Source organism: Pinus tabuliformis, chromosome 3_2, assembly GCF_031772625.1.
Source record: "Pinus tabuliformis cultivar Carrire ecotype Pingquan chromosome 3_2, CPIR1, whole genome shotgun sequence".
Taxonomy (NCBI): Eukaryota; Viridiplantae; Streptophyta; class Pinopsida; order Pinales; family Pinaceae; genus Pinus; species Pinus tabuliformis.
Genome location: NC_142302.1, coordinates 683,818,410 through 683,890,498, shown reverse-complemented (window position 1 = coordinate 683,890,498; position 72,089 = coordinate 683,818,410). Strand labels below are relative to the sequence as shown.

Below are 72,089 nucleotides of genomic sequence, written 5' to 3'. Positions count from 1 at the left end.
CCATGAGAAGAATTTGAACACCTTCGCCAAAATATGGGGGTCATTTCTCTTGCATCACATTAAAGAAATCAAGAAAAGAGGCAGTATGACAAGGGGAGCAACATGATAGAGGAAGAAACATGACAGGGGGAGTCTATCGACACCCCATTTTCCATTTATGTCAAAGGGGGAGGAAAATTTTGAATATTTTGATCAATGACAAAGGGGGAGATTGTTAATCTAGGTTGTCATCGATGTCTTTATGGCAGTGGCCAGAATGGGAAATTCTCTAGGGTGCTAGATGACATCTCTTACCTCGAGTGATCTTAATGGATGATGAAGAAGACCACTCTTGGGGAAGGACCAGTCACATTAAAAATATTCTCTCACCTCCTTAAAGGTTGCATCTCACCAAGAGGACTACACCATTCTTTAGAGGATAAATCTTTTCTAATGAGCTATTATTTAGCCCGAAACTCCAAGTAACCTAAGGGATATGAATTTTCTAAGAAAAGAATGTTATTCTCGATAGTAAGCCAACCTATAATTTGTCTCTCATGTCGGCCTGCCTATAGGAGACATGTCTTTTCGCATTGGCACCAAAAACACTATATATATGGGTGCTTGGACATCGCTTTAATTATGAAGTCTTCAGTGACAAATATAGAGGAAGATAACTGCAGTTCACAACTCATGAATTTGAAGGAAGAAGGTGTATAAATGAAGAAGAAAAGACCACGAATATATATAATATTATTATATTGATATTATATATATGAATTTATTTGTTAAAAAACATTAGCACAATTATATAATTTTAATAGATGGTAAATTAGCATAAAAAACGCTTACATTAGGATACATTATATATTGAAATTAAATTAAATTATAATTATATTATTATTATAATTATAATTATAACATGAGTGAAACATATATCCATAGTTTAATGATGCCTGATTTTTACTCAGAAAACAATGGAAATTCTAACACAATTTTGATAAAATTAGGTGTTTTTTTTTTTTGCAAATCCAAGATACAAGAGTCAAACTTCAATATTTTGGGTTCCTAGGGGTTTAGATGGCGTTGAATCCATTTCCACTCTCAAAAACATGATTCAAGCAGTCCTATCACGTTTTTTGAAAAAAAAGGTTGGATTTTAGTGTGATATTCACACCTAGATAAACAACTCCAAACATATATACATTTGGAAAAAGAATGTAACTAGATTCTTAACCATTGAGCTTCACCCACTTTTACCATAAATATTCTCAATTTCTAGGTAGGCTTGGTTATGATACCATTGGCTAATACCACTTCCTACTAATACAATATGTCAAGAAATGAAAAACTTGTGTTCATATAACACATGTGCATATGGAAAATTTTTAATTAATTAATTTAATTAGAATGCTTATTAAATTTGAGATAAATATCGACTTTTTATATTGTAGAGTTGAGGCTTCTATGATCCATATCAGTATTAAGAAGAAATTTTCGGTGAACATCACATCATAATTCATTTGACGACACGTTTCGAACCAAATTCATCGTCCGGACAAGTTGAAGAACTAGACCATGGAAGTAGTTTAAACAGAGAGAGAAGATCACCCAACGATTATATTTGACCAGGAAATGACTATATTTGACGAGGAAACTGAAGTGGACCGTGGGACAGGGATAGGAAGATTTAATTATTAAATTTGATTAATTTAACTGTTTATATTTAATGAGAATAAACTAATAATGGATATATTATTAAAGCTATATATAAGAATACAAACTAATATTTATTAAATAAATAAAATTGCTAATTAAAGGCTCACCTACTTAGTTAGAGTAAAATTATTCTAAAGTTATTAGTTCTTATTCATTCTTATTAAAGTTATAAAGGAAACATCATTCTTTGAATTCTTCTTCATTGAGGTGAGACTTATTATACTAACTATTACATTATATTAATAACTCACTAGGTCTTAATCTTTATATAATCAATGAGTGTAATAGATTTATTATTAATGCTAAATCCTTATAAATAAAAATTAGTATTAAACTTTTCTTCATTCTTTAAATTTTTCTTTACATTAGTTATTACATTATACCAAAAATTAACTAAGTCTTAATTTAACTTTATATAATTAATGAGTATAAATTAATAGAATTACTATTAATGCTAAAGCCATATAAATTAATATTAAATTTTTCTTCATTCTTTAATTTTTCTTCAATAAGGAAAACTTATTATATTAACTATTACACTGTACCAATAATTAACCAAGTCATAAATTAACTTTATATAATTAATGAGAATAAAATAATAGATTTACTAAAAAAAAAAAAATGAAAATTGAAGGGTCTAACAAAATCGAAAAGGGGCAATTTCTTAATTAAAAATACTGAGAAAGAAGATGGCAGTTTCTAATTAGATAAATCCACCAATGAATATACATTAATTTAAATTAAAGTAAAAATGGATAATTGGTATCATTCTTTAAAATTCCTTTATTACGGTAAAAATGTTACGTTAACAATGCTAATTACCAAGGCTAAAAGGATTCTTACTACCTCTATAAATGGATATCTTATTACAAGAAATGTTAAAAGGTTAAATAATTATTAGAAGCAAAGAGCAAAGAATGGATAAAGGATAAAACAAGGACAAAAGACAAGAGAAGATCATAATAAAGGAACAACACAAGGGGTGGGGGCAGGGGCGGAGTGGGGGCAGGGTGGGGATCCAACATCTCCTAATCTTCCAGCCATCATCCCTGTTGAGATTGCTTGGCTTTTTTTCAATTTCTATGGCCCCCCTCAACTTCCAATGATGAAAAGGGGCAATCTTGGCAATAACATGGGCCTCCTCAATGCATACGTGACGCTTAGTTTTTTCGGTGTGTTCTTCTAGGGTGGAAGACTTGGTCCTCCCATGTTTTATGTCAGTTGAGTGTTCATGAATACTTTGATTAATAGAGCGCCCAGTCTCACCATCATAGGGAGTCCCACAGGAACAAGGAATTACATAGACACATGTCATGTCCATGGGGTCGATGGGGTCTTTAACAGATCTAAGAGAGCCATAGATGGTGTTAAGGGGTCTAAACGAAGAGGGCACATTATGCCTCCTAAGGATTCTCGCAATTTTATCAATGGTCCCCTGGATGAACGAGAGATGAACCCCTGAGACCCTATCCTTAGGGTCTTTCTTAACTTTGGGACCTTGGCTGGCTTTAAGGAAAGCTTCCAGACCTTGGTGCCTACTGTAACCATTATTAACAAAAACATTAAGGAGATGGGCTTTCTCCTTCTCAAGGTTCTTCTCATCAGAGATTCTCAACGCACGAGTCGCTAGCGTGTTGAGAACACCCAACTTTTGAGCAGGGAAATGATGAGAGTTGGCATGAAGATATTGTTCAGTATGAGTTTTCTTCCTAAATACTTGGTGGGAGAAAGAACTGTCAACATTTCTTAAAATGAGAACATCCAGGAAAGGAAAACAAACATAAACTTCTTGCTCCATGGTGAACTTAATAGAGGGGGATTGATTGTTGAGATGCTGGAAAAAGAGATTTAACTCCACCTGGCCATGAGACCAGATGACACCAGTGTCGTCAATAAATCTTTTCCAAAGCCTGGGCAAGAGCTGCGCAGAGGCCAAAGCCTTGGATTCAAAGTCTTCTATAAAAATATTAGCAACCACCGGGGACAGGGGTGAGCCCATGGCAACCCTGCATGTCTGTTCATAGAATTCACCTTCGAAGTTGAAGAAAGTAGAGGTGAGACAGATTTCGACTAAATGAGCGGTATTGGGATTGGTGAGGCGGTAGATGGCTTAAATGGCCTCCTTTATAGGAGTGCATGTGTAAAGGGAGACCACATTGAAACTCACAAGAATGTCATCAAGGTCGAACTTTATGCCCTTAAGCTCATTGACAAAAGACGAAGAGTCTTTAACGAATGACTCTGTGAGGCCCACAAGGGGTCTAAGCCTCGAGGCTAGGAATTATCTTACTATTGCTAGAATATTTTGTGGAGTTAAATCCCTGCCATCCTAATAATTATTGATGATTAAATAAGAAATTTGAAAGAACTATTTCAAAATAAACGCACCTATCAGTATAATTAGGATTTTCAAGTAAAAAAAATAATTGAAACAACTTTTAGCATATTTCATTTGTCATAAGTTTTTCCTTGCTTTTTCTATTGCAATTTATTGTTTATTAAATTTTTATTTTTAGAAAAAAAAAATCTTTACATTTTTTTAATTCTTTATATTAATATATATATAGTTAATAAACGAAAAAAAGTTTATAATCAATACATAAAATAATACAAAACAATGAATCATTCATAGAGTGCTTGCTTTCATTGAAAATTAATAAAATTAAAGCTATCTAGCTCATTCTATTCTAAAAATTTGAAAAACTGAAGGTACAACATTATGTAATTACATTATTAAAAGTTATTTAATTAACCTAGGCTCACATTATTTTTGGTATTGAAATTTAATTAAGTATAATAATTTTTTGTTGAGGATATTAGATTATGATGGTTTGAAACTGCTACTTGGGTTAATAATGAATCCCCGCAGTAAAATTGAAACATTGATAATATAGTGTCTTGTGGTTCATCATAATTATGAATGGTAAGTTTGAAACATTGATAAACAAATTCTCAATAAAATTCTGATACGAAAAGTATGACTAAATATAATAGAATGAATATATAAAATAAAAATAAAAATAGATTATATTTAAATTGGATTTATGTCGATTGAGTTTTTTTTCTTAAATACTTATTTGTTTTATAGATATATAATTATTTAATTTTTATGTTTATGGAATGAAAGTATGAGAAATGGAAGTACTTCCTTACATATTGTGGACAGTAAATGGGATAAACTATTGACATTGATTACAACTAATAACAATAGAGACTCAAATAACTAATAACAATATTAAAGAATTTCACATTTAACTTGATTATTTAAATTAACTCTTAAAACTATATGTTTTTTAATTATTATAATATTTTATTAATTTTACTATAATATTTAATATTTTTAAATAATTGAGAAATAACTATTTTAATAAATTAAATTAAAATTTAAGAAATTTTTAAGTTCAACTAAATTATATTTATTACATGTCAATGAAATTCCAACATTAAATTATCATTCATATATATATATATGAAATTCGACCCTTTAAAATTCATGGTATTTATGATATAAAAATTTAAATGATAATTTTAAAAATTTTATTTTTTTATTTAAAGCTAAATTTAAAAAGAAATTACTGTTTAGTTTTGATAATTAAATTGTATATATTATAAATATTTAGTATTTTCTGTGGACATTTCATCTATTATTAATATTAAATTTAACGTGTAAAAATTTAAAAATTGTGTGTTCGATGATAAATAAAATATTTACTCCAGCATTTTAACTTTTCATAATCTAATTCATAATTTGTATTGGAATAAACCCAACATCTAATTATGCACAAACATGTATTCAATAAATAAATTTGATCGGATTAAAAACATTTTTTAATATATTTTTAATATATTATTTTAATTAATATTAAAAATAATTAATTAATTTTTAAAAATAAAATAAAATAAATTTTATTTGAAAATTATTAATTAACTTTCATTATTTAATAAAAAAACCTAATATGTAAAATTCAGCAATCATAGTTATTTTTGGTTGCTAAAAAACGAAATAGTAAGATAATTTATTTTTTTATAAAATTTTCAATTTAATAAAAATAATAATATGATGATGTTGATGGTTAATGTCCACGGAGACCAAACTTTGGTTATTGGACCTAAAGAAACAAATTATTTAGTTTGATTTAAGATTTTATTCCTATGCTCAAAAAGCTTGGAGAGAAGTCTTCCGAGCTCACTATAATTTTGACATCTTAAAAGGCAACTTTGGTCTAACGAATTATTTAGTTTGATTTAAGATTTTATTCCTATGCTCAAAAAGCTTGGAGAGAAGTCTTCCGAGCTCACTATATTTTGACATCGTAAAAGGAAACTTTGGCCTATCGAACCTAAAGAAACGAATTATTTAGTTTGATTTAAGATTTTATTCCTATGCTCAAAAAGCTTGGAGAGAAGTCTTCTGAGCTCACTATAAATATTACATCATAAAAGGCTAGGAAGGTCAGTATTGCAACAGAGAATTTGAAACTAAGATCTAATGTGGTTGTACACGGGGCACTCTAAGAGGAAGTGATTTTCATCCTCGATGTTCGTATTCTCACAGAGATGGCAGAACCTTTCCATCCATGGTGTTTTAGGAACTGCCCAACGACTCGTTTCACTATGGAGCTCATGAGAGTTCGTTCTAATCTTGGCTATATTAATTTCCTCTTTGAGCTAGTTAAAACAAAGAGATACTTTTGATCTTCTAGGGTGGGGTTGATGACCTCCTTATAATATCTTAATTTTCTTTTAGCTTCTAAATCTTTCTCACACCACATTTTTTCTTTGAACTTAGAAGTAACAATATTTTTAATGTTATTAATGTTTTGCAATGCAACATTCTCGTCCATCTCCCAATTGTTTAACTAGACCCTAGTGTCTTTATACCATTTTTTACTACAACTATATAAATTAATATTTCATATAAAAATTTGTATTTATTATTAATATTAATAAATATGTTAGAAAAGTAAGACTTAGACTAGTAACATGCTATTCATCAATGTTAATTAAATAAAAGTTTTAAAATGAACAAATTTGATAATTAATATAATATTGAAATTCCATCCTTTCCATGTTATAGTACCTTCTTTTTATGTAAACATAAAACATTTCAATTTTCTTCTTTTATAAATAATTTATTTTTAATTTTTTTTTTTTAATCAAATAAAAATTATATAATCATATATCAATTATATAAAATGGTATATATATATTTTTTTAAATCTTAGTTTACTTTATTTTTATAATAAAATATATATTTAATATATAATATTAAGTGTCTAAATCGGATTATGGTCAAATATCTCTAGTTTGGTTTAACTAATAATAACAAACTCTACCTTGTCAAGTTGGACCATATCTCCCTTCCTAAACGACTGGGTGGCTGGCGGATATTGAATCTGAGGAGATTTGGTTCGGCTTTACTGCAGAAGTCACTATGGAGGGGTTTATTTGGGAATGGCATATGGGGTATGATCTTAAGACATAAGTATCTAAAGGACCCTGAGTTTCCTGTCTGGATGTATTGGGATCGCATCAGGCTCGGCCATTTGCCTGAGTTTCATAAAAATCAGTAAATGTTTTTTGCAGAATCTCGCTTGGAAAATGGGTTCTGGACATCAGACTATTATTGGAATGGACAACGTACTGGGCACAGAATGTGACAGTCATATATCAGATGGCTTTATACATTGTATCAATAGTCGTGGGATATTCTTTTGGAACTAGGTCATTTCTAAATGGCAGGGTCAATGTCCAATATGGAAACGAGCGTGGGAACTGGGCTTGGATAGGCAGATGGCGTGAGAGTGGAAGTAGATTAGTACTGGCATGAAGGTTTTAGGAGTATGTTGTGAGGCAGATGGGAACAAGATTGCATGGATAGGCAAGATGAAGGAAGGTGGCATTATGGTCGTTGATGTATATAACACTCTCTATCACCAGGTGTTATAGACATATTTGGGCACTGCAACCCCAATCACATATGTCCATAAACCAAGGGCTTCTAAACCCCTAAAAGTGTTGTTTCATACCCTAAAGGAACAAGGTCAGCTGATTACATCATTTCCTAGAAGTTCTCCCTAAAAAAATGCTCAGAACTGGTCAAAACTGGACCATACAGACTGCTCCATGTTGAGGGTGCGATGCATCTCACCTGTTACACACGGGGGGTGCGATGCATACTAAAAAGCCCTTTTGTATGTTGTGATGATGAGAGCAGACAAATGGCAGAAGCAGTTTGCTAGGTGGAAACTCAAAGAATCTTCTAGAAACTGCTCATATGACACTTGCCTCTCTGAATTCGCCCAGGGATGAGTAAGAGATCATAAAATCTCCAAGTGGAACCAAGAACTATTAGTGAAATGACACTAATCAAAATCCCAGAAGCTGACTCACTCTCCTGCAAACATCTATATATGGATCCCTCATCCTAAAGATCCAGAGGCTGGAATTTTGTAATTTGTAAGGAAGTGTTGTTGGTTTCTCTTTGAAGACATTGTATTGTTGGTTGATCTTGCTTTGTATCAGGTGAAGAGGGCTTTCATGCTGGTAGGATGATGCTGGATCAGACAGCTTGGTTGTAATCCTCTCTTCTACTACTTCTATCAATAAAGCTATTTGAGTTTTCCTCCATATGCTTGTATATCTCTGAATCTTGTATTTGTATATGCATTTATATGGTTAATGTACATTTAATCCTACATTGTTTATGGTTATAGATTTGTATGCTTTGATGGTATTTTGTTGCTTTGACTCTACAGGTGTTCTTTGAAGCGGGACAAGTGAGAAAGGACTGGCGAAAGCTCTATCAAAGGAGAGAGGAAACAAGCAAGGAGACTAGCGAAAGACTGAGGTTGGTACTCTCTGATTCTCTCTCATTTATCTCTCATAAAGGAAAACACAAGTAACTTTAGTTTGTTTGTTTCTAAGATAGCTACCCATCTTAGTGGGACTAGCAGCTCTGAATGAACACTAGTTTTCCCGATAATAAAATGGCGACTTCACTAGGGAGCGAATAGTTTGTTTGTTTTGTTACTGTTGTTTGCTTTATAAACCACAAAGAGAGCCTGAAGTTAAGCTAGTTAGCCTTCGAACTGCTTTTGCTATGCAACTACAAAGTAGATCAACGCTGCTTCAGTTAATTTCCGGGTTGGTTTTTGAACTGAACATCTAACTTGCAAACATCCTAAGTGCCCTCATGGTAGCTCAAATAAACTCATTATATCAGCCCCTATACTTTGTGTTTAGTTCAATCATTAGCTCAACATAAATCCCTGAACTTAGCTGCAAACTGTGATTGAAAACCAAGCTGAGTCTCTTCCCTAAACCATCGCACTGTCTCTCATTGGCAATATGGATGCATCGCACCTCCTATGTGTTGTAGGTGAGATGCATCCCTATTTCCCTTTGTTACAAGTGCGATGATTGACTAAGACTGTTTCTGCCTCCAGATTTTGGTTTTTCTTCATTGTCTTCAGCTTTATTCAGTAGTTTTGCTGTCTATGATCAGTACATCACTGTTGAAACCTTCTTCCTTTACATTATCAAGCCTCCATTGATAAGGAATTGTGAATGTTTTTTTAATGTATTTTTCATCATTTATAGTCCTCCTTTGCAAACAGTAGCTTAATCAAACTGTCGTATTTTGATTTGAAAGTGGACTCGCAAGTTTTGTTTTCAATCAAGAAAAAGAGTGTTGTAAAGTCTTCCTCTTTTAGATAGTTGATTACACTTTTTCCATTTCATTTGATTTGAATTAATAGTATTTCAAGTGTCGAAAGCAATTTTAAATTCAAAATTGCAAAGTGTTGTCTTAGTCTTCCTTTTGTTTTTTGAATTCGAAATCGCAAAGTGTCATCTTAGTCTTCCTTTCGTTTTTTGAATTCGAAATCGCAAAGTGTCGTCTTAGCCTTCCTTTCGTTTTTTGAAGAGAAAATTGTTAGTATTGTCACTTTGAAAGAAGATAGTTCAGATCTGTACTTAGTTTTCTTTTGTCATTCTCACATTAAGGAAATTGAAAAACAATACATGCATGTGCATTTGCATTTAGACTGCATGCTGAAATTGATTTAGGAAAAGTGCATCTAGTGTGTGCTCTCTTCTCTATGTTGAAAGAATTTCATTTCTCTTTCCTTAGTAGCTAGAATTTTCATTGCAAAAAGAAAGTAAATGACTGTTTATCATCTTAGATTGCATATTTAGGAATTTTATATCTACATCACGCGATGAACCTTAAAGGCAAACTTCTTAAGAAAGATCAACTGTAAAATAAACCTCAATGAACATAAAAATGCTTTGGAACCTAATGCACAACATTTAGAAGTCTAGGCTAGAGACGTATTTCGGCATCGCAAAGCCTGGTAACTATCGCTTTCATCGTAGGTTGGGTGATTCCTCCTCTTTGAGACGACAAGTGCCAGTACGAACTTGTGCTCCCACCTACCGTTGAGTATATATTGGGAGACCACAATAGGCTACATACTTTATCCTTAGGAAGCTGCATCTGGTGCCCTATCGATCACAATGCACTGAACACAACATTCGGGAAGATTGACTGCCGTACCGTAAAAAGTATTCTGCAGTTTTGCGATTGGTTTGGTAATCCCTCTGTCTAGATTTCCAGAGAAGTCACTTTCGTTCCTTTTTAGACTCCTTAAAAGAAAAGGTCCATCTGAGCACTTGTCACTTTAGGCTCATTAAAAAGTGAAGGCGACTAGAGTCATCTTTAGCTTTTTCTTGGCTCTTAAAAATTGAAAAAGCAAGTTGTGTCAAAGCATCATAAAATTTATTTTAATCGGAATAACGCCACTGTTCCCTTGTTGGTCTTAGGTTGAGAAAATGGAGTCTACCAATCAAGGATTTCCCCTCGGGGGAAATCCTAGTCCTTTCTCCTCTTGGGGAGATTTTGGTGCTCCACACATGGCTACATTGTCCCTTCTAGGACTCACAATTGGCCTACCAGTATGGATTTTCTCGACCTCTGTCATTCAAAACACCGCAATTCCTTAGCAATCAAATCAGCAACCAGATGATCCTGAAGTCACTCCCCCACCTTCTACTTTGTTTGTTTCTCCCTCTCCTTCTTCCTCTTCGCTTGGTGAAGCTAGTAACACTAAAAACCAAGTAACTGAGAAGAAAAAGAAAGAGAAGGAGAAGAAGAAGAAGAAGCCAACAACGAAATGGGGCAACCATGCATCGTCTGGCGAAAATCCACAAACTGCACCATCCAAACTTAAATCTTCATGTGTCATTTGCAAGGGGGACCACTATCATCGAGATTGTCCCTGCATCCCAGGGACTGCTCTCCCCACTTGCACAATCCGGTGTCTTCAACCTCTGACGATCATGTTGAGAGCACACCATCAACTAGTGAAAACGAAGTCAATGGAAAGAAAGGAAGATCTAAATTTCCTTGTAGACTGTGTGAAGGCAATCATGCCCTCCACCATTGTCCTTTCTTGGACGAAGCTAAAAGAGTCTTGGATAACCGTTCTGCTTCACCGCAGCGACTTCCTCCTGGATACAAGAAACTCTTGCCGAGTCCATCGCTAGTTTAAAATCCGACTAACACACGATTGTTGTCGGTCGAAGCACCTATCATTGAAGATAAACCCTCTGAGTCCACACCAGACCAAAGTCAACAGGTCAAGACAGCAGTCGACTTATCATTGTCTTCAGAAGATCCACCTTCAGATGATACTGTCACCAAGGAGAATGAGAACTACGTCGTTCAAATTCTTTTTGTCAACACAGAATCCGATGAACATGGGGGCAATCTACCCATTCCTTTACCGCAGGAAGGAAGTTCGTTAGAGATTTATCCCGCCATTTATTCAGTCCCTCCTCCAAGCAATCTACTTGTTTCCTTCGATTGGAATCTAGTAGGGAGACCCTGCCTACGATCTAATGTACCATTCCGAACGATAGTACAAGCTTACAGAATGATCATGGTTGGTACTATCATAGATGAAGGGGCTTCTGTGAGTATCCTTTCCTCAACTACTTGGAAAGCACTTGGTTCGCCATCGCTTCTGCCTGAGATTCGAAATCTAACAGGCTTCAACAAAGGAACCAGTCGACCGTTAGGGATCCTTCCAAATTTGCCTATAATTTTGAGAAGGAAAACCGTTCATCTAAACGTGATGGTATTCCAAGGGCCTATAGATTACAACCTACTCCATGGGCGTGACTACATTTATAGCATGGGAGCTATTGTTTCCTCACTCTTTCAAGTGATGTGTTTTCCGCATGAAGGCAGAGTGGTCCACCTAGTTGACCAGCTTTCATTCCTTGGTTCAAACAAAACTATTAGTCAAATGCCATCCCTAACTGGTCTTTTTGCACAAGGAATGTCTCATCAATCTCCAGTCCGTCCACCTGATGAGCGCGAGTGATTCGGTGATTGTGACTGAAACCCAGGAGGCATGCGCCCTAGTCTACTTTGGCAGGAAAACCCCAGATATAAAGTAGGTTTTTGCGTAGGATATATGACTAGTCTGATACCCCTGTCCGTTTAGGAAAATGGATTTGGACGGGAAAAGGATTCCCCCATCAAAGGTTATGTGATTGGCACTGACAACAGTCACCCTTTGTCCATTTCGATGGACAAGGCCAAGGAAGTGTTTTGTCTGCTATGCGGATGGAACAATCTTGCTAATGCAAGAATTTCCGTATGGTAACCTGGAAACTCTACTTTATACCTGGGGGCATGCAAACATGCAAACTGGGGGCATGCAAACCTTTTTGCATGCAAGTGAAAAACGACCTTTTATTTTCTTAGTTTGTAGGCTCTCAACCCTTTAAACTTGTAGGTTGGTCGTTCCTAGCTTGCATAAACAAGGCTCCGGAGCAAAGTTTCAAATGGGGCAAGCTCCCTAAAAAATGAACCTATCAATGAGACATCCTTATTATATGATTGGCACAAGCAGTTTTACGCAAAGTTCAAGCTCGTTAAAAAATAAACCTAGCAATAAGCTCATTAAAAAATGAACCCACCTTTGGTAAATAACCATTGCGATCGCATAATTATTAGCTTTTGAACCTTGGTTGTGTTCTTACCATCACCTCCACTATTTTTTAGCCGATCATACGCCTTCATTTGATTGTTTACCCTTTTGAGGAACAGCTGCAACGAGTGATTCTACTAGCCACCTTCTTTACACTGCCATGATTGAAAAGTTCCAAACCTTACCTGGAACCAATTGCTATCTAAAAACATCACTCGTTCCTCAAAAAACGAGTCTCCTTTAAGCTCTTTTCATCTGACTCATAAAATATGAAAAGATTGCTGAGAAATTGGCCTCTCCAGCTTGCTAAAGCGATTGGAAGTGCCATCCCTCCTCTATATTTTAATCTTTTTGGACCTGAGGGATCATTACACAAAAAGATCGAGCGCTTGTCTTGTTTGGCTTGTTAAAACTATCGAAAAGTCATCCCTTTCGTATTATTTTATACTTTTTTGGACTTAAGGGATTATATTACAAAAAAGGACTACTGGAATTGCCTTTACATCTCTTTTTAGACTCTCTAAAATTGAAAAAGATTGAGTTATCTTTGTCTTTAAACTCATTAAAACAATAGCGACAAACTTTTCCATGCAGACAAGAGCAAGTTTCACTGTCGCTAGGCTCATTAAAACATAGTGACAGGTTTACCCGAAGGGAAAATTATAGAACAAGAAATATGTTATCCTCCTCAAGCTTGACAAAAATAAAGAGGTACTGGTCAGTAATGACTGGGGAAAAAGGGAAGAAAACTTGAACAACTTCATTCGTAGCAGGTCGCTCTTGAACATGACACGTTCACTCCATCACCATGACTGAGTCGGGTGGGTTATTCCGTTCACCGGTCATATCACCATTGGTCTGGTGCACCATCCATTTTGGGGTTAACACTACCAATCCATTTCAATGTCGCCGATATGTTCAAGAGAAATCGCTCAGAGAATTCACCAACCCAACTAACGCCTCATCCGCTTCACTCTCCATTTTTCATGAACACCACCCTGAACCTTATATCATCAGATCGTTTTCACCTCCACAAAATCATTTTCTCCGTTTCATGTCATAGATGTGGGATTCATTAAGGCCCTCCTACGACGGGTCACTTCTTGTCGACATCAGCTCATTATCCAAGAAGTTGACTTAGGAACAACCTTTTCAGTACTTTGAAGCTTGCATGCCTCAATGGCAAGTTTCTCACTTCTGGCGACAGGTTTACATCAATGGCCTTCGACCAAAAGATTTTGCGTGGTGTTCAACATCAACTCATGTATTCACACCACATGAATTGTACTGCAGTACCTTGAGGGTCATTATCATTATCGATGATTCCTCTCGCGCCTGTTAACAACTTACATCATTGGCTGGTAATCAAGCGATGTCTTTCCATGTTCGACATCAAAACATCTTTTCACATGGATCAACTTGTACTTCGGGCAAAGATTGAACGAGTTTGAAGACCCCGGATCTAGTTTCATCCATACGGGCTGCGATATATATTTAGGAAAATAAAAACATCAAATGTACATCATAGTTGCACAGATAATCATCCAAAATAAGGGATGATGGCTCTACTAGAATCATCAGTCTGCCACACAGACGATTGTCTATCTTATGTACATGAAAATGAATTTATAAAGCTGAGCATGGGAATGCCCACCTCAGCTAGATCATGAAAATATTATGAAGATAATGTATTGTATTGTATCTTATTATAGGTCACCTTCCAGTTCGAAAAACCTCTGATCCTCATGATAAAGCATTTCACCTGACATCAGAAGATTTACGACCTCATGCTTTAGGGGGCAACTGTTATAGACATATTTGGCCACTGCAACCCTATCACATAAGTCTGTAAACCAAGGGCTTCTAAACCCCTAAAAGTGTTATTTCATACCCTAAAGGAACAAGGTCAATTGATTACATCATTTCCCAGAAGTTCTCCCTGAAAAAATACTCAGAACTGGTCAAAACTGGGCCATACAGATTGCTCCATGCTGAGGGTGCGATGCATCTCACCTGTTACACATGGGGGGTACGATGCATACTAAAAAGTCCTTCTGTAGGGTGTGATGAGTGAGAGCAGACAAATGGCAAAAGAAGTTTGCTAGGTGGAAACTCAAAGAATCTTCTAGAAACTGCTCATATGACACTTGCCTCTCTGAATTCACCCAGGGATGAGTAAGAGATCATGAAATCTCCAAGTGGAACCAAGAACTATTAGTGAAATGACACTAATCAAAATCCCAGAAGTTGACTCACTATCCTGCAAACATCTATATATGGATCCCTCATCTTAGAGATCCAGAGGCTAGAATTTTGTAATTTGTAAGCAAGGAGGCTAGTGAAAGACTGAGGTTGGTACTCTCTGCTTCTCTCTCATCTATCTCTCATAAAGGAAAACACAAGTAACTTTAGTTTGTTTGTTTCTAAGATAGCTACCCATCTTAGTGGAACTAGTAGCTCTGAATGGACACTAGTTTTCTCGATAACACCAGGAGGTCCACAACACTGAGGTATGTTGGTTCTACAAATTCTTGAAATCTAAAAGCCCCATTAAGATCATTCTTTTTCATTTTTTGGTTTGGAAAAACAAAAATCTAACATGGGAGAACCTTCAGAAGAGGAATTGGTGGGCGTCCGGGATTTGTGTACTATGTAGGAAAGCGGAGGAAGAAAATACCTATATTTTTCTAAAATGCCCTATGACTGTACAGGTTTGGAGTAATCTTGGTAGTTTCGTTGGTTTCCCCTATAACCAATATGACAACATTATTGTATGCTTGCGTTGGTGGAGTAAACAAAATCCTACATGGCAGAACATTCCCCTTATTCTTTTCTGGGAAATTTGAGCATGGCGTAACAAAATTACTTTTGAAAATTATAGAGAAAATGATATGCAGGGGATGGAACACATTATAACGTGGTATACATTTGGAAAACAACATGACACAAGGTCTAAGAAGATCATTCACAAAAAGGCAGGCCCTAGAATGGAGTACTCGACTGAATTTTTTGATGGTACGACACAAAGGAACAAATGTGGTTTGTGGTTTTTGGATTTCTATATAAAAGGAGCATGAATTCTAGGTCCATTGGCGTGCTTGTAGAGGTAAGAATATGAAGGCTGAAGAAATGGCTCTATGGGGTCTTCTCTGGTTCTCACAGTATCTTAACATCTAATTGTTATTAAGCATGCTATGGGTTGCACAAAAGTAAACCAACCATTGCTCCATGGCTGGTGCTATCAAATCGAGAATCTTTGGGCCTCTTTCAGAGACTCAACGATTGTTCATATTGGACGAGACTTCAATCAAAATGCAGATCACCTATTAGACAAGAGGTTACAAGATGCTTTGGATGGGATGCACATTGAAATCAAGCTGGGAGATAACATAGTATATGTCAGGGTGCTTCCTTTTCCTAAATAGCATCAACTTTTTTGGAGGAGAACACATATGATACATGTTGCTTTTTGATATTTTCTAGTGGTTTTTCTTTTGACACTGTTTATATCTTTTCTTTGTTTGTGCATAACATACTTTACACACAGATACTTGGTTGTTGTCTATTTAGATCAAAATGGAGATATGATTGTAACTGTTTCTTTGTATTAATACCGCTCGGTACATAGTCACATATTTAAACAACATTATTTTGTGATGACAAGTAGGGATCGATCTTAAGAATACAGTATTAGAAGTACTATGATGGCTTTTGACATTATTCAATGCAAGATGTACTGAATATATTTTGGATATATATAATGCTTTTTTCATACTGAAGAAAAAAATAATAATAATAAAAATAAAATTGCAATTCCACCCAATCCTCCTGTGACATATTTAGCGTAATTGTACTAATATTATGCCCGACATTAAATCTGAGTTCAGAACTTAAAGACATTTCAACTCCTTAAATTTACGGTGCTACAATTAGTGTAATTGTACTCGTTTAAAATGTGATATCCAAGCAATATATTCCACCTCAAAGATGTTGGAGTCACGATTGCCGTTACACCAAAACTTGCAGGTGTTAGTAAACAGACACATCGCTAGATTTAAGCACATGCCACGAAACACAAAGGGAGCATTGACTTTCTACACTGCCATTAACAGGGAGCCAACAATCTCCCCTCCAACGTGAGCCCAGTGTGTTTCGAACTCGAGACCTCTGGCTTTGATACCACTTCTTAGAGTCACGATTGCCGTTACACCAAAACCCGCAGGTGTTAGTAAATAGACACATCGCTAGATTTAAGCACATGCCACGAAACACATAGGGAGTGTTGACTTTCTACACCGCCATTAATGAGGAACCAACAAAAGAAGATTTCGTATGACCAATATTCCCGAATCTTAGTTCTCTCCCACTTCTCGACCTTCATTGGGCCATATATTCTTTCAAAATTGTCCCTTAAGAGCGACAAGGGGTTGTGTCTCACTGTGCACAATGCAGTCGAGGGTTGGAATTTCAAAACAGCCGCATTTGTCAAATTTGACACACCTCCTCAGTAGTATTCACAGTTTCAATAAAGGAACTTGAAGGTTTCACAATTTTCTTACATGTATTTGACTGGCAAATCACGCAATGATGGCCAATTTACCCATCAAATTCCATCCTTGACAATGCCCTTGGATTTAGGTAAGTATAAAATATAAGGGTTAACATATACTGTCCACGTACATTAATAGAGTTATAGCTCCGTAAATATTGGTTGCAGTAGATAATGGCAAAATCATGGCTGCTTATAGATAGGGTCCCCAAAACTCGGAATATTGTGGTTTGCAAAATTCCTGAATATTCCTTCTCTTAACATAGATGGGGATTCATTGTCTATTATTACACTGCACTGGGCAAATCATCCATTCAAGCTCGTTAAATAACATTGACTATCTCATGGGCACTTTCCGGAAGTCATCCATTCAACACATTCGCAGATCCTTCAACTCAATGAAGGACGCCATGTCCAAACTCAGATATTCCTTCTCTTAACATATATGGGGATTCACTATCTATTATTAACCCTACACTGGGCAAATCATCCATTCAAACTCGTTAAATAACATTGACTATCTCATGGGCACTTTCCGGAAATCATCCATTCAACACATTCGCAGATCCCTCGACTCAATGACGGACGCCATGTCCAAACTCAGAATCACTTAGAATTGCTACTCCTAAGGATGGTATTAATATCGTGCTGATAGTGGTGGCATGATGTTGGCTCCCTTCTTTTCCCAAGGGGTTCTACTATCCTAATCCTTCTGCAGTTGCCAATGGCGAACAAACGTACTGGTTTTTATATTTTTAATAGCAAAGTTTTTTATTTTTGTTGTTAAAGAATAGTGTTGGATTGTATTTGAAACTTAACACTCAATAATCTTTAATTCCTAGCACATTCAAATTTAAATGACCTTGTTTACAAATGCCACAAATTTATTAAGACAATAGGTTTCTTACGGAAATCAGTAAAAAAAATTAAAAAATCAGAAGAGTGAAATAGATTCAGCACCATCAAAAATCCATAAAATACTCAAAATCCCAAAATTTAACAATTATAACCAACATTCTAAAAAAAATTACAAAATTTTATCATAATTTTACCAAAATTTCTATTATTTTCCAAATTAATTTACTCTTTAAACTACGCTAATTTAACTTGTATAGATTTCAATTTAGGATTGTAACCAACTTTCCAACATTTAATAATAGATAGACTACGGCAAAAGAGCAACCGTTGCGTGTTTATCATTCATGTGCAGGTTCACATCTCTCTTTCTATATTGACACATGATTGTCAGATTTAAAATCATGACAGCGAATACGATGCTTCAGTTATCGCGTGCCTGTAGCGCGATCGTTGAACTTACGCATGCTGTCACCTCCGGGGCTACGAGGGTCCGTGTCTCTCTTTGCACAAAGCCCATTAAATTGAGTCACGTCGACGCGTATCTGGTCAAGGGACGTGGCATTCAAGGCAACTAGGAGATGCGAAGACAAATCAACATCTCCCACGCGGTCACTGGTTATGCCATGTACGTGTAATATATACTATTTTCGAATAATGGAGGGTAGGGTTTGAATTTCAAAATAGATTCCCTTGTTAAATTTGTTGATGTAGCAAATCTTTACACTTCAGTGGTTATGCCATGTACGTGTAATATATACTATTTCCCAATAATGGAGAGTAGAGTTGGAATTTCAAGGTTTTTTTTGAATCTGTTTTTACGGTTTCAACCAAGAATCTCCACTGTTTTGCAATTTTCTTAACGATATTTGGTAAGGAATTCTTAATGGAGGGTTAAGTTAGGTGAAAGAAGCTATAAAAGTAATGGAAAAACTGGTATGATTTTTGTGAAAATTTTATAGAAATTTTGGGAAATTTAAATTATTTCTATTTTGTTCAAACAACCAATAAACAACCAATATTTCTAGACATATCTCTATTAATACATGGTGTAATACATGTTACTAATTAAATTTTATACTTGCCTAAATCTAACTAGTCACATATTGTGTGACATACACTGCATAATACATTAATAGAACTATAACTTCAAAAATATTAATAGCCATAACCCTCCATCTAAATAGGCCCTCTATCTAAATATGCTGCAATATGAAGATCTGGTGCTAGATAATCGAAAAAAATAAGGCAGGATAGGGTTGACAAAACACTTTGCATCAACCATTACAGAATTCATTTTAAAGGGATTTCACGATACGCAAACCTAAATTGGAGAGATACCGATTGCATGTTTATCATCAACAAGGCAGGACAGAAGCACTGTACGCCCTTTCATAAAGAAGAACTGTACGCCCTTTCCTTTTCTTTAATTGAAAAGGAAAACCTGATCAAATTCATGTGCAGGTCCACATATTACCGATTCTCTCCGACTTCTCGACGCCCTTTGGGCCATATATTCTTTGAAATTGTCCCCTGAGGTCGACGAGGGGCCGCGTCTCTCAGTGCACAATGTTCTATTATCACATGATTGTCAGATTTAAAATTATGACAGCGAATACGATGCTTCAGTTATCGCGTGCAACTGGAGCGGGATCGTTAAACCAATGCACGCTGTCACCTTTGCGTTCCCGGAGGAATTTCTGTTGAATCAGAAAGACTTATATAGCTTGCGCCCGTTATTGTGCGGTGTTCCAAAACTTACACATTTGAAACTTCATAACATCCACATTTTCTTGCAACGGTCGTTATCATTCAAGATACTCGCCCCGAGAACCTGATTTGCTCGATGGTTTTATCTCGTAAGTTTCTTAACTTATTAAAAATCGTTTTAATTTGGATTTTCAATTAAATATATTATATGTTTGTAAAATCTGATATTCTGGTGGTTATATAATAATTTATTATAATATTCAATTTTTGTTAAAAGCTTTTTCATCCGGAAGTTCTAATGAGTTCTAACTCAGTATAGAAGGTTTTAAATTGATTTTAAGGGTTTTAAATTGATTTTAAGTTATATGGGAGATAATAATTTTATCTCATACTTAAAGATTTTAATTTTAATTTATGGACAATAAACCTAATCCACTATATTAATAATGGTTTAGAGTTCTAGAATATAGATTATTGTAGATTCATCTTAATTTCGATCTATCATGTCTTGAGAGGGATCAAATCTTTCAAGGTGCAAGCCTCTTTTGTGAGCGCAAAATTTGAGGAAAGGTTTACACCTAGAGAGATTTGATCCCTCATGGTGCTTGATAGATACAGCGTTAAGATGGATCTAGGGTGGTTTCATTCATGCATCGTCACACAAAATTTGTTGAATATATTATTCTGATCATTTTAAATATGATAAATATGTTTAAGATTAATCTATTTATTTTAATTTTATATTTTCTCAGTTTTTTGAGATGACATAGACTATAGACTCTTAATAACTTGAATGATGAAAAATGATGATTTTTTTTTTGAATGCAAACTGACAATATAACATTGTTGAAGGATAGAAAATGTAAATAATAAGAATGTAATCAATTAGAAGTAGTCTCATTTTGATCAATCTCAAACTATTTTTTTCTTATATTCTTATTATGACACAAGTTTGTTTTGTCATCTTTTCCTATCAATCATATGAAAATGGTGGTTCAAATAATGGATCATTCAATTTTTTAACTCAAGCTATTCTAGTAAATGTTATGACTTCTCTCTCTTGCTCTCCAATATTAATACTAGTTTTCTTCAAAGTCAATCATTGTGACTTATGGAGTGTTAAACCCTGAGTAAGTTTCAAAAGTAGTTGTTTTCTATCACCTCGATTGAATGCAAAGTGACTAACAATGTTGAATGATGGAAAATGAGAATAACAAGAATGCCAATTGCACATAGTTTATGGTTTCAAGAAGTGAACATTTTAGTAAGTGAACAATTATTTAAGATGAAAATTCAAGTATTTTATTTATGTTTGATTATTTTAACACAGAAAGCAATGCATCTAGTGCAAGAAATCAAATAATATTAAAGATTAACAACTACACAAAAATCATTGCATCGACTACAAACAATAAAATAAGATTAGGAACCAACATCTACACTAAATTCAATGCATCTATTTTAGTGAAAATCCAAAATATTCATGGATTTCTAATTCCAACTTCTTTTACCTTTTGCAAAATCCTTCATCTTCCTCTCTGGTTAATATTGTTCAATATTATATAATACAATATAATATATCTATTTGTCTCTTTGTCTCTCTTTATTACCCCCTCTCTCCCCTCCATCTTTGTGTCTCTCTCCTTCCCTATCTCCCCCACCTCTCTCTCTCTCTCTCTCTCTCTCTCTTTCACACACACACACACAATATGTATCTATATCCCCCTCCCTTACTTTCTATGTCTCTCTATTCTTCCCTCTTCCGCTCCTCCATATATATCTATATTTCCCTTTGTCTCTCATTCTTTGTCTCTTTATCTCATCCCCAAAACATACACACTCTCTGTCCATATATATATATATATATATATATATATATATATATATATATATATATATATATATATAGATATATATATATATATATATCTTCCTCTCTTTTCTCCATTTATCTCTCTCTCTCTCTCTCTCTCTCTTTCCCTTCTCTCACTCTCTCTCTCTCCATCGTTCTCACTCTATGACTTTCTTCTTCACTCCCTCTCCCTCCATCTCTCCTTCTCTCTCTAAAGTCCTCTCTCTTCATTCATCTCTCTTCCTGTCTCTCCCACCTCCCTCTCTCTCTCTCTCCATCTCTATGTCTCCCTCTCTTTCTTCCCCTTTTCTCCCATTCTCTCTCACTCGTCCCTCCTTCTCTCATTTCTCCCTAAATCTCTCTTCATATCACTCCCTCTCTCTCTCTCCACCTCTATCTCTATATCTATTGTTCTTCCCTCCCTCTCTCCCCCCCTCTAACTTGACATCTCTCTCCTTCCTTATCTCCTTCTCTCTCTTACCTCCTCTACCTCTTCCTTCCTTTCTCTCCCTCTCTCTGCCACCTCCCTCTCTCTCTCCCCATCACGCTCTCTCCCACCATCACTATCTCTCTCTCTCTCTCCACCCTCTAGCTCTATCACTAACTCCCTACATTTCTCCTTGTCTCTCCCCCTGTCTCCATTCTCGATCTTGTTGTCTCTTGTCTCTCTCTCTTCCTTTTCTCTCCCCCTCTCTCTCTCCACTCTTTCTCTCTCTTCCCACCTTCTCTCCTCTCTCCCTCACTCTCTATCCATCTCTCCCTTATCACTCCCTCTCTCTCTTCACCTCAATCTGTCTATGCCTTTGTTCTTATCCCCTCTCTCTCTCCCTCCCCTGCGCTTTCTCTTTGTTCCTCCCTCTCCCACCTCCATCTCTCTCTGGCCCCAATCAGTCTCTCTCTCTCTCTCTCTCTCTCTCTCTCTCTCTCTCCCCACTTATATGATCGAGAATTGTCACTTTGAGTAATAAATAATATATGTAAGGTCTAATATAATGATACTTTAATTGAGATGATTATAATTATAATATATTTGAATAATATTAATCAATATTATTGATTATTATACCAATAATAATATAAAATAAATAACTTGTTAAATGAACAATATTATGCTAACGTTACATTATAGACATGCCAATTTCTTTTGATCAAATTGGTAGCTTTGTGCCTTGCATTTTTCATTTTGTATTAAATTTCTACATTTTGTATTTTACATTTTACATTACCTTACATTTTGTATTTTAGATTTTCCATTACATCTAACATTTTACATTTACATTTCTATATGTTTTAATATGAATATTAATTAAAGAATATGAAGCCAACATTTTTTTCATATCTTTTAAAAATTGTGTCTGACATCTGCACCAAAATATTTCAATTTTTTTGAGGGTCTTATTGAATTCTTTTAGGTTGATTGCATCAGGATTGGACTGGAAGATTGGGAATGGAAACCAAGTGAAATTGGGTTCTGATCCATGGTAAGGTTCTAGGAATAGGCATAGATTATCACATTGCCATATTGATCTTCTTAGACATCATGGGTTATGCAAAATTGCTCATATAAACAATCTGACTCAGACGACCCTCCAGCATCAAGGTTGTCTTTGTATTACATATCTATATTTCATGGAGGCTATTACATATCTATATTTCATGAAGGTTTTTCATGAGGAATAGCCTAACTATATGGATACCTTGTATTCATCTCAAATTCTTCTACCTGACTATGTTGGTCAGATAGTTTAGGCACACTCCCCCCATGGTTATTATGATCCCAAATTAGGGTATATCCACTTAAATGTGACTCGAAAAATGTTGATATTTCTTGGTGGTGGAAAGTATTTTTCATGTCAATATGGCCACAAAAATATCACATGTTAGTCTAGTGTATCATTAAGAAAATTGTCCCTACATGGGATATTATTGAGGGGAGACAAAAGATTGGCCTTGGTTAGTGTGATGTTTACAAAGGTAGTGAGGAGTCTATTGAAAATCTATTTGTTAAATATCCTTTTACTAAGAAATTTTGGTTGGCATGTAGTGCTCTTCTTGAGCTTGTATGTAAGTGGGAGGTTCTGTTGTTTGTTTAGACTTGAAAAAATTAAGTCCAAAATAAGTCTACAAAATTCTTTCATGGCATTCCTCTTATTGTAAGTTGGGGCGTTTAGATAGCTAAGAACCAAGCTTTGTTTCATAATATTCCATCCTATTCAGAAATGTTTCTCGCTGAATGCCTCATCTATAGTGACATTTGTTTTAATTAAAGGTGCCTTCCTATGGGTGGACAAGAGGACCTTGATGTCTCTATTCCCTAGGGTTATTTTGATGAGGCATCTCAATGTGATGAATTATGTTGTGGGTGGGGGAGGGTGGTTTGTCTTGCATTTATCCAAGCATGATGATTTTCATGTCAAGACGAGCCTTGGAAGAGGCTCAAACAAATTGGTAGAAGTGCTTGCTTGCAAATCCCTTATCGATTTTGCTCATGAGAATGGTTGTGACCAACTTCAAATTGTTGGTGACTCCTTATTTATTGTGAATTGGGTCAACAAGATACAAAGATGCCAAAACATTTTACTTACTCATATATTGGAGGACCTTTAGATACATAATGTTTCTTTTATTTTCTTTACTTTCGTGCATATTTGCAAGGAACACAACAAAGCAACATATGGGTTTTTTAAGGAAAACCTATACATGGATCAGGGGTTGTGATTATTATATGAAGTCACCGGGCCCGAGCATTTCCAATACTGCTATAGGCATTTTATGGATGTGATTGTAAATGATGTTCATGTTTGATTTTGGGACCTTTTCATATAATCTTTTGGTTTCTTGACAACATTTTTTGCATGTATATATGTTATAATTACATGACAGACTATTGCATATGATGAAAATATATCAATATTTCCTTTTTTTATGATTATTAGATGAATGTATGGACTATATGATTAATTTACAACATAATGTACTTTTTGTTATTATGACCACTTATGGAACTAGGAAGTTTCCTAGTGAATACACTCATCGTAACGTATATATAAAATGTAATTTTTTTCATTTTTATGAATGAATTAGAGTTTTTTTCCAATTAAAGAAATAACATTTAAATTTTTTTGACATACATAGTTCTTACATTACACCTAAACATCTCTCCTATACTAGGCTATAAAGTGCCTATTAGCATAATCATGTATTTTATTCAAACAATTTTCATTAGTACTATTTATAAAGTCGAGATATAAAATCTAATTCTAATGATACATGTCACCGTGCGTGATATAAAATGAATTTCATTGATGAATGAATTTAAAATTCACTCCTTGTAAGTTTAATTCAACAAGCTGTAAAGTTTAGGAAATCATGTAAAAAGAAAAGTAATTTTGAAGTAAAATAAGATAAAAGGAAAAAAATATAAACAGAACAACAAAGTAGTTCAGGATGTGACAAATTAATAACAAACAGGAGTCCACGACCAGCAATGGCAACCGGAGGAAGACAACCATCTGGGCATGAGAACAGATGAAGCGCAATACCAGACTCAGAGTGTGGAGGTCGTCCAAGCTATAAGCTATATAGGAGTATGAGAGGGAGGCACGCGATGACCGAGCAGAGGTGCTCTGCAAATATCATCCAATCTGGGGAGAGCTATGTGGTATGACTGGCCACTCACAAGTGCGATAATCTCGCATGCATTTCGACAGATGTAGCTCATGCTCCTTACCCATCTAGCCGCTAAATCATAGATTACTCTTTGTTATTCCTGTCTATCTCTGAATGCTTCCTATTTTCTTCGTTATCTTCCCTATGATATATCCTATCTAGCACTTTTGCTCCATGCTGCGTCACTATCTGCCACTTGAAATTATCAGCTTAGCTCATATTCTACCAGTCACTCTCCAACTATGGCGTTCGTCTGCATGACTCTTTCATTGCTGTGTTGAGTCTTTTCCTTGTTGTTTTCTTCTGTTTTGCACCTCAGTTTCGATTCGTCGGCACTTCCAGGCATGATTATCTGTCCTTCAATATGCTTTCAATATAATTGTTTTTGGATTTAGATCAATGGGGTAGTTTTTATATACTGGAGTTAGATATCTGGGAGTGTATATCGAATTATATAGTCTCTACATGTATCTATTTTCTTCTAGTTAGAATCTCTCATTTGAGGAAAGTTGTATTTTCCTATGCTATATGGATTTGTCCCATATCTGATAGAGCAGTCACTTGCTGGTCATGGATTTGGGCTATTAGATTATAGAGCTATTGCATAATATCAAAACCATGTTCTGAGTTTTGATTTAAACTTGGGCCATGGTGGTGTGTATGTGAGAAGTTTTTCTGTTGCTGTATACTATGTCAGGAAGAGGTGTCATGAGGGTTTATGTGATAATCTGAGTTGTGTAATTGTGGTTTACTTCGTCTCTGTTTTTCTGTGGAATCCTTTTCGGTCCGTTCCTACTGCCTCTCTATTGTTATTGGCTCCGGGTTCTCTCCTGTATCCGTTTCTGGGTTTTTCGTCCTGGTTCTCTAGTTTTGGTTTCCGGTTATTGGTTACCGGTAATTGGTTTCTGGTAATTGATTTTAATTTTACCACCTTGGGTAGAGCATTCTAGATTCAAATCAATTGCCTTAATTTTGTATCAAGCCATTTTAGGGCGAGTGTTAATGCTGATATCTATTGACGCCGTCATAGTTTGATTTTATCCCCATCATGACGTATGCTTGTGCTTGATGATGACTATCATCTTTATAGAGGAGGACAGCTGGCTTGGTTTATGACTTTTTCCTCATCGAGAATGTGCCTTTTACTTCCCGAGGTGTCCTTTGCTAGTACTTTCCGTTGACTCGAAGTAGGTGAAACCTTCTCTCTCCAGGTCTTTTGTATCGGTCATATCTTATCCTATCTGTATGCAGTGTACATCCCACAGCTCCTTTGGATTTTCACTTGTACTTTGGGTTAAGTCTTAGGTGACTTATTTATGACGGAATTGATGTCGGATACATCTGCCACAGAAGCTATGGTCCACGCGACCATATAGGCGGAATCCCTCCATCGTAATGCCACGTTGTCAAATGAGTGGCATTCCACACTGGATGAAATTTTGATTCATCCATCGGACCCTCGTACTGTCACTAATGTGGAGAATGAGCTTACTGAGAAGTCTATTGCTGGGGATCAAACTCGAAAGTGCCATAAACCTGTTAAATCTATTTCGCCTCCTACTGCCATTAGAATTGACAACGTTCATTTGACTGAATGCATTGATAGTCTCCAAGATAAAGCTCTGATTGGCCGGTGGCATTTCCCGGAGATGAATGACTAGCAGATGAGAGAATGGCTTGAATTGCAGTGGAAGCCTATTATTGGGTATGTCCCGATTATTGCCAGATTACTAAAAGAGTGGTACTGCTTTCATTTTCTTAGCGCAATGGATTTGGAATCCATTCTGAATCATCAATGGGTTTATGGTCGTAGTTTTCTTGCCTTGCATAGGTGGTATTTGGGATATAACCCCCTAAGAAACACGCCTTCTAACAATCTCATTTGGCTGAAACTTCCCGGGCTGCCGCTGGAGTTATGGTCGATAGAGACCTTAACTGAAATTGGAAATGCAATTGGCAGGTGTGTGTATGTAGACCCCTGGTGCCGCGAGGAGAAGGACAAGCGTATGGCCTGGATTTTGATTGAAAGATCCTACAGAGGAGGCTTTCCGGAGCATATCGATATCAGTTGGAATGAGCAGTCCATTAGGTAGAGGTTAGATTTCTGGGGTGTACCTTTTCGGTGCGCTGCTTGCCATCTCACTAGGCACCTTGTTAAACATTGTCCATGGAATCATTTTAAAGGTCGAAAGCATTACGGTCTTACTAAATTCATGGAGTTGCCTCATAAGATGAAAGTTCGTTCTGAGGATACAGAGAAATCGGCTTCTCCAAAATGCATTTCTCGGCCTTCTCGTGATGATGTATGTGATGATGATCATCTGCTATCTCCCTCACCACCTAAAGCCCCTGATCCATTATATCGGATCTTGCTGTCCATGCCTGAGTTGGAAACGGCCTCTGATTATGAGATCCCTCATCCTCCAAATCCCTATTGGAACCATCCGTTGATCTTATTGTTCCTAACCCAAATCCCATTCCTCGACCTGCAATTGGTAAGAAAGCCCTGCATATTCAATCTTCATCTTCGCCCCTTTTTCTAAATACTTCTCCTGGTGACCATGGTATAGAATCCCAGATTTCTCCTACTCCTGCAAATTCCCCTAATTCATCACCTATAAACTCTATTGGTAGTGATTTGGACTACCTTTTGTCCAAAAAATCACTTGACCTCAAGCCTCTCACTGTTCATAAGCCTAATATTCCAAAATCTCCTAAGATCAGCCCTTCTTCTGCTAGAAATATCACAGTGAGAAGAAAGAATAGTAGGGGCAGTAGGCACTTCAGGGGGAGGGGAGTTTTTTTTGACTGTAGCATCAGAAATCTTTCTTTGGTTGACATTCTTATTATTGACATGTCTGAAGACAGGCCTCTTAGAGCTGGAAAGGCCGGATCGCCTTCGAAATGAATTTCATAATATCTGTAAATATTAGAGGTCTGGGAGCAGACCTAAAATTTTTGGCCTTAATTTTTTTTTTTTTTATCGACGAGCCCTAAAATCGTATTAATTCAAGAGACCATGCATGCTGCATCTGTTACAATGTCCTACTTCAGGAAAATGTTTCCCCTGTGGCACATCTCAGTGGTTGAGGCCATAGGCATATCTGGTGGTTTAGCGGTATTATGGGACCCTCATTGGATATGCGCAAAAGTTTACAGCTGCATTGCAGGCATTCTCATTTCTACTCAGATTAGAGGGCTTAAATGTCCTATTAATATATTGAACATATATGCTCCATACAAGAACAGATTGGCATTTTGGGAAAGTCTCTTCGCTTTGGAAGTTTTTGATGTTGAATCATTATTGATTGCAGGTGACCTAAATATCACATTTAACATGGACGAAATCTGGGGCATCAGTAAGAAACAAGATCCTATTGCTGCCAGGATTAGGAATGAGTTTCTAAATAAAAATTTTATCGACATTCTCCCTCCCAAAATCCTTCCTACTTGGGACAATGGTAGGAATGAAAAGGCTTACATTGCTAAGAGAATCGACAGATTCATCATACATGTCAGCTTGATTGAATCCCTGGGCATGCCTTATTCAACAGTCGAAAATGTCTTTATATCCGATCATCGGCCGATCATGCTTGGGTGGAGGGCTATGGGATTCAGAAAAGGCTTCCCATTTAAATTCAACAGACAATGTCTGGAGGATCTTGACTTCAATAGCACTGTATTAAAAGCGTGGAAAGAGATGTCTTCATCAAGATCTGCTCCTATCCATATGTCCTTCAATGATAAGATGGATAAAATCCAGAAGATTGTAAAAGAATGGCAGTTTCAGAAAAGGCAAGCGAATAAAAAAGAACTCCGGGATATCCAAAAGGAGCTTGACTTTGTTGCGTAATCTATGGCATATGATTCTTTGTCTTTTGAAATGAGATGTCGTATTAAGAGTCTTCAAAAGAAGAGATTGTTAATCTTGAAACAAGAAGAAGTTTTCTGGAGGTTGAAAAGTAGGGCGATATGGATGAAAGAAGGTGACTGGAACACAAAATTTTTCCATAGATTCGCCAACTCAAGAAGGGAAAAAATGCAATATGGAAAATCAGCGATGGTAAGGGAGGCTTCCTTTTTTCCTAGCAGGATATTACAAATGAGGCGGTGGCATATTTCAAAAATCAATATAGTAGAGCGAATAATCACAGATTTTAGGATATATTATGGGGAATAGACTTTTTTCCGTGGATGTTTGATGGTGATTTAAATGATCAAATTTTTTAGCCTGTTACAGAGGATGAATTACTTGCAATTATGAAATCATTCAAAAGGGACAAGAGTCCCGGTCCGGATGGCTGGTCGATTGAGTTTCTCATCCATTTCTTTGATATCATCAAGGATGACCTGTTGCGGATGGTTGAAGGCACCAGAACGGCGGGCAGTATCAGCAAACAGCTCTGCTCCACCAATATCGCTCTCATTCCCAAAAAGGGGGATGCACAGTCCTTCAAGGATTTTAGGCCAATTTCGTTGTGTAACATTACCTTCAAGATCGTTTCAAAGATCATAGCTGAGATAATGAAGGGAGTATTGTCAGAATTTCTAACAAAAGAACAACATGGTTTTCTAAAAGGGAGAAACATTCATGATGCAATTGCTGGCACACAAGAGGCATTATATGCTATTCATTCAAAAAAATGTGACGCGATTATTATCAAAATCAACCTCTGGAAGGCATACGACTGCCTAGATTGGGGCTACATCAGGTGTTTGCTTGCAAGAATTAGCTTGAGATCCAATATGATCAATTGGATCATGGCTTGTGTTGAACCTGTGGATTATGCAATCATCATCAATGGCGTGCCATCCCCTTTTTTTCGTGTGGAGAGGGGCCTGCGGCAAGGATGCTCCCTCTCTCCGCTGTTATTTATCCTGGCGATGGATACTCTTAGCCTGCATATCAATAAGGCTGTAAATGAAAATATGTGGTGCCCCCTTAAAATCTGTAGAAATATTTCTTTATCACATAATTTATTTGTTGATGATATCATCGTATTCGCCATGTTTTGTAGGGTCACTTGGTTACGTTTCTATGATATCATAAAAAACTTTCGAATGGCTATGGGTTTACAAGTTAACAATGAGAAGTCTACTATCTATCACTATGATTTAAATCATGAAGATGTTTTATGGTTATCAGAGCTATTTGGAATGAATGTGCAGTCTATCAGCTGTGGCATAAAGTACTTGGGCTTCCAGATTAAATCTAATGGTTACTCGAAATCTGATTGGAATTGGATCTTGGATAGATTCTACAGGAGGATTTCTGCATGGGAATTCATATGCCTCTCCTTGGCGAGAAGAATGATATTAGTGCAATTAGTTTTAAACCAACTTGCAGTTTACTGGGCGCATTTATTTCTTCTTCCGGCGAGTATTATTAATAACATGAATAGATTATCAGCTAATTTTATATGGGGGGGTCAAGCTGAAAGGAGGAAATACCATCTCATAAAACTTGCCAGTATTTCATTACCAAAGAATATGGGAGGCTGGGGCTTGATTAATTTGCGCTCTTTCGGAAAAGCCCTATTGTGCAAGTTGCTATGGAGAGCTGTACAGGGTGAGGGTCCATGGAGTTACATGATTTGGATGAAGTACTTAGGCAGGAAGAGCTTACAGTTCTGGTTTAGGAAAGGTTCCATTGGTGCTTCATATGAGTCTCCAATCTGGCTTAGTTTTCGCAGGATTGAACCGTATTTATTAAAGAATTTAATCTTGCATTTTCAAACTAGAAGTAAGATACCTATTGGCAAAGATCGTTTCAAATGCGGTGCTGAAGAGCTAAATATACCTGAATCTTTACTGAATTTCTTTCATATAAGAGGCATGTTTTATTGGGACAGTTTGATTGTTGGCTGGCAAGGCCCCATCCCGATGTGGAATGAAGCTGGCGATTTGCAAATGCCCCAGGAGATTGCACATCAATGGGTTCGCATTAGGACGAGTCTTCGGAACTGTGGCATTTTCCGTTCAGAGGATTCTGACTATCTAACATGTATCATTTCGAAAGAAATAAATGTTGTGAGAGTAAAAGAGGTTTATCAACATATGATATTGCAACAGATTCCCTGCACCCCTGTTTTTCCTCAGATTTTCTGGAAGGATGGCTGCCCATCGAAAATGATCCTATTTGCTTGGCTTGCTTTTCACAACAGAAATTTAACATGGGAGAATTTAATGAAAAGAGGATGGCACGGCCCAAATATTTGTGCATTATGCAGATCGGACGGGGAAAGTAATGTGCATTTATTTTTAAATTGCAAAAAAACGAAGCAGATATAGCTGGCATTAGAAAAAGAATATGGTTTTCAACATTGCTCACAGGATTCAATTTATGAATGGATTCTATGGTGTAGCGGACAAAAGGAAACATGGCGAAGGATTTTTATCCTTTCCCTGTGGAACATTTGGAAGTGGCGCAACCTCAACATCTTTAAAGGCTCTAATTCCTCATGCTCAGAAATAATAGGTAGGATTTCTGCTAATTTTGAAGCCCTCCCACAGAAGTCTACCAATCAAAAAAAGATTGTTTCCGAATTGCAATCAACGGAATGCTCAACTTTCCCATTAGCGTTCTTCGACGGTGCTGAACAGCTGGGTGTATGTGGATGTGTTTTTATCATTATGATGAACGAAAACACTCATTTCTCCATCCACTGGAACGGAGGTTCTGGCTCCAATAGCAAGGCGGAGGCTATGGCTCTGGCTGGACTCTTAAAATTTTGTCTTTTCCTTGATATTCAACAGGTATCAGTATTTGGAGATTCGAAAGTTATGGTCGATTTTGTATCAAGGAAGAATCACATTTTAGTGCCTCACCTGACTGGCTGGATGGATAGGATCAACTATTTCTGGGACTGCATGATCGGGAGTTCTATTGGTCACATATGTAGGGACAAAAATATGAAAGCTGATGCTGTTTCTAAATTGGGCCTCCTATCTTCTCGAGGTTTATGGTATTTACAGATTTTCTCTGAGGGAGATACTTTTCAGATCCACGGATTTGCTCTCCCAGATTTTTAGTCTCTGCTGGTCTTCATGTCTTTCTGCATATGTATTTTGTGATTATGCATATAGCCTCTCTATATTATGTGAATCATGATATTTTGTAGAGCTATCAGAGCTAGTTTTATTAGTTGCCGATAAGAATTAGATAGATATACCCACATGCAGATCCTTTTATGAGTAAATGTATTTGACCAAAGGTTTTCTTTAGATCATCTCAGATGTAATTATTATGGAACTCTTATATCTCTCATATAATATATTAATGCTTTTTTGTTCTAAAAAAAATAAAAGTAACTTAAAGGAGAAAGAATGGGAGAGAAGATTTTGAAAAATGAGAAACTAAAGTTCATACTATTGGTCTTCCCATTACCCAAATTTTATATTTCTTTAAATAGGTTCATTCTCAAAGAGTATTTTTTTCAAGAAGAGGAGGCACAAAGAACATAAACTGCATTGTAACCGAATATGGTCAAAATGAAGAATAGAGCCCCAACTAGAAGTTTTTTTCCTTATTATTGTTTTGAGGATAAATATATATCTTGTTTGATGAAATTTATATATAGTTTTCTAATGGGATTTGTTGAATAATTAGAAATCCATTGATGTTTTAATGGTAAAATGTGCTCCTATCTTATTCATATTAATAATTTGAGGATGTTAATGGGAAAAATTGGGAATGACCTCTTGCATTTATGCTAACATTCTAAAAATTATACCTGTGATTATTGGATACAAAGAACTATGTGATACCCACCGTCTAATTTTATTTGAGAGTTCAAACCTATAGCCAATTCCTTTATTCCCAGGTGATTATACACATAGGTGGTCATTTTATTTCATTTTTTAGTTAGATTTATTCTTCTAGACCACTTGCTCATTATTCAAGGAAAGATAACTATTGTTAGTTTGTTTTCATATTTCTTGGCATATTACTCATACAACAATTGATGTATTTATTGTTCGCACATGTTATGTAAGACATACATAGCTATAGAAGGCACTCTAATTTCCTAGCAATTGTTAATAGCTAGTATGTGTTGATGGGAAAATTCCTTAGTGGATATAACTAGATGTGTATTGTTTTGAAAACAAGTTAGGAAGTGATCAAATTTAAAAGGTTACTCTTTATTTCATGCTAAAGTGTATATTTTTTTGCCTAAACCCTATCTTATGAAAAGTTAAAAAAAACTAGTATTCCAATTCACGAGAGTAAAACTAAATAACATTTCAAAATAAAATTATTTTAATTAAAATAACTATTTCAAGTTTTTAAAATGTTCAAAATAACTGAAAAATAAAAATTATTAAATTTGAGAGATACTTATTTTCCTTGAAAAAATTTCAAAGTATTAAAACTATGTAAATCTTCAAAAACAAGGTCATAATCAAACCTTTTTGTGATGTCCGTATAAAATACTAAACAATTTTGTTTAGTGTATATATATGGTGATCATGGGTTCAATTGATATAGTGTATATATATATGGTGATCATGGGTTCACTCTATCAATTGTAGATTAATATAGCAAGCATATCATAATCCTATGTAACCCTAGGATACGTGTTTGTTGTAAATCTCATTAGGAAAGAACAAGTTGTCCTAAACCTTCAAGCTTTTATTGAAGGGTGGTAACGTTATCAAAACACTTTAAGAACCATGAGGATAGGAAGCACCGTGAGGATAGTCTTCTTCCTTTATGGAAATATTGGAACATGAAAATATAGTATAATTCTATTCATTTCTTATTATGTAAGGTAAGAAATCTATAATTCCTAAGATCAATACAAATATAAAGAGAAAATACATTACTGATCAAGTGTACCAAGTATGTTATTGTTAGTGAAGGCACTGCTTTTTCACCTCATCACTCAAACCATGCCATAAATGTATGGCATAGTGGATTTATAGAATAATCCCTATTGCATAGATCCAATGATAACATGAATTATTTTACCTTCTCCACATCTTACATAAGAATCATACTGAAGCATTAAAAATGTTATTCCAAGTGCAATATCCCCTCTATTAGGTAGTGTTATTTTTAATCACTACTGTTGATAAAAATGGTAGTGAAGCCATGATGATACATTGGATAAATTGTTGTAATTAAGTATTTTATTTATTAATAAAATAAATAAGGACAATTATGTACTTGGAAAAGGCACTCGAGAATTAGATTGGATAAATTCTTCATGAAAATAATTGTAGAAAACTCTATATAAGACTATGGGACGTGAGAGAAAAATCCCTTAGAAATGCTTAGCTGAAGAAAGATGGTAAGTTGGTTGCACTTAAAGAACCACAGGAGAAAAAGGTGGGCTTTAAAAGAAAAAGCCTAGGCAAGAAAGTAATAAAGCCCATAAAAGTGGGAGGCCGCTGAAATGGAAACAATATTGTGAAGAAGGGTATAAACTAGCCATAGAGGGGATCAATGGGGTTGTTGATTCTCTAGAAAATAATTACGCCGTAAGGCGTTCCCCTCTGAAATGAACTCCCCCAAATGCTTTTCTGTCTTAATCGTAGCCGTTAGATCTTTTGTTAGACGATTGAACAAAAATCAGCCGTCTAATTTTTCTTATTAAATTAAAACATTAAAAACCCTTAAAAAAACGTAGGGCGATTTAGGTCCATTGGTTCGGCTCTTGGAATCCCGGAGCTCGTTGTGTAAAGAAAAGGCTGCGGCGGCCATTGGAGGGCTAACGAGCAATGCAGAAAATGCTTGGGGAATTGAGGCTAATGGTGGGGTTTCAGTTCTGGTTCATATTTGCAAATCGGGAACCTCAGCTGCACAGGCCATGGCTGTAGGGGCGCTGAAGAATGGCTGCTGTGCAAGAGACAAGGAAAACGATGGCGCTGAAGAATGTGGCTGCTGTGCAAGAGAGTCGTCCGGTTACAAACATGCCCATGCATTTGGTGTGGCTCTGAACCACATACTCGGACTGTACCACGTACTTGGACTTTTTGTTTAGGAATTTATGAATGTACTGCAATAGATATTGGCAAATCATTAAACAAAACAAAAGAGGTTTTCCACTTGATTATGTCCTCTAAGGGGTTTGAACATGGATCTCATTTCTGAGAACCTAAGATTGTGCTTGGCCATCAGTATACCCAAATTTCCTACCCCTTACCTACACCTGCAATTGGGGTATTGTGCATGAGCTCTTGATCTAGTTTGTAGCTCATTACAATCTTCTTTCAGGGCAATCCGACATGCCAATCTTGCATGAGCCCTTGCTCTTACATCTAGCTTATTACAATCCCTTGTCAAGGCAATCAATCAGATATGCCAACATTGCATGAGCTCTTGTTCTTATATCTGGCTTATTTCAATCTCTTGAGGCAATCCAATATGCTAACACTGAGTAGTTGGAGAATCTAAAACAAACATTTATAAGAGAGTGACCATCAGTATTACTTGCTAAACGCCAGTAGATTTGTGAAGTAAAGATACTTGTAAACAGATTTCGTATCCATGACCAGATATTCTTATGAAGGATGCGCCTCCAGAAAACATGCCCAACATGCGTTAAGTTCCCACAATAGCTGCAATATTAGGGTTTGTTAATCTGTTTTCTGGACCCTGCCTTTATTTGGTAGAGTCATGTACAAAATGAACCAGTTAAGGTGCCCCGTTTTTAAGGAATCCTGGATATCCTGAATAGTTTGCACTTTTTGTGCTATGTTATGTTTGTCAATGATTGAAAAACCACCTTCAATTATGTTTGCTTTCGATAGAAACATTGAGGATCATCTTCTCGATCAAGTCTTGTGTAATGTGCAAGACTAATCTTTGTGGGGAAATCACCGTTGTACACTATGATCCTTTAGAGCCTTTCAGGATTTTAGACTCTCTTTCAAAATGTTGGTATTTATATCGGGGCCTACCTTCTAAAGAGTGGTTGTTACCGACGGAGTCACAGATGAGGCTTTCCCTCATTGCACAGTCCAGTTGAGACCATCTGGCGTTTATTCTGGAGCTGCAGATCTACATGTGCCACAATGGGGATTTCATTTGGATTACCTGGAGATGCATATTTTTCAGTGATGTCCACTGGATTGGTGATGACTATTCATTTGAACTACTTCACTTTAGAGGGTTCGGCACTGCATACAAGTTATAGACTCTGTATGTATTGTGGAAACTTTGCTGTAAAGTACCGATTTTGTTTCCTCTGTTCTTCTCTTTACAGAGAGAGGCTAAACTTGTCTTGTATATTGAGACAGGTGCTCAAGAGTTCCAGTTTTAGTCCTGTTGATTCTGGAACAGAGCAATAAGCCCAATCTTAGTCTAGTTTTCTATTCTTTAAAGACACTATAAATCTCCAAATTAAATTATCATAATAATATAATTTTAAGGTCAAGGCCTATTCAGATATCAATTATTTGAATAATTATAGGAATGATATAATTTTAAGGCCAAGGCCTAGTTAAAGGCCGAATTAATAGATGAAATCCCTTTGTTTATGGGACAAGAGATGACCTCTGTGCAGTGATGATTTGACTACATAGTCTATGCAGGTGTACATACTTTACCCTCGCTAGACTCAAATTGACCTAGTCAGACACCAAATTAATGGATGAAATCCCTATCACCTATGCACAGTGATAATTTGAGTCTATGCTGGTTTACATAACCTCCCCCACTAGACTCAAACTTGTGATCTCGAAAGACAGAACACATGTTCTTAACTGATAGGTCCTCTCTACAGAGTAGTTGCCACTCCTTGATAGTATGAGATTTCTTTGCTCCTGGTTATATCTTTCCTGAGAAACCAAATTTGTTTTCAAAGGACAGAACACATGATCTTAATTGATAGGTCCACTCTATAGAGTAGCTGCCACTCCTTGATAGTATGAGAGTTCTTTGCTCCTGGTTATATCTTTCCTGAGAAACCAAATTTGTTCTCAAAGGACAGAACACATGATCTTAATTGATAGGTCCACTCTATAGAGTAGCTGCCACTCCTTGATAGTATGAGAGTTCTTTGCTCCTGGTTATATCTTTCCTGAGAAACCAAATTTGTTCTAGGTACTGTCTTCTGTCTAAACTTGCAAATATGTCTTGGGGTTTTAGTTTGTGTATTTGAATTTCTAAGTGCGAATATAGTGAGAATTATGCAGTGGATCATGATCGGTTCAAACTGACGTATTGGGACTTTCCTAAACAAATGCTGTAAACTTCATAAGATAGAATTAATGGCAAAATTTCTATGTGCAATGTGCAAGCAAGAACACATACTAAACAATTTGTAGACTTGGATTGCAGGTCATTGGAGATATTCATTGGTTGTTAACCAAAAAAGAAAAGTCTCATTTTTGTGTTCTGAACTGAAGCCCTAGAGTATGTGGATAACTGCGGAGTTTCTTTGTAAGAATATCCTGAAAAAGTTCTATCCAAGAAAAGCTGGTACAATGAAATTAAAGCCTTGTGGTTCTTGAAAATGTCAAATTAGATTTCCCAGTTGTGGAGTTAATATCTTCCAAAATTTAGGAACCTGACTACATTCATATTGCATGTCTGTATTGCAGAATGGCTCGTTCAGCAGAACCAGCCGACAAAGGTGTATTTCAAACCCAGTTCAAAATATCATGTGAAAGAACCGCATGTGAACGGAAAGGAAGCCAGTATATCTGAGAAGCAAAGCTCAGGGCAGCTGGCTGCGGCCTTTAGTAAGCCGCCTATGCCTCCCCTGTTTGGTCCCTTATTTGTCTTCTCTATTCTGGAGACGCTACTTCATACAGAGAAGAAAAACGAATGATTTTCTACCCTTCTATTTGACTGCAATGGCCCCAAATGCAGCCAACATAAATAATGTATATAGAGTTCAGCTTCTTGCGTAGATATCGATGAGGAACACCTTATTAATTTCTATATGAATCTGTATGTTCTTGAGGGGAGGATCTTGCTTGCTAATGAATATTCTAGTCACAGAAACAAACATTGCAATGGGGTTTGTCTTTCTAAGTCTTGAGTTTAGAGCGAGACGTAAATGTAACTGTACCTTGCATACAATAGTTTCAATAAATAAAAAAACAATGATAACTACAGGATTGTAAAGAAGAATAATGTGAAGAGCGTTAAAATTTTAACGTTGAAGTGCTAGGGTAGCTAGGATAGATAGAGTCGTCCGGTTACAAACATGCCCATGCATTTGGTGTGGCTCTCTAGTTTTGCAATTGAAGTTCTGTAAAGCTATCACAGGTGATAGCCATTACCATCAAAAGAGAAAGGTCACTTTGGGAGGAAGAGCTTTAGGATCCTAATGCTGGACCTAGTCTCCCAAAGAGTTCACATACACTTAAAAATGTACAAATCTTCCACATCGTGGCAGAAAGTATCTTGAACAACTGGTTGACACTTTATCTTGAGAAGAGGTTGAGTTGAATGAGCCTCTTCGACAACTATGTTTATTAGGATTTTTTTGTTGATTGTGGAAATCCTGTATCTTCATATGATATAGGTATTTCCTCTGTTCACCATGGCTGAGTTTGGCAATGTGAAAAATGAGGCAAAGATGCGAGGCCAAATTTCCATAGTGTGTTTATTTTCTGTACATTGGTGCCAAGTTCCATCCTGTGACGCTGTCCTGTATGCATAAATATGCATTTGTTCCTCTACAACTCCAAAATTAATAGATGAAACTAATAAAGGATTCCCGAGTTGAACAGTTGTGCTGTATTCTACGTAAAGCCTAACCCTCTTTGTGAGGAGGGGGGACTAATTAGTGCTTTCAACCTATTGTATTTTTCTTTAACAATTTCATATTGCCACTTAGCAAGAGTTGTTAGATTGAGTTACGCTGGGCAGACATTTATAAATTGTACTTCCAATTTTTATATGCAAAGGCATCGGTCTTAGTAGTAAACCTGGAATTGATCAGGGCAGCGGTATTGATAGTGGTGCTGGAATTTTTATGGTTGTTGTTGGTAATAGGTGAATTCACAAGTATATTTAAAATCAATTACACGTTTACAAGATTTAAAGTCAATATTTATCAAGGCATTATATCTCATCATCATCTCACAAATGAGAATTTGGACAAAAAATAATCCATGACACCCCAGTTGACTGATAGTAAAACTAGAATTAACATCAGTGTTCTAAGCATCTAGATTTTATCTTGAAATCACGATTTTTTGGCCTAGTTGATGTTTTCGGATTTTTACAGATATTTTGATGGTATCTTGATTTTACCGATGTTTGTCCATTTTTACCTGATATTTTTCCGATTTTTAGGATTTTTTGGTGTTCCCCACCCTTACTAATTTTATCCCATGTCTATGTTAGCAACCATAATTAACCTGAATAGAGTGAAAATATATATCCTTATTTACTTACTATAGCTTAATTACCTACCATATTCTGTTAGACTTATTGTTACCATGGAATTATATTATAGAAGGCATCCTTGCATCTTTATGAGTATTTCAAAGCGTTAAACTAAACAATGGCATTTTTCTGTTGCCGTTAAAGATTATAAAGTTTGGAAATGAATTGAAGATAGGGTGTAGCTAAATCTTTGTTGTTAATTGGGTTTAGCTAGGGTTGGAATTATATTATAGATGGTTTTTTTTTATGAGTATTTCAAAGATTTAAATTTAGCAATGGGATTTTTCTGTTTCATTTAAAGATTATAAAGATTGGAAATTAATTCAAAGGGTGTAATTAAATTTTTGTTGTGAATTGGGTTTTAGTTAAGATAAATCGACGAAATGTTGTTGTTTTCTCTATTTCAGTTTTATCTCTTTATGTGTCATGTTGAGTTCATATTTGTTACGATGGAATTATACTAGCAATTGCATCACATGTGGCAAAGGAAACATTGTAAGGCAGTAGCATAGGAAAGAGTAGCATAGAAAAATGAACTTAAATTTTTATGTAATTTTGTTTCTTTATTGGTGTTTCAAAAAAACTTTGAAATTTAAACTTTTCATATTTGAGCTACAAAAGTTAGGAAGGATAGGTGTTTGAAGAATCCCATCAATATCTGCTTTTTTAGAAGTATGTTCATTGATAATGTGTGCTTCTTTGAATGTCTCTAATATGTATTTGTCGACTGCAGAAACGAAGTCTTTCTTCTTGTGTTTACGTCTACATTTTGATAGACTCTCAGTTGAGCAAAGTTACTCAAAGAGAAGCAGAACAATTCCTGGGGGAAATGGGGTGCACACAAGGGAAAAGGAAAGGAGCACATCTGCCATTAGTTTATGTTAGGACTTTAAATTAATTCCACTTGATGTGTCAGGGGTTTACTGGAGAAGCTTCCCAGCTAGATGAATTAGAGGACATTCAGATGAAGAAAACAATGAGGATAAGGAAGTCGATGGTGAAGATGACAACGCAGATGAAGAATATTTAAAGCCAAGAAAGTCAAATCAACTTGCATCTAAGAAAGGAAGCATTGTACAAAGAATTGGACCTGTTGGAGAGCATTTTGTTGGCTGCAAGCAACAATAAAGAATCAAATACATCCTATATTATAGGCTAATGTGTGTGGTCATATATTTGTGATAAGTTAAAAATCATTACTAAATAGTCTTTATCAATTAGATATTTATGGACAGTTATTTTTTTAGTTTCCTTAGAAAACAAAAATCTTTGCCTCAGTGCACCCGTAGACAGGAAAAAGAGCAGAGTTATCTACTTAGTGGCTTGGATATTGTTTACTTTAATGCAAAATGTAAAAAATTGGAAGAAAGCAACTTATTGTTTGTGCGTTCAATGTACAATGTGTTTTTTGTGATGTGGTTTTGCTCCAAGTGGTATCCAAGCTCATGTCTTGCGTTTGAGAGAATTTTATATTGCTTTAGAGAACATATATTGGAATTTATGTAAGGATTTTCTAGCAAGATACCACCAAAGACAATGAAAGAAGCAGCAAAAAAAGTAAGTGCATTAAGGACTAAGGTTGCTTCCACGCATGGAAAATCCTACAAACATAAAGATGGTTTTGTACTGGTTTACTAAGCCCTAAGAGTTAATGACAGTATACTTGTTGATTTTAAATGTCCACCTAACAATGCATTTCATAACAAAATGGAGCTATATTTCATATTGAAAAACTCTTCTTAAAGTAGCTTATATGTAATGCCTTGCTCTATCATCTCTAAAACATCTACCAAATAGTGATTTGCTCTATCAACTCTAAAACATATACCAAATAGTGCCTTGCTCTATCAGCTCTAAAACATATACCAAGCAATGCCTTACTCTATCACCTATAAAACATCTAGCAAATATTGAGCCACTTTTGGCAATGTTGTGATACACATTTCCAATTCAACATTGCTTATCATCATCAAAGGCCAGGTAAAAAGAATAGATGAATAAGGATGTAGTCTAATGCGAATATTTTTTTGGTCCTTTTCACCGGAATCTAGTAATACAATTCTTGGTGAGACCACAATATTTTGTCATTTAAATTGTAATTTTAAATGCAAAAATGGATTTAGCACCGTAAAAAGTCTTTAGAAAACATATGTTGTGTAGACTCAACAACATAAAACTACATTTTTTTGAGATTTCTGACAGGATTTTAAGAAAAATCTACTAGAATATCTACACAAAAAAAAGACTAAAAAGTCACCTTGTTAGCCTACGACCTGTATAACAATTTCTAATCAAACATCAACCAAAGAAATGGGACTCGATGCTTCCTCATGCCTCTATTCACCAAAGTTTCAAGGGAAAAAATGCAGGGGATGACTGGGGGCAATTATAAGCCACTCCATTAAATGTTATGACTTTTGTTTCTATGCTTTAAGGGATTTGGGAGAGTGAGGTCTTTTAATGGGAAAAGGTGGCTTCAAGTAAAATATAAGTTAAAATAATAAGCATTTTAATGATGGCTTCCTTCCACCAGAGTTTAAGCTTCTCCAATAACATATCCATACTGATATGTGTGCTTATGCTTACAAAAAATAGTAAGACCTGCAAATCCTTCAAAACTCTGGTCGAATAAATACACCACTAATAACCTCACAATCAAGAAAATCTTGCTCATGTTAACCAGTGGTTGATTAAAAAACATTTTTTTAACAGAATCCCATTATAGCCATTTGGCAAGGACAAACCCCTGACATTTGGGACGTCCCATAGACAGTCTTCCATCATAGGAGGCATATCCAAGGAATCCATTGACAACAAACGACACTAAAAATGACCCTACCCTGTTTCCCTATCTGTAGTGCACAAGAAAAGCATCCCCATGGCACCCTACAGACTCGAGTAGGGTTCTGTCAGCTCTAAACTGGACTCCAATTAATGGGCTTGATTGTTTTCATGGGGCAGATAGAGAGAAAGCGACAGAAAACAATTTGATCAGAAAATCCTTGATCATTGAGAACTTTGTAACCATCTTTGTTTGACTAAAATTATGTGTTTTGTTTTACCATAAAATGCTTAGGGTGCCAGTGTGTTATTGAATAACACGATAAATCTGTTGTGGATGCAGCAAGCCATGGCGGTTTTATCTGCTACACATGCGGACCTCAAGTCCCTTATTACAGATCTCCAATTTCCTACAGCAGAATGGGATGAGAAATGGATGGACGAATACCTGGATGACACTGTAAAGCTTTTAGACATTTTCCTGGCATTAGATGTCGAAATTTCAAAGCTGGGATGAGAAATGGATGGACGAATACCTGGATGACACTGTAAAGCTTTTAGACATTTGCCTTGCATTAGATGTCGAAATTTCAAAGCTGGGATGAGAAATGGATGGACGAATACCTGGATGACACTGTAAAGCTTTTAGACATTTGCCTTGCATTAAATGTCGAAATTTCAAAGCTTGAATATTTCCAACTTCTTGTTCATTATGCTTTGCATTTTTTGGACTTTTCAGATGGTGTTTTGTCTAACAACAAGCTCTTCCGTGGCAAGACTGAATCTCAAAGTATTTGTGAATCTCGAAGTATGTGTGGAGCTATGACCGGAAGAAGGCGACTGTTACTCAGCCAGGTATGCTGCATTTACTTTTGCATGAATATGTAGTACTATTTTAGTGTGGCTATGATAAAAAATAAAGTAAAATAAAAACAAACAGGATTATATATTAAGTATATTAACAACATATAAAACAGAAAAGCAATGCCCATAACCATTAAATTTCTTCAATGAGATTAACCCAAAAGTTATTTCTACCATCTTTACTTTCCATATTCACCTTGAGCTTTGAGAGCTTCTCCATATTAAAGGCAGGTGCAAACATTCGGTGTTGGTAAGACCATTGTTCACCATTAACAACAAACGCACTTCTCCCAACCACAACAAACAACATTTTCTGGTCCAGAGGAGACTTTCCACAGTAATTCACGTGCTTGGAAGATAGAAATTGCCGGATCAATTCTGCATCAGGTCAGAACAATTCTCAGTTCGTAACCAAATCAGATCACAAACTTCTCACCTACAAAAAGTAATTGAATTTCAAATCTATAATTGCAACAAATAAATAAACCAATAATCCATAAGCAGCATATGCCATAAAAATTACTTGTGACAGTATCATATTTCCTGGACCACTCAACCATATAAGGGAAAGCACTCTTTCTGAAATCATGATGTATAAAGGCCATGTCTATGCACAACTCCTTCTATATCTTTCTCGCAATATCCAATAGATTGCCGATCATAAATCGTGGGGTAAGGCCCTTGAATCCCTGTTTTTTCTACGACTGGAATCAGCAAATTTGTATCTCCATTGCATGCCAACAAAACAATATTGAATTTTCTGTAGTAGATTTTATGATGGAATATAATAGCAAAAGTCCAATCAGAAACATTCTCATTGTTCTAAGTGCCATGTTCTGATTAAAAGAAATGATATGCACGGTGAGTTGTGACCTGAACATCCAAATGCGTAGTCCAACGTTTATGAGCTCTAGGTAAATTGGCAACATAGATCTAGGGGAGTCTCCCCAGTGAGCAGAAACTTCATCACATAATAAAGCAAACAGACTAGATTGATGAATGAAGGTCCTTTATAAATGAAAAAGAAGCAACACCAGATAAAAAAAAGTTACCATTTTAATAATAAAACCACAGACCTGCAAGTAGTCCAGTTATAAGGAATTCATGTAACATTGGCATGAAGAGCCTTTTGTACTTCATGTAGATTGAAATAAATTTCGGAATGCTTTTCAGTGCAAGGATCATAGTCCACAAACAGATGCCTCCATGGCTGCAACAAAATGCATCTGTGAGAAAGAGAATGCAGTAGTGCTCTTATAGCTGATTTGATTATCCCCATCTAGAGGTGATGGATACCAGTCATTTAAATTCACCATGCAACAAATTGTGGACCTCAATGGCACGCAAGAATGTGTTTAATTTGAGAAAAAATGACCTCAATCATCTAGTCTGGTCTTTATTTTACAGTTTACCATGTCAATGGGGAAGAGACTACCAAATGCAAAAGATATAGCATTGGACTTTAAGCATACCTTCAAACTGATAAGCTGGCATATAGAGTGCTTAATGTATCTAATATTCTTACACATCTTTTTCTCTGGTCTTTATTTTACAGTTTACCATGTCAATGGGAAAGAGACTACCAAATGCAAAAGATATGAAATTGGACTTTAAGCATACCTTCAAACTGATCTGCTGGCATATACAATGCTTAATGTATATAATATACTTACATATCTTTTTCTCTGTTGTTTTCTATATGTTCCAGTACTATTCAAACAAGGACGGGTGTAGATACTGTATGGATCAATATTCCCCATTTCCACATCGGCACGATCTAATACCATATTACATAGAGCTGATGGATGCACAAGAGATGAAAAGTCACAGTGAATATTGGGCAACCGGTAGGTGTTGTCTGATATCAAACCATGAGACCACATAAATTCAAAAATCCCTACAAGATCATGGAAATCGTCTGTAAGTGCATTGCCCACCTGCAAGAACCATGATTTTCCGGATGTTAAAACACAATATAGAAATATAATCGCCCCTTTTCATTCTATATGATCCTATTTAGAACAAATGATTTATTGCCATCTGTCGTCCATTTCAAGTGTTGCTCGTTATATTTTAATGCCCATACATTCATAATGACAGTATAGGGTCTTACCATATATCCTTTCAGATTAATGGCTGGATTTTCAAGGTCCTTGTTGTGTCTGTAGATGACTTGAGCTAACTAAGAAACATAATGGCTTGGAAAAAACAATATTGGAGAAAAATCCATTCAGGTTAATTCAGTTATGTTATGGGATGGATCCAAACTTGTATTGGTAATGAAGGAAACATCCTCTAAACTCTACTCAAGATAAAAAAAAGCTCAAAATCTTAATTCAACAGTGTCTTTATAAAAAAACTCAAGAAACCAGATTTGCATCATTCAAGGTCAAATTAGGTCGTATTAGTAGACATCTAGAACCACAAAATATAGTCAAACTCCTTCCATCCATGTCTAACTTTCATACAAAAGCATACCTTCGATTCTTAGTGATGGCATAAAAATGAGTGTGCTTTTTGTGATAAGTTAAAAATCATTACTAAATAGTCTTTATCAATTAGATATTTATGGACAGTTATTTTTTTAGTTTCCTCAGAAAACAAAAATCTTTGCCTCAGTGCACCCATAGACAGGAAAAAGAACAGAGTTATCTACTTAGTGGCTTGGATATTGTTTACCTTAATGCAAAATGTCAAAAATTGGAAGAAAGGAACTTATTGTTTGTGCGTTCAATGTACAATGTGTCTTTTGTGATGTGGTTTTGCTCCAAGTGGTATCCAAGCTCATGTCTTGCGTTTGAGAGAATTTTATATTGTTTTAGAGAACATATATTGGAATTTATGTAAGGATTTTCTAGCAAGATACCACCAAAGACAATGAAAGAAGCAACAAAAAAAGTAAGTGCATTAAGGACTAAGGTTGCTTCCACGCATGGAAAATCCTATAAACATAAAGATGGTTTTGTACTGGTTTACTAAGCCCTAAGAGTTAATGACAGTATACTTGTTGATCTTAAATGTCCATCTAACAATGCATTTCATAACAAAATGGAGCTGTATTTCATATTGAAAAACTCCTCTTAAAGTAGCTTATATGTAATGCCTTGCTCTATCACCTCTAAAACATCTACCAAACAGTGATTTGCTCTATCAGCTCTAAAACATATACCAAACAGTGCCTTGCTCTATCACCTCTAAAACTTGTACTAAACAATGCCTTACTCTATCACCTATAAAACATCTAGCAAATATTGAGCCACTTTTGGCAATGTTGTGATACACATTTCCAATTCAACATTGCTTATCATCATCAAAGGCCAGGTAAAAAGAATAGATGAATAAGGGTGTAGTCTGACATTGTCGATGGAATAGAGAAAGTGGAACATATCAGAATTGCTATACAGGAATTACAACAAAGTGCACAATTGCTTGCCCAGGGGTTAGATCCTCTCTCTAAACAGGTTAATGACTTCTTTCATGTTATTTTGAGTGGAAGGAATGCATTGCTTGATAGTTTCAGGTTATCCGCAGAAGGCACACCCATCAGAGATGATCAGTCATGAATATATCAGCAACGCTGACCAGCGTGAAATGTTTCTTGGTTTAGAGTTTCTTAGGGTTTTTCATTTTCTTGGTTTAGGGTTTCTTAGGGTGGTTCATTTTTCTGGTTTAGGTATGGAACTCAAAAAGTTTCAGGGCTTTTCCAGTTTATGATCTCGAAAAAAATCAGTTAATCTGTTACTTGTGCTCTTTGATGGAAGTTTTGTAATGCATGACTGAAGAATACACGGTGAGAGAAAAATACATATTATGCTAATTGAGGAATGTTTTTCGCTTGTTGAACTTATGGTATTGAATTTATCACACTAACACTTTACAACAATGAACTAACAATATTCATGATGAAAATAGCAATATGGAAGATTTTTCTGCATATTGAAAAAGGCAATATGGGAGATTCCAATCACGTTCCAAGGCATTTTTTAAAATGTGGATGTGACAAAAGGTTGTTGTGGAAGGTGCTGTTTGTATATTTTAACACACTAACACTTTACAACAATGAACTAACAATATTCATGATGAAAATAGCAATAGGGAAGATTTATCTGCATAATGAAAAAGACAATATGGGAGATTCCAATCATGTTCCAAGGCATTTTTTAAAATGTGGATGTGACAAAAGGTTGTTGTGGAAGGTGTTGTTTGTATATAGGAAATTTCTTGATCATTGTGTATAATCCTAATGTTGATAGATATGTCTACTAAGTGGTTCCAGTTAATGGGGCATTGATTTGAGTGGTCAATATATTTTTATTATTTATCAAAATAATCTTGTGTTGCATTTGTGTTCTTCAATTTATGCCTTACGGCATTTCCTTTGCAACATCTGGTGCAAATGCTAGTCTTAGCTCCAGTGTGTTGGACACCTAATCCTCTAAGGGTTAGTGTAGAAGCTGAACAACCAAAAGTAGTGCGAGGGACCACTTGGAATATGAAACCAAGAATCACTTCTATGTATTATTTATATGTATCATTATGAATAAGATATGCAATCCCATGTTTATCATTCATATTCTACCTCCACCGTGTATGTATTTTTGGCCTGCTCTAATTTGAGCTACTTGTGTGACTCTCTAAATGTGATCTCTACCTTCCTATCGCCTTACTGTTTGTGAGAACTGCCGTTATCGCCTTACTGTTTGTGAGAACTGCCATTATTATTCTTGCTTCACGTTGTCCCACTGCCTTCCTTAATTTTCAAGCTGTGGACTTGCACCAGAGAATTTCAAAATTTGCCCAACCAAGTGGTGTCTTCAAAATTCAAGAAATAACAACTACTAAGGAGCAACTTGCATTCAATTACGCCTTTCATTTCAGAATCACTCTCTCAGGCTGACTTACACTATCCCTCTGCATAGCGATATTACACTATCAACAACAACGTGAATGTTTCCTCCCTCGGCCCTTCCACATTTTGGCTTTCCATCATGCCTGTGCAACCGAGTCGACGCCGTATACACCCTGCTCCATTTTTCAACTCTGCTCCATTGCTTCGCTTTCCACTCGGTCTCCACTCCCCTCTGCTCCTATATGAAAACCTGTAACAGAAGGCGAGGTAATCTGGAGCGAGTACTAAGGCTTTGCCGAAGATTTTAAGGGGTGAAATGGCGGTGAACCTGCCATGGCCGAGAAGAAGATCAGGGGCAGAGTAATGACAGAGTGTTGCGTGCTTTATTTTGAGAGTGAGTTTCAGCTTTGGGAAGGAAGGCGCAAGGGTCACGCAACTTATTTGAGACCCTACCTCCATCACTCTCAACAACACTGACCAACATTACTACATCTGTGTAGTTTCTGGCCACTATATGGCCGGCCAGAAGGTGAGTAGCTGCTGACAGTAGTTTGCCATCGTCAGCTCCTATGTCTCCTCCAGATTTAGCAGATTTACTAGTCACAATCCTCATATCGTGAGTTAAATGGCTTGAATGGCTGTCAAAGGAGTATAAAATTTGGAACGGTGAATTTGAATGCATTAATTCTTTACATTCATCAAATCTGTCATATGACTAAGTTCATCAAATCTGCATATGTGTTGATAAACGTGACTTGATTTGTATAAACGTTGAAGCAGATTGTGTATCTCGGTAATGTATGAATTATTCCTATCGACGCCTCACCATCAGCATCTAGACAAGAACTTGGCCTTAGGTGATCAACCAGAAATTCGTATTTGGAAATTTTGTTTCCATCAGCACTCTTAATAACTCTAATAGTCCATCAACACTTAGTAGAACAATTGATTAGTGCTCAACAATTTTCGTCTCCATCAACACTCAATTAAAAGTTTCTGTCCAAATCCAACCTCTCAAATACGAAATATTTTGTGGCTCAGGCTCATTTCGGAAGATAAGCTCCGACCTATTCTCGAAGGCTGATGTGTTAAGGAAGGCCGAAGATTGGCATCTGTCGATTATTACTATTTGCAACTTTATTGATATTCATTGCAACAATGGGTATGAATATTGAATAATATAATGAAAATCTGAGCATTAATAGTTGAATAGACCATTATGAGTGAGCCACAGTGGTGAAAATAATATTTTTACCTCTTAGTATGAATAGTGATCCGCAACCATAATTTGGGTGTTACCTCTTATTCTCATTGTGACCGAATGTTGATAATTATCAAGACTTTGCTCAAAGGGTTATGGTTTCATTTGATGGTGTAAATAGACCTGCCAACAGCAATTTTTGCCCTCGTTCTATGCTTGAAGATTTGTGCTCAAAGAATAGTGGATTATCTAGTACTCTTGAAACATAAGGCAAAGTTGCAATAGACCTTTTTTGAAGTTTTTGAATGGCTAAGTTTGACAATTTATTAGAGCCATTGAGACCTCTAATCATTTCAACCACTGAAATCACAGTTAAATTCAGAAAAGACACTCTCACAGATATTCAAACCTCTTTAAAAAATGCACAAGAACAGATTGATTTTTTGTAGCTTGAATCTCAGCTACAGTAAGAGGAGTTACAACAGAAAAGACATCCTTTTGAATTTTTCAGAACAATCCCTTATTTTACTTTCAAAGAGGATCCTATCAACAACAAGTGAGTCATCAAATCAGTAATGTTGAGTTTGATCCCCATCAAGTGCTAATTGCAAGAGCAGTTTCGCATAAAGATGCAGAAATTTAGCCTGCATTTCCCAAGCAAATCATCCAACCTTGGGAAGAGCTTGTCCACAACAAGCACATAACAGGTATTGGATATGGTAAGGAGGTTTCGTTTCACATTCCAGATTACTCAAAGCCCATCCAGTTTCGAAGTGTTGGATTCCTTCATGACAGTTCACCTTCACCTCTTCTAGATTCTTCTCCTCTTCCACAGCAACAACAACAGATTGTTAAATTGCAACATTGTGACTGAGTTGTCCATGTGAAAGATCACTGTTTTGATATTCATCGATGTAATCATTGTCATTAAACTAATCATTCTTCAAACAACTGCTTCAAAAACAAACGTCCTGCAAGAATAAAGATTCATCTTGGATAGATCGCTTCTTGGCAATGGGCTTCAACAACCAAGAAGATATTTCGCACATACAATAGGATTTGTTCTCCAATATTGAAAAGTCTTGTGGTTAGATCTCTTCATATTTTCACCTTGTATATGACAAAGGGGGAAGTGATGGTCATCTACAAGCTTCAAAGCCACATGAAGCGAGCCTGAGCCACAACCTGCCATACCAGTTAGCCAAAGACGAACATGCCCCTCAGCATGCCTTCAGTTGGTGATGCCTCTTCAAAGAATTGTTGACACTTCCTCTAGAAGAAGACTTCAACTTCTTACTAGTTTTGGAAGAGCTCCAAGAATTGTATTAAGCATTCCAGAGTTGGTGATCCTTAAACCAACGCAGGTTATAGACCTTCCTTTTTCAGGTTGAAATTCTCCCTCTCCAAAGCATTAGGGACACTTCCTCTTGCAGAATATTTCAACTTCTTGCCACACTTGAAAGAGTTCTGGGAACTGCACTAAGCATTCAAGTGTTGGTGGTAATCCCTAAACCACCCCCGTTTATACATACATTTCAGAGAGCACATTCAACCTAGAGCTTCCATACATGTTTTTGCACATTTTGTATTACAACCCTCTTCTTGGACTCATACACACCGCTTTAGATTAAGGGAGGGAATTTTGGACATCAAATCCTCTAAGGGTTGCTGTGGAAGCTGAACAACCAAAGGGAGTCCAAGGGACCACTTGGAATATGAAACCAAGGGTCACTCTTATGTATTAGAAATAAGTATCATTGCGTATAAGATATGAAATATCATGTTTATCATTCATATTCTTCCTCTTCCATGTATGTGTCTGACGAGGGGAACTGGAAGGTAGTTCAGGGTTGGGTGGTTAGTGTCTTGCTCTAATACAGGTTTCACAGTGAACATGCCAACAACTTACTAGTGAGATCTATGAATTTTAATGAATTTAGTCATTTACTCACATCGAAGTAGTAGAGAATAGGCGGTGGATGCGAATGTGTACAATAAAATGTTCATAATTTATTGATTTTCAAAATTGCTAGCTGATAGTTATAGGTTAAAAATATTAATGCGAATAGAGAGAAATCCCTTTTTTTATTGATGGGTAGAAAGGAAAAGAAAAATAAAAATATGGTTGCTAATATGATATCATTGATCTATTTATTTATGTATGTTATTGTAGGATGGACTGATGGATATGGGAACAATATTTCATTAAATTAGAAATAAATGAAGTAAGGTAATTTCTAGTATTACAAAGAAGAATAGTATATATAGTTAGAATAGAATAACATAAGTACACTACTGCAACACTGAGATCAACAAATCACTGTGTATAAATCCCTAGGGAAAGAGACAAGGCACGAATGGGAGTCTACCTTGCATACATAAAACTGTAAAATAAGAACATCTTTTAGATAAATAAAAAAATATGAAGAATACATTCGATTTGGTAGCAACAAGGGCCCCATTATATCAAAAGTGTTGTAGTAAATAACATGAATGTGTAAATTGTGCATCCACTAAGCTTCATTACTATATTGGAATTAATTGACACAAATCTAGAAAATGTGCATAAAGCAAAATGTAAGACTATGCATGCATTAAATAATAACAATATGTAAATTGTGCATCCAATAATCTTCAATACTATATGAGTATTAATTGACATAATTCTGTAATTGTGCATAAAACAAGCTACAAGACTATGCATGCATGAAATAAAAATATGTAAACTGGGTATAAAATAAGCTTCAATATTATAAGAGTATTAGTTGGAATAAATATGGAACCATGCATAAAACAAGTTGCAAGAGAGTGCATGGATGAAATAAAAAAATATATAAATTGTGTATCCAATAAGCTTCAATACTATATGAGTATTAATTGACATAAATCTAGAAGTGTGCATAAAACAAACTGCAAGTTATAAACAAGATACATGATAAGAGTCAAGCTTGCACATGTATTAAGCATCGGCAATGGTAACTATACATACAACAAGCAGTAGGAATGGAAGTAGCATCCATAATTGGAAAAGGACATTCTACATGTTATTACTATAAAAACCAACACCACAAGTATAATTAATCGTCAACAGGTTTTACTGTTTTATAAATACCCTTGACTTGACAAAGGTGATACATCGTGCTTAGATGCCTCTATGAAAAAATCATCAAACAAAACAAAAAATAGACAAGACCCGTGCATGGCTCTCCAGAGGAACCCTCTAAGTTAACTGAGTAGCTGCTACCTTCTAAAACACAACTTTTCATTTGCCAAATGATGATTTTGTTCACCACCTCCAACACCATCAAGATTGAAACATTCGTCACCACGCCACCTACCCTGGTGTATTCACCATGTCTTGTATTCAATACTGCCATGTGGGAGGGTTTGATTTGTTCCGAGAGGAGACATTGACCAAGTCAGTCACTCTAACGGGGATATTTAAATAACATTAATAAGATTTTAATATAACATTAATTACACATCATAATATATTAATCTACACATTTATATAGTTTTGACTATAATTTAATCTATACATTAACACATTCTAATTATAGTTAACTATTGTTGAGATTGTCAACTATAGTCAACATGGGCATCATAGTCAACAATAATCAACATGACTACCATATTAAACCATCTTTAACACGAGAACCATGGTTTATTTATAAGTGACCTATAATGAGCCATAGTGGATGGTCATGGTTGACCATGGAGGCTTACAGTGGATGACTATGGTTGTCAATAGTCAAACTATGGTCAACCATTGTCAACTATAGTTGACTATATTTAGCATGGTTGACCTTCGTCAATCATGGTCATTCATGTTGAACCATAAGCAACCTAGGTCAACCATGGTCATATCTGATCGACCAAATATCTTAGGTTTATAATATTAGGGTTTTTTAATATTGTTTTTATAATATTAAGGTTTAGTATTGAATTTATAATTTATAATATTAAGATTTATATTATTAATCTTAAGGTTGAATATTAATCCATTGTTGCAATGTTTCTATTCCCATAAATTTAAAATATTAATCTTAAAGTTTATATTCTTAAAGTTTATAATAAGAATCACATAATTTAATATTTTTTCCTCAAATTTATGACTAGTATTTTCATATATCAATTACTTATGCATATAATTGATATGCATATCAATGTACATCAACGGCATTATCAATATAATTGTGCTAGTTAAAAATAAACATATACTATATATACGCTTTGCCAAAAAAAACATATTACATTAAATGTTGAGATATCCGAGACAATTATTTATGGCCTTTTGAATATTATCACCAACAATTACAAAAAACAATAATATATATGTTTAAGGATTTATAAATTCTTGACTTGTAATTTATTTATAAATCCTTACATTTACGTGTCGGTTTATAAATTAGATATATATATGAATGAAAAAACCTAAATGTAATATAATTAAGTTTAAATAAGAAGTGTTATCGTTCAAAGGTAATTTAATTAACAAAAACATTATTTACATATAAAATATGTTAGGTTGGATTGAATAGTTTAAGTTAAAAGTAAAAAGAAGATTTAAATATTCTTTAAAGCAATTTCATATCAAAAATTATGTATTGTAAATTAAGTATTAATATTCTTATAATATAATACAAATATACTATTTTATATGTGTTAGTTAGTAATATTGTGTAATTAAAATAAATACATGTTATATTATATTAATAATAAATATATATAATATTATTATATTTATATTATATATATGAATTTATTGGTTAAAAAAACATTAATACAATTATATAAATTTAATAGATGGTAGATTTATATAAGCCTAAAAAAAACATTATATATTGTAAATTAAACTAAATTATAATTGTATTTTTATTATTATTGATGATGATGATGGTTAACGTCCACTACTGAGATTCTCAATTTCTTGATAGGCTTGGTTACGATACCATGTGCTAATACCACTTCCCACTAATACAATATGTCAAAAAATACAAAACTCGTGTTCATATAACATGTGCTTATGGAAAATTTTTAATTAATTAATTTAATTAGAATGCTAATTACTTTTGAGATAATATGGGTGAAACATATAACCATAGTCTAATCATGCTTCATTTTTATTCAAAAATAATGGAAATTTTAATTCTATTTTGATAAAATTAGGCTATTTGTTTTTGGAAATCCAAGATACAAGAGTCAAACTTCAATATTTTGGGTTCCTAGGGGTTTTGATGGTGTTGAGTCTATTTCCACTATCAAAAACATGATTCAAGCAATCTTATCAGATTTTTTGAAAAAAATGTTTGGATTTTAGTGTGATATTCACACCTAGATAAACAACTCCAAACATATATACATTTGGAAAAAGCATGTAACTAGATTCTTAACTATTGAGCTTGACCCCATTTTACCATAAAGATTCTCAATTTCTTGATAGGCTTGGTTACGATACCATGTGCTAATACCACTTCCCACTAATACAATATGTCAAAAAATACAAAACTCGTGTTCATATAACACGTGCATATGGAAATTTTTTAATTAATTAATTTAATTAGAATGCTAACTACTTTTTAGATAAATATCAACTTTTTATAAATTACTATTGCTAGAATATTTTAGAATATTTTGTGGAGTTAAATCCCTATCATCCTAATAATTATTGATGATTAAATAAAAAAATTGAAATAACTATTTCAAAATAGACACACCTATTGGTGTAATTAGGATTTTCAAGTAAAAAAATATAATTGAAACAACTTTTGGCATATTTCATTTGTCAGAAGTTTTTCTTTGCTTTTTCCATTTCAATTTATTGTTTATTAATTTTTATTTTTCTATAAAAAAATTCTCTAATTTTTTTAATATTTTCAAATAATATATATAAAATTAATAAATAAATAAAAGTTTATAATTAATACATAGAAAATACAAAACAATGAATCACTTATAGAGTGCTTGCTTTCATCGAAAGTTAATAAAATTAAAGATATCTGGCTCCTTCTATGCTCAAAATTTGAAAAACTGAACATTATGTTATTACATTTGTAACACATTAAGGCTAACAACAACAAAAATATGTCTTTTGAATTACTATATAAATGCATCTCGTTGTATAATACCATGGTCCATATAATTATATTCCTCCATGTAATGTAAATACGTACAACATTCGAAGGTTATAAATGTTAATTTAGCAGTTGTTAAATCAATTTGGAGTTATGGATGTCCGACGACTTTATGTGCCATTGAATGGACTTGACTCACATCGCTCTAGCCCGATTCTCGCGGCCTTACACTACCGAGGAGGTAGACTATGGGTATGTTGCCACCTATGGCTTGTCTTAATGTGGCCAGTCCGTCTTGCTGCCAGGCGGCCAGGTATTAACTGGGGAAAGAGTTCCATCGTAGGATCTGGGTGTAAGGATCCAACATCTCTGGGGCTTTCTGCTAAACCTATGCCTTACCTTCATCTTCTTGTCCTACACATTTTTCATTTGGCGCGATGGTTGCTGTGTGATGCGGCTCTGCAACTCCTTGTAATCTTGATGGAGATTGCCATGGCGGCACTGGCCCTCCTCGATCTATTGATTGCGGGTGAATGCACTGGTAAGGTTGGTAAGTGGTTATCTGTCCAACTTTGTCTTCGGGTTTGATCACTATATGGTGGAATACTGTTGATTTAACTGTCCTTGTTTGCAGACATGCTCTCCACCTGCTACATCGTTCCTCCAGCAAGGCACGATGGCAAGGGGAGGGCTTCCCTCGCAGGGGTAAGGTCTTTTCTAGAATTTCAAATGGGATTCTTCTGTTTTCTCCTAATAGGCATAGAGACGCAGGCACTAACCTTGCATGGTGCTCCCAGGTTTTTGACTCTTGCTGGTTTGATGCGACTCCTTCACAGGTAAGGAAAGATCGTAGCATTAGGCTTTACTTTGGTTCAATATCTATTTATTAAATCTCAGAGGCTTAAATTCTAACCTGTCGCTACATGTAAAACCCTTGGCATGCGTTCTTTCTGAAGTGCGGAATGGAAAGTCTCTTAACAGGAAAATTCATCTTATGCCTCAGGTTGGTTCTGCCATCAAATCCTTCGGCGATTTGTGAATTGAAGAGTTTTCCTTCGGTCATGTTTAATGTTAGAAGCATTTTTAACTATTTTGTATAGTTTAACTGTTCAGTTTGGATGTCAGTTTTGAGCCGAAGCTTGGCCAGCTTTTAGACTATAAATCTGTTGCAATGTTAAGATTCAACTCCTGTAAATGATTGCATCGACACTCTGTTTGTATATTTTCCTTTGTTTGGACTGTTTAAGGGTTTCAACCCATCTGCACAATCTTCATACATGGTTAATGTTATGATAACTTCGACAATCTTGTCAATTGTTGGGGTTTTACTTGCAATTATTGTTCTTGTTCTAATTGAGGATTACAGTCTCGAGTTTTTAATTCAAGTTCCATTATTGTGAGGCCAATTGGCTCTCGAACCTTTATTCTGGAATTGGCTGAGGGCCGAGGTAGACCCTGTCTATTCTACCATGGTTTCAATAGTTTTCGGCAGCTTAGTTAAGGATTAATAGCAAGAAGAGTTTGTTAGTTCCAAATTGCCTATCGTACTTTATATTCGAATGCATTTGAATAATGTCCAATGTTCACGATGTAGTTTCATCTCTGTATGATTCTTGCATTATTTAAAGTAATTTGTAGCTCTATTATTGATTAGAATTTTCATTTATAATTCCTAGACTATCTCTGAGGCTATTGTCTCAGAGTCGACAGTAAAAGATTTATTTTACTGGATTTTGTAAAAATGTTTCCGATTATTACTTGAAACTGTTATGTATTCTACAAAACATAAGACTAAACAGATTAGACTAGTAGTAAAATTAACAGTATCTTTTCTAGTTCTTGTATAATAGAATAGTATCGATACTTCACTTTAATAATGAAAACTCAATCCTAATAACTGATAAAGTCTACTTGCTACATATCTAAACTTTAAACAGCAAAATAGGCTTCATGATATAGTTATGATGATAATCATCCATCCTTGGTTTATGTGATACTTTTCTAGAAATAATTAACAAGCATGGAGTTGTCACTTATCTGTTTCTGTTTGTTTAGAAATTCATAGATACTTTCTATTTTCTGGAAGTTTCACCATTCAGCCATGGACCTGGAAATTATGTCCAGAGTCCCTCTCCGAACACTTTTTTCTCCTCACAAATATTGGCGAACACTGTCTGGTATCTTGGACCTCGGACTACAATCCAACCCCAAGTCGCATACAAGTTAAATGTTTGCCATAGATTTCTTTCCCACTAGTTACTAGTGCCCAGCTGAAGGAAAAATCTGAGCAAATTCTTGCTTCTGATGTCCCCCTCTTTTTCTCCCTCTTTTCCCTTTTTTGCCGAGGAAAGATAGGCAACTGTCTAAGGAGTTAGGTAACTGTTTCGTTCAGTTCTTTTAACAAACTATTTAAATTTCTTAATAACAAAATAACAAAATGTTCTCACTTTCTAGCCTTAATCCTTTAACAAACTGTGTTAAGCAAAGTCATTTTTTTGAAGTAATACGTAAAACTGAGTAAGAAAAAGTAAATGTTTGTGTAGCATAAGGTGTTACGTATTTCCCTCCTTATGAGGAAAACCATCTCTAGTGTTCTTTTAAGAAAATAATGCAAGATAGGCTTTCTACATAGTCTCCTCTTCTTCCCAAGTAGCCTCTTTCAGGCAAACATGTTGCCATTGCACTTTAACCTAGGTGATGGCTCACTTTCGCAAGGTGGTTTGTCTCCGATCGAGAATACGAAGAGGTTGTGCCAGAAACTCTTCCTTTGGTTTGACCAACACAATTTATGATTTTGTTGTCAGAGTTATACCAAAACAACATTTCAATGTTACCTATTCACTTGTTTTATTAACTGTATATTTTCCAAGTTAATTATATGCTCAGGATTGTACACATATTTTTTTAGCAAGGAGACATGAAATACATTGTGGACTCGAATGTGGCCAAGGAGTGTAATTCGTATGCCACTGGTCCAATTCGTTCCAATATTTGGAATGGTACACAATATTGGGGTGCCATATTTTTGCAACCCTTCTATTGTAAAGTGCTTTTCCGGGGTTTTACTTTCAAATAGACATGATCCCCCAACTGGAATTCCTTATGAGTCCTTTTCCTATCTAGATAAACCTTTTTCCTATCTTGACCGGATTTTAAGTTCTCGTGGACCTTTTTAACTGTGGCCTCCATTTCAGCTTACATATAAGACCCAATGCTAACTTATTAACTGGTTTGTTCCAATCTATATATATCTGACACTTTATTCCATAAAACACCTCAAAAGGACTGATCCCCAATGATTTGTGATGTCCATTATTATAGGCGAACTTTACAAGGTGGAGGTAGTCCTCCCGCTTGTGTGGTTGCTGCATTACGAACATCCTCAACATGTCTTACAGGATTTGATTCACTTTTTCTGTCTGGCCATCCGTCTGTGGATGGTAGGTTGTACTGAATTGAATCTGAGTACCTAACCTAGTAAAGAGGGTATTCCAAAATGTGGATGTAAATTTTGCATCTTTGTAAGAAATTACTACCCTAGGAATTTTGTTTAACTAAAAAATTTCCCTGGTGAATATATCTGCGATTTCTACAGTCTTGTAGGTGGATTTCACAGGTATAAAATGGGCGGTTTTGCTTAACTTGTCCACTACCACCACAATTGAGTCATGTTATTTCTTAGTGCTAGGCAGTCCTGTGATGAAGTCTAGAGTGATTGTTTCCCATTTCCACTCGGGAAAGGGTAACTGCTACAATAGACCGGCGGGATGCTGATGTTCTGTCTTCACTAGTTGCCATTCTAAATACTTTGATAGTTATTCATCAACATCCTTTCTTAATCCCGACCAAAAATAATTTTTTCTGATGGCCGACAACAATTTTTAGTATCTTGGGTGAGCGGCGTAATGCTTACTATGAAATTCATCCAATAATAGTTGTTTGACAAAATTTTGGTTGGGGACATATATCCTATTTTTGAAAGTCAACAATTTGTCAAATTTTATAACATACTCAGTCTATTCCCCTTTTCTCGAGCTTCCGAGGCTTGCTGCCAAAGAAATTCATACTCTGGGTATTTGAGGGATGCTTCTTGGATGACCTCCGATAGGTTAGATTGTACTTGTTTGTATTGCACTTCATAAATGCAATGTACTTTTCTACTTAATGCGTCTGCTACTCAGTTTTCCTTCCCCTTAAGGTGTTTCATTTCAAAGTCGAATTCGCTCAAGAATGCGGTCCATCTAGCCTGTCGAGCATTTAAACTAGATTGGTTAAAGAAGTTTATAACAGTACTATCAACAATTAATTACATGAATTTCTTTCCTAGGAGGTAGTGTCGCCACATTTTGAGTGCATGTACTACTGCTGTCAAATCCAGGTCATATGTTGAGTATCATTGCTCATAGTCTTTTAGTTTGCTTGATTTGTAGGCTATGACTTTCCTTTCTTGTGTTAATACACCACCGACACCCTCCTTACTTGCATCTATGCATACAACAAATGATTTTTCCGGATCTGCTACCTTTAGCACTGGTGCAGTAGTAAGTAATTTCTTTAACTGCTCAAAACTTTTCTGACATTCCACTATCCTATGGAAAGCATGCCCCTTTTTCTGTAGTGAGGTCATAGGAAAAGCTATATTTGTAAAGCCTTTAGTGAATCGACGATAATAACCCAGTAGGCCCAAAAAGGATCTAATGTCAGCAACATTTTGCGGAGTTGTACATTCCATGATAGTTTAGATCTTTTCTGGTTCTACCACTATCCCCTCAACTGTTATAACATGGCCTAGGTACTGAATTCGACTTTTGTAAAAATCGCACTTACTATACTTAGTGTACAACTGATTGTCACATAAAATGTGCAATACTATTCTTAAGTGCTTCTCATGCTCCTCCTGATTTTTTGAATAAATTAGCATATCGTCAATAAAAATCAGTACAAATTTATTTAGAAACTGCTGAAAAATATCGTGCATTAGGCTCATGAAAGTGGCTGGAGCATTGGTAAGGCTAAAAGGCAGTACCAGAAACTCGTAATGACCGTAACGTTCACAATGTTGTTTTGCAAATGTCTTCATCCTTTATTCCGATTTGGTGGTAATAAGATCATAAGTCAATTTTTGAGAAAACAGTGGCCCCTTGCACTTGATCAAGTAAATCATCAATACGGGGTAAAGGGTACTTGTTTTTTATAGTCAGTTTATTTAGCTGACGATAATCAATGCATAGCCTTAAGGTTCCATCCTTCTTTTGCACAAACAACACATGGGCTCCCCAAGGAGAGACACTAGGGTGAATGTACCCTTTATCCAAGAGTTCTTGAAGCTGCATTTTGAGTTCTGTTAACTCAAGAATGCTCATGTAGTAGGGAGATTTCGAAACAGGAGCTTCTCCAAGTATTAATTCAATGGTAAAATCAATATTACTTCTAGGTGGCAATCCAGGAATGGATTCAGGAAACACATCCACGAAATCCTGAATTACAGGGATATTCTCCAATGAAGTCATCTTGTTTCTATCATTAGTGTATCCTACTTAGATAGCATAAATCTGGCAGCCCTTTCTCATGCATCCTCCAAGCTGGTTAGTAGTAATAGGGTGTAATTTAATGTTCTTCTTGATCGCTTGAATTTCCTTTCTCTGCCTTGACTCTGTTAGGTAGCTTACAGACTTCTCTTTGGAGTCCATTAGGGACCAATGCCCTTCCAACAAGTTCATCTCTATTAGTACATCATATGAACCTAAGCGAAGCATGTTTAGATCAACATGGATGGGCTGTCCTGAAACTGTTATAGGGCAGTTTTCTGTTTTCACAGATACCCTTCTTTTCATTCTGGTGGCTAGCTAAACCAGCCAAGATTTCTTAAATTTGCTGCTTTGCAGCTTACATTTCTCTACCACTTTAGGACTAATGTAGCTTAGGCTAGCACCTTGATCAAATAAAATAGACACAGATTGATCAGAAATCATACCTTTGCACACGATCATGGTGGGCTAGTATTCTGCTTGATGATCGTCCAAGGAAACATTAATTTTGGGCATACTCCTTGTTATATCTCCAACTATGGAGGCTTCTTGCATATTTGAAAGTTGTTCTATTCAAGCTTTGTGTGGTAAATTATTGTAGTAATAAGATTCCCCACAACCCCAGCACTACAGAGGTGGTTTTGGCGGTTGATCAGTAACCAATTCAATAAATCCTTCTATCTGTCTATTTTCGGTGTATGCTGGGACCTTAGATGGGTTCGTTGCAAATTTCCTGAAAGTTCTTTGCTGATTACTCCTTCCATTTATGACTTGCAGTGGTTTGTTTGCAGTAAAATTTCTCAATCTTCTACTTGAAGCTCCTTTGGACCCTTCCCTCTTCTATTTCATTTGATGATAATAGATGCGTACTTTTTGTATCACATCATCCATTGTTCTAGGATAATCAAATTCTAAATTCTCCTTCATAAAGTTTGGTAGACTGCCAATAAACTGATAAATTTTGGCTTTTTCCTCCTCCATGTACGGGACATATCATAACAGGGAAGCAAATCGTTTCACATATTCGTCCATGGTTGTTGGCTACGTGGGGCTTGACCCAAGTTCAGAAGTGATTTAGCCAAGAAAATCCTAGTACTACTGGCCCTTTCGACAACAGCGCGCAGAGCGTGGACTGAGGTCTCACCCAAAGTAATATGGGAGGGTGCTAGAACCAATTTTCCACACCCCGGGGATGTCTGATATGTGGTGATTGGTACGCGGCCCAACCTTTGCACTTATTGTGCTATGCGCATTTGCGGGCACCCCGCACCCTGTGTTACTGTCTTCACGCAGTTCTAGTCATAGCACGACCCGTGTTATTTACCCAAGTCTTCCTTAATTAGTCTCCATTAGTTGACTACTTAGATTAAATTCACATATAAGCAATCATACATGTAATTACCAATTGCCTGCAGTAAATAATAGAATAAAGTAACACATAACATCAACATATAGTTTCAAGAATATATGCACAGAATAAAATTCTCTTTATTATCTTTCAAATCCAAGTACAATCCCACTTACAGACCCGACTCTGCCCTGCATACTCAGCTGTAGGGGTCCACGCACTTAGCTACAGACTCTAATAGGCCTCTGCTCACTCAGCTGCAGAGCCTCTTCCTACTACTACAACCTAATAGACTTCATCTTTCACTCTATGCTCTGACCATGCCTTTGGACCTATCTATTACTTGCTTACCAAAAACTATCTTTACACTTAGAGCCTCACTCTATTTATACAATCCCATGGTCCGCGGACCATGGGTAGGCTGACACAACTTTACATTATTTTACAATTCTTAGGGCAGAAAACCCTATGACTCATCCTAGACTTTCATGCTCCGCATTCATACTTCGTGAAGTCCTTACATTACATTGACCAAAACTCGAGCTTTAAGCACCAAAAACATGCTGTGGGGGGATCCGCTGCCCAACAGGCTCCCAAAAAAATCATCGTGACTCATCCTGAGTCACTCTGTTGGTGTGGAGATCTTGGCATGAAGCCCCTACAACTGTGCCTATACCACGTGAAGGTCTGTATCGCACGGTTCTACTGTCTGCTGGATCTGCTCTACTCTTTCTGCTGAATGCTCACTATCAAGGGCAGATCCCTGTCTTAAGGCATGCATCACCTTCATTTGTGCGAGCTCTTCATTGATATTAGCAGTGATGTAGAAGGCCTCATCCATCCATGGCTGGACGCGCACTTTAAGCACTGCCTTTTTCTGTCACGTGGCATCCACCTGTTTCTTCAATGCCTTCACTTGTTGTAGCTTCAATAACTGCTGAGTGAGGACAACTGTCTATGTCATTCCGCGCACACTGTCATATTGCACATGGAGATCTCGCGCTTCTCTTTCTAGGCATTGTATGGTGGGGTTCTCCTAGAAGGAAGTGAGGACCATGAAGGATTCTTCTAGCATTATAGTACAGTCCTGCACTACTTGTCCTATTTCTTCTCGCCCCTTTTTGATAGTGCCAACACATTGTTCCCTAACTTCTGGGGGCGTGGACGGCTGCGCCTTTAATCGTAGTTCGCCAATCTGAAGGTTTAGGTCTAGCTGTATCGTCATTGCTTCCTCCTTTGCTCACGGAATCCACATGCCAATCTGTGAATTTGAACTCTTACTGGTAGGTCTATCGCAATTTTTAGCTCCAGGGTGTGGCAACATGCTTCCTCTACAATCTGTTCCAGTTGTTGATTCTGCACCAGTGCTTCATCGCATTGTAAACTAAGCTGCTCGGTGTCGATTTGTTGTTCACTAAGAATTTTTACGGCGCAAATTTCTACCATCACTTCGTCCTATAGCCGGTATAATATATCCCGCAGAAGGGTAGCCAAGTTTAGGCCAAGTCCCTTGATCCAACCTACCGTGGCTCTGCCCTCTGTGTTGTCTACTGCCAGTGCTCCTTCTGATAGCGCGATGGTGTTAATCATTTTGGCCCACAGTAACTTCTCCGTTGCTGCTGTACCCGCGGCACTGTAGACAGCTACTGTTCCTTCCTGTCGGGGTCGCACCTGAAGTTGTTATAGCTTCGCCCTGAGGGCACCCAACACATTTTGCTACTCCGTCATTGATTCCTGGATCACTTCCCTCGTGACCTCCCGAACTATGTCGCCAATGTCATATAGGTCACCCTCTGTCAACGTAATGGGTTCACCATCCAGTTTGAAAGCCTTGGTCTTCTTTCGTGGCCCTGTTCATTCTGTACCGTGCAGCCATTTCAGTTGTGTAGATGTCATGCTTAGGTCAACACCTTCCATCGTGTCTTCTGTCCCCTGACTTATGGTTAGGTGCAGGCCTCTTTCTTCCTGCGTCATGGTGGCCCTGGCTACCGGTGGTGGTGCTACTTTTTGGTGGCCTTAGTTTGCTTTGTGGCAGCCTTCACTACCTCACGAGAAGCCCTACCTCCTCGGCCAACTGCTTGTTGCACTTTTGTTGTGCCAGCATCTTGGTGGCATTCTTCTGTTTTTGTATCGTTGTCTCATCGCGTGCCGCTAGATCTGGGGCATGCCATTCGAGTGGCCTTGAGTCGAGCACAACAAAAATGACATCATCAATCACGATGTAAGGAAGTTTGGTCCAAGTTTGTGCCAGATCCTTACGCACCTTGATATATACATTGTGCATATCCGCCTTGAAGTCAGCAAAATTTCGTAGACTGTCGTACACTATGGGGAATAGGCATGGCCTTTTGTTGATCGACATCTGGACGCTCGCCTCCATGAGCACCTAGAAGATCTTGGTCTCGTGGATTTGCGTGGCATTCTTCGTCGCCCAAAGCGACGTGTATTTTTTTGCCTCTAGCAAGTCTTGTTCAAGGGGACGAAACTGACTGTCCTCCAGCAGTTCCCCTGTGACCAATAAGATAGACAAGAGAAACCATGGGTAGTGGAAGGCCTTGCCCTGCTCCTGAGCTTCTTTGCAGTTGGTTAGGAATTCCTCACAGAGGAATTCGACCTAGTTGAATTGGAATCCCTCAGCGCATTGTTCGGCCAGCATGACGACTGTCGCTGGTACCTTGCTGCCACGACATTTTCTCATCACCTTCCCAGCCAGCAGATGGGTGTCTAAGCACATCCCTTTGTCTTGAATGTTACTAATTATGTAGCCTCTCTGTTTCTTTTCCAACTTGTATTTCTTCTTCATGGCCTTTGCGAGTGCCAAATCTCCGCTTTTGCCAGCGATTTCTGCAGGGTCCCTTCCCGTACAAGGAAGGCAAGAAATCTTGTGAATAAGCTCTACTGTGATGGGAGTAGGCTCCTCTAGCCACAAGTATCCATAATGTACCAGGAAAAGTAGTTGCCTAATGACAAAGATCGTGATTGGTGCCTGGTGAAAGTGTGGAATCCATAGTAGGTGGAGTAGCTCGACCTCCTCCACACCACACAGCCATTTCCGCGGCTCTAGCACTATAACTGACCCCTCCTTGCTCTGTTTCATGAGTTTGCTAGTCTCCAAATGTGGGAACTTTTCGCTATCCATGAGGTCCCAATCTTCAAATTTCATCATGGGCATGTGGCCCAGAACTGAACCTTCAAACAGAATTCCATCTGGGAGGAGTGGGGTTTGGAGTGCACTCTTAACGACATCCAAATCCTTGGGTACTTTTATTTTCCCTCTCCGCGGGGGGACATACTTGGGCCGTTTTGATGCAGCACGCACTGGCTGAATGTCTTCTTCCATTTTTTAATCTACCTCGATCTCTTCTACAAAAGCCTGGAGATCCTCCTCTTCATCATCTGTCTCAAGATTAATAGTCTTTCCCTTGTCTTCCATAGACAGTTTACCAAACTGCGGATCAAAGACATGCGGACTGGTCCTGCTACCTGTGGATCCTTTTTGGGCCTCGACATCCAGGGCAATTTTGGAATTTCTAGTGTGTCCCCCACCGGCAATGTAGGGCTCTACGCAGCTTCCTCGGTTGTTGACATCATTCTATTCAAGAAGTCTTGCATCTCCTTCGGCAATGTCTCAGACACTTGTGATTTATAGGCCTATTTGAATTCAAATTCAATCGGTCCCCCCTTATTTGGCCCATTAATGCTAGATTGGCGGTAGATTGTCCCAAATCTAGTTTTGACTTTGTGTCTTATTTGCCCACTGCTCGCCCCTCATTTTCTTAAATTGGACATCTTGTCATTAAGAGTGACACCAACGGTCATTTCCCCACCTATCCGCGTGGCAGCGCAGCCCCCTATATGCGGGTGCGACCTCTGTGACATACTGATCCTGCACACAACCTTCTTATCACGTAGCTCCCATACAAACTCTTTTATAGTCCCGTGCTCTCTTTCAACTGCCTGGAGCACTGAGACTGTGCTTCTTACGGATATTCAGGTGGTCGCAACACTTGTGTGAGGCTTCAATTCACCTTCCAGCCTAGTCCATGGGAACTCCTCAATTACCCTCGCGACAGTCAGCACCTTGTGTTCTTCCTTATGCGGTGCTCTTCGCTAGTTACTTTGTCTATTAAGGTGTCGTCACAGCCATGGTAGAAGAGCCACAAATTATCGGCGGCCATATTCTAATGTAGTAGTATGGCTGCCCATATCTTGTCTTGTCATTCTTAGTTCGGTGCAACATGCTTGCATGATTTTGATTTCCAGTTTGTTGATTTCTGTGTCTAGTAACCTACTTTTCTTCCTCAACCATACTCGATCTTCTTCAAGTTTGCGAAGCTTACAGTTCCCTCGCCGAATGGCTTCCTGAAGCCACATATGTTCCCCTTCACGTAGCTGCATAATTCCTTTGTCCAATTCCTCATGTACTGTCCCAACTGTGGGAGATTTTACATAGGGATTCCTTTCCTCCAACATTATGGTCTCGACTCTGCTTGTCGGCTTCCGAATCATTTCCGCGCTCAAGTTTTCATACATGGCCCTATAGGCCCATCGGACTGCTAGTACGCGCAGGTCCCAATCAATTCGTCTCACCTGGTGAACCCTGTTCAGGATTCTGCATACCTTCTTGAATGCTTCTATGCCAAAGATTTGTGGTGTGCGTCGCTTTTCCTACTACTGCGTTTATTCCAATTTTTGATCCTTAGTTTGGGGTGTGTTTGTGTGGACTACACAGAACACGTCCGTACCGATAGACACAGGTGGGCACACAAGCTGCTTCGTCCTGACTTCCCGACTCTCATTCGAAGCTGGGGGCTTCCAAAACGTAGGTACATCATCCTTCTGTATCCGTGCCAGTCCTCAAAATTTCCTTGATGTGTATCCCACGAGCGTGCAGGTGTTGCATGCATCACCCACTTCATAGTGTCGAACTGCTGTTGTTCAGGTACCGCAGTTTCAAATTTGCCCAGGAATTCATCCACCGCTGTCAATCCATCATATGTCGGCATTTTGATTGCCTTTGTTGTCATACAATGCAGTGATCTAACCATCATGTTGCAGTTCAGCGTTGTCACTTCGTGCAACCGATTCTGCCATCGTTATACTTCTTCGTGTGAATCCAAAGTGCAGGAGCTTTCGCGCTCCCACCAGATTCTCCCATCTACAATCAGATTCACCTAGTCCTGGTCTCACACAGTTATCTTGTAAATACAATCCAGCTCATCATCGTGCACTGGTTTAGTGTAGCGCACTCCTTCGGCTGGGTCTAGTGGGACTACTACGCGTAGTGACTTTTTCTCAAAGATCATTTTGTGCTTCTTCAGATTGATGACTTCATTCATATCAGTGGCCTAGTCGATTCCTAATAGTGCGGAATAGGGATTGTTGTCATCGACAATCTCTATCACTTCAAAATCTATTTGTGTGCTCACGCCTTCAATATCAACTATTACCCCTTGCAATCTCCCCATGGGCAAAATCTTCTGTTGGTTCGCCATTAGTAATTGAATAGGGGACCACTGTAATGCGAGCCTACCCATGCGTTCCCATGTTTGCTTTGGTAACACATTTGTGTCTGAACCTAGTTCTAGGATTACTTGATCCATTTCATACTCACCAATCTACGTAGTCAATCTCATTTCCCTTCTGGTGCGCAAGGCATGCTTCCCTAATTTCCAAACTACGCGTGGTTCTCCTGACCCTACACACCTAGTGATCAGCTCCTGTAGTCCCTTAACTGCCTTGTTATCATGCAACAGTTTCGTGCACGTCTCCAGAGAGGTAGAAAGCATTAAAGGATCCATTCCTAGCTCTGGTTGATCCTTACTACCTGAAGTGGAGGCCTCTACGAAGCTCTTCTTAGTTTCCATGAATGTCTCCTTTGCGTATTCTAAGTCAAACTCAGGTTCCTTTGTAGGAGCCTTGCGAACCCATGTATCTTCCTCGGGCTACTTCCCCTTATCCTCTGCCATGGTTGCACCACTTCTGAGCATCATGTTCACATTCGGGTCTTCTTCGTGTGGTTCAGACCTCATCATTTGTATATTCTAAGTCAAAGGAGGCTGGAATACCCCTTTTGCGCGCATCTGTGTGATCAACGTAGGGAGATTTATTGTTTCATGATCAAACTGAGCACAGTATGAATAGAATATCCTCGTCAGGTTGGTACAATCATAGGCATAATTCCATGTTCCTCCAAAATTGTAACAAATTAACTATCTGTAGCCCCTTCCTGCTCGCATTCCTTCTCGTCCTTGACCTCACCCGTGAAATCTAGCGCGCCCCATCCCCGCAGCTGGTTGAGGGCTCACATTTCTATCTGCATCCTATAGGCTAGGGTTCAATCCATCATTAACTCTTAGCTGCGACAAGTGTGCTCGCCTTGGCCTACCGACTTGTAGAAATTACATAACAACTGTTGGGGAGTTTGTGTATATTTATGCAACAAATGACAATTATCCGTCTTGTGTTTCCCTCCTATCTGACAAATCGCACACCATAATGTGGGTGCCATGCCCGGCCCTGCCTGTGCCTCTGGTCTCAATGGCATTGGCCCCCCTCCTGCCAAGTAGTTCATAAACACTAGACAATGATCCTTGTCATGGCCCTGCCCTTTGCATTTTATGCACCATACTTCCTCGCACACCTCTAGCTGCGGTGCCCTATCCTGCTTTAAACTTTTCATTTCCAGGCATAGATTCTATAGCTGCACATGGATTTGTTGAACTCCCAACCCAAGGTCTTGTATCGGGGCTTCATACAACCTCATCGCCACTTCCAATGCTTCGCCTTGGGTGGAAAGTTTCTATTGTGATAGTGCCATCATCAAGTGCGGTGTCAGAGATGCCACAAACCATGCACGATGTTGTACATCCATTAGCGTCATATTGGCCTCGCAGATCGTACTCTTTAGCCTTTGGTCCAGATCCCAGGGAGTCTCGCATGGGAGCGTCATGATCTCTTTAAACCCGATGATTGACTACGTCTTTGATTTAGGCCTGCTAAATTCACTGTTCAACACATTTTGGATCTTTGTTGTCCCTGTGTTTGGGTGGTCATTAGAGTGCTTGATGTACCATGTTAATGCGCGATCCTGCAGCACACTCACCAATGTAGCCTTCTTAATATCATCATCCATGACACCTTGAGCTTCCCATACTGCTCTTACCATGAAGTAGAATTGGTCTGGATCCTCGTTCCCTACTCCTCTGAATACTGATAGTTTGATCGCGCTCGCCATACTGGACTATGGAAGTGGTGGAGGTGGAGTGGGCGGGGATGGAGGTGAGGGAGGTGAAGTGGGTGGCGGGGTGGGTGTAGGTAACCGCAGAATCCGCTGCCTTATCAAACTGATCGCGCTTCTCAGAAAAACTTTCGCGAGCTCGTCCTCGCTATCCCACAAGGGTGAGATTAAGGTATTGTTTTCTAATTATTCACTACTTCTACTTCTGTAGATTCTTCCTCTCTGCGTAGTCCCAAACATTAATTTATTCGCATAACCTACTTTTCACATAAGAGCATCTTAATCCAGATATTCAAAAATTTAATATACTTACCTCACGGTCCCTTGAGAAAACATCGTTCTGCCTCGCTATAACTGACGGTCGTGTCCACCGCGAACTCAGTGATAAATCCTCGTATTATTCAGTCGAGCCAATGGTCCACAGCTTGTGCTATCTTATCCTCTGAGGCTTCTAGTCTGCGCACTAGCTCTAGAGTCCACACTATTGGTTGGTTGAGCCTATACCTTACCTGGTTGTTGGCTAACCTCGCGATCCACTCATATAGCTCAGACAGAAAGGATGCAAAGAAAATATTGTGGATTTCCTTATACACATATCGATCCAGCCACCTTTTCTTAGATACTTGCAGAGCTCTGTTTTCCTGTGTCGCAAACTCGTGAATCTTCTTATCCAACCACTCTTCAATTTCATTTTTTTTGTTGGGTTCCAGTGGCATGACATCATATATCCCTTATGCAGATCCCGGTATCAGCAATGAAACCATTTGTTGGCTACGTGGGGCCTGACCCAAGTTTATAAATGATTTAGCCAAGCAAATCCTAGTACTACTGGCCCTTTCAGCAAAATTCTGCAGAGCGCGGACTGAGGTCTCACCCAAAGTAGTATGGGAGGGTGCTAGAACCAAGTTTCTGCACCCTGGGGATGTTTGATATGTGGTGATTGGTACACGGCCCAAGCTTCACACTTACTACATTACGCGCATCTGCGGGCACCCTGCGCCCTGTGTTACTGTCTTCACTTAGTTCTAGTCGCAGCGCGACTCATGTTATTTACCCAAGTCTTCCTTAATTAGTCTCTGTTAGCTGATTACTTAGATTAAATTCACATATAAGCAATCATACATGTAATTACCAATCGCGCACAGTAAATAACAGAGTAAAGTAATGCATAACATCAACATATAGTTTCAAGGATAGATGCACATAATATTCTTCTCTTTGTTAGCTTTCAAATCCAAGTGCAATCCCACTTACAGACCTGACTCCGCCCTATGCACTCAGTTGTAAGGGTCCACGCACTCAGCTGTAGACTCTATTAGGCCTCTGTGCACTCAACTGCAGAGCCTCTTCCTACTACTACGACCCAAAACACTTCAGATTTCACTCTATGCTCTGACCATGCCTTCGCATCTATCTATTACTTTCTTACCAAAAACTATCTTTACACTTAGAGTCTCACTCTATTTATACAATCCCATGGTCCGCGGACCATGGGTAGGCTGACACAACTTTACATTATTTTACAATTCTTAGGGCGGACAACCCTATGACTCATCCTATACTTTTGCTCTCCGCGTCCGTACTTCGCGGAGTCTTTACATTACATTGACCAAAAGTCGGGCTTTAAGCCCAAAAAACATGTTGTGGGGGGATCCGTTGCCCAACAATGGTCAAGGCTTCCAACCTTAACTCATGCAACTCCTTTGCTTTTTCATCATAGTAATGTTCTGTTAAGTATTTGTCTTTAAAATGTTTTTGGAATTCTTGCCACTTCACTTGTTCTTTGTCAATCTTTCTCATAGTTTTAATCTCTTCCCACCAATGCGTGGCCTTTCCTCTTAATTGGTAGACAAATAACTATGCTTTAGGTTTGTTTGTATATTCATAAATCAGGAAACATTTACACATGTAGATCAGCCATGCTTTAGTTGCCTCTTCAGATTCTCCTTCAAAAAGTGATGACTTTATTTTTTTGAACTCACCTTGTAACTCCATCTTCTGTCTTTTCGTCTTTATTTGGTCGAAAACATTTTCTGAATGCCCCTCTTTATCCTCCTTATGTCCCTCTGCTGACTGTGCATTATCTTCGCCATGAGGCGCTCTTGGGTTCCTCTCCCTATTCTCTGTACTGGGATATGGTACTCGTTGATTCTATTAGTCAGACAGGATTTTAAGGATATTTTCCTATTCCTGCCTCAGTCGTTCATTGTCCGTCCTTAAGTTCATCATTTCTGCACGTAGTTGTTGCACTATTTCAAGTAGGGAAACATTGGCTTGCCGAGATTCTTCTCCCAGCTGTATCCATATATCGGGTTGGCCTCCACATAAGGCACTTTTGGCTGGTTTGATAATCTGGGGCTCCCCTACATTTCTACTCTTTGGTACTGACCTTTGTCTCTGTGTTCACATTCATACTTACTTGGTTAATATTACTGATTTATATACAAGCATATTTCACTTATATATATATATATATATATATATATATATATTCTTTGTTTGTCTGTAGGTATATATA

General features: G+C 37.0%; 3 protein-coding genes and 1 long non-coding RNA gene across 15 annotated transcripts; all 4 read left to right on the top strand.

Moving 5' to 3' along the window:
- The first annotated feature begins 29,375 nt into the window (after nt 1-29,375).
- LOC149182494 (uncharacterized) lies at nt 29,376-32,368 on the top strand. The gene is made up of 5 exons (XM_089414576.1): nt 29,376-29,399; nt 29,567-30,253; nt 30,506-31,340; nt 31,436-31,580; nt 31,702-32,368. Exons 1-5 carry the CDS (start codon nt 29,376-29,378, stop codon nt 32,366-32,368), a joined length of 2,358 nt encoding a protein of 785 aa, XP_089270702.1.
- Nucleotides 32,369-34,960: 2,592 nt separating this feature from the next.
- Nucleotides 34,961-38,319, top strand: LOC149182493 (uncharacterized). Of its 3 annotated transcripts, none has more exons than XM_089416875.1 (3): nt 35,135-35,266; nt 37,623-37,763; nt 37,886-38,319. In XM_089416875.1, the coding sequence occupies exons 2-3, from the start codon at nt 37,700-37,702 to the stop codon at nt 38,113-38,115; spliced, it is 294 nt and encodes a 97-aa protein (XP_089273001.1). In that variant the 5' UTR covers nt 35,135-35,266; nt 37,623-37,699; the 3' UTR covers nt 38,116-38,319. The 3 variants fall into 3 exon arrangements, with proteins under 3 accessions (XP_089273000.1, XP_089273001.1, XP_089273002.1); XM_089416876.1 differs by lacking the exon at nt 35,135-35,266 and adding an exon at nt 35,295-36,482; XM_089416874.1 differs by lacking the exon at nt 37,623-37,763 and having other exon boundaries at nt 34,961-35,266.
- Nucleotides 38,320-38,476: 157 nt separating this feature from the next.
- On the top strand, nt 38,477-40,726 carry LOC149182492 (uncharacterized). Its single transcript, XR_016257139.1, has 2 exons — nt 38,477-38,511; nt 40,420-40,726. It is a non-coding gene; the product is annotated as an uncharacterized LOC149182492 (long non-coding RNA).
- A 14,860-nt stretch (nt 40,727-55,586) lies between these two features.
- LOC149182491 (uncharacterized) lies at nt 55,587-56,821 on the top strand. 10 transcript variants are annotated; one of them, XM_089418539.1, is made up of 5 exons: nt 55,589-56,001; nt 56,090-56,160; nt 56,253-56,291; nt 56,437-56,458; nt 56,581-56,821. In XM_089418539.1, exons 1-5 carry the CDS (start codon nt 55,609-55,611, stop codon nt 56,584-56,586), a joined length of 531 nt encoding a protein of 176 aa, XP_089274665.1. In that variant the 5' UTR covers nt 55,589-55,608; the 3' UTR covers nt 56,587-56,821. The 10 variants fall into 10 exon arrangements, with proteins under 10 accessions (XP_089274660.1, XP_089274665.1, XP_089274662.1 ...); XM_089418537.1 differs by having other exon boundaries at nt 55,592-55,996; XM_089418532.1 differs by having other exon boundaries at nt 55,592-55,996; nt 56,412-56,458.
- The last annotated feature ends 15,268 nt before the right edge of the window (nt 56,822-72,089 follow it).

Excerpts from the sequence above, each read along its gene's own strand:
- LOC149182491 (XM_089418531.1), top strand. The coding sequence starts at position 55,609 with ATGGATGTCCGACGACTTTATGTGCCATTGAATGGACTTGACTCACAT. Across the intron at positions 56,161-56,252 it reads GGAGGGCTTCCCTCGCAGGG|GTTTTTGACTCTTGCTGGTT; the intron begins GTAAGGTCTTTT and ends TGGTGCTCCCAG. Across the intron at positions 56,292-56,411 it reads TTGATGCGACTCCTTCACAG|TGCGGAATGGAAAGTCTCTT; the intron begins GTAAGGAAAGAT and ends TTCTTTCTGAAG.
- LOC149182494 (XM_089414576.1), top strand. The coding sequence starts at position 29,376 with ATGCAATATGGAAAATCAGCGATG. Across the intron at positions 30,254-30,505 it reads GCCTGCATATCAATAAGGCT|TCTATCAGCTGTGGCATAAA; the intron begins GTAAATGAAAAT and ends ATGAATGTGCAG. Across the intron at positions 31,581-31,701 it reads ATGCAGATCGGACGGGGAAA|CGGACAAAAGGAAACATGGC; the intron begins GTAATGTGCATT and ends TCTATGGTGTAG.
- LOC149182493 (XM_089416874.1), top strand. The coding sequence starts at position 35,149 with ATGGCTGTAGGGGCGCTGAAGAATGGCTGCTGTGCAAGAGACAAGGAA. Across the intron at positions 35,267-37,885 it reads CAAACATGCCCATGCATTTG|AATGGCTCGTTCAGCAGAAC; the intron begins GTGTGGCTCTGA and ends TCTGTATTGCAG.